This window comes from Amphiprion ocellaris, chromosome 13 (genome assembly GCF_022539595.1).
Source record: "Amphiprion ocellaris isolate individual 3 ecotype Okinawa chromosome 13, ASM2253959v1, whole genome shotgun sequence".
Lineage (NCBI taxonomy): Eukaryota > Metazoa > Chordata > Actinopteri > Pomacentridae > Amphiprion > Amphiprion ocellaris.
Window position 1 is genome coordinate 10,975,387 of NC_072778.1, and position 70,303 is coordinate 11,045,689.

Genomic DNA, 70,303 nt, shown 5'->3' on the forward strand with positions numbered 1-70,303 from the left:
GTTGGCTTTTTGTTTTAAATCACATTTTATAGTCGTTACTTTTCTTGTATGTGGAACTGCATTTGTATTTTGTATAATCTGATTGGATGCAGCTTTGTGTCAGAAATTACTGATTTAGGGAACTAATTGTTTGGACTGTAGGACGATCTTTATGGTCAAAAATCCAGCTCCATTTGTACTATTAACAACTGTTTTCTAGACATTTTTTTTTCGTAGTTTTGCCTTTTTGGACAATGAAGAGTGAACAGACAACATGGGGTTATAGAGGGAGGTGTGACATGTGATGCAGTCCACAGCTGAAGGTGAACCAGAGATGTTGTGGTTTTATGCTGCTGAGGAGCTTTGTGTTAAAATGTCATTGTCAGACCAGCATGCTTTGCCTCCTGGTCAACAGTATGTTGACCTTGATAAAAGCCCAAACAAAAATGTTCGAGTTTGACAAATGTTGCTGCAGTTTAAACATCTTCTCTACTTCTTGCAAGTAGATGAAAGTTGTTCCAGAAACCTCGACTCTACTTTGGTATTGTTTTAATGCCAAAGTCATTGCTGGTGGCCTGAACTGTAGTATATTGTCATGTGTTCTGTCACTTTTGTAGTGAAGCTGCAGCACACAGAATTTCTTAAAGTTAGTCGAATTAGTAATTTTATCATTTAACTGCAACCAAAAGTATCAGTTTTATTGAACATATTCTTGGCAAAGTCTCTCATGCTGCCTCACAATCAGGTCTTTGGTTCAAATCTCCACTGGTTTATTTTATTTTCTGACAGGATCACATGAATTCTCTCTCTCACATCAGTACATGTGAGCTGATGAGTCAGAAACTTTTGATCTCTTCAGTGTGAATGTGTTTCTGTGATACTATCAGCAGTGTTCTACTTCTCCTTCTAACCAGCCTCCTGAACAGAGATGAAGCGCAGTGTAGAGGATGGAGGCTGAGACCACAACCACCTGCCCAACTCTGTCTGCTGTGATCTTCCTGCTGAAGTGACTGACAGCAGAGTGGGCGGGTCATCACTGATGATGTGGCGCTTCTGAACTGGTTAATCCACACAATATCTAAGATGGTGCCTTTATGTAATATTGTGGTGATAGGTTGGATGCTTCTTTTTTATAGATTCACACAAATCAGACATCATGTAAATTATTTATTAAACTGAGTGCTGCAGACATCGTACTATTCTTTGTGAGGCCTATACATTCTTAATGCATATAATGTGATGCATTTCAAATCCAGTCAAATGGGAAAATAAGGAAGGGAGAAGATTTAATGTTGAAAAGCACTGAGTAACAATTTCCCAAGACAGTATCACATTCAGAAAATCCAGTAAAGTCTTCGGAATTAAAATAATTTTGCAGGTGTTAAATGTCCTGCGGCTCAAACCTCGTCCAATGTCATCAATGGAAGTATGAGAGCCACATTTGTTTCTCAGGAAGTTCATTCATTTCTTAAGTTGATTCTCACACATACATAAACAAAGTAATGGAGCCTGGTCATTCCTGGTGATACATTTCCTGAAGTGTCCCATACATCAATCTGTGGGTTCAAAAACAGCAGATTTATTACAGGACCTTCACACTGGATATGTCAGTTTCAAAAGACACTTGTATACGGTATTCTAGTCAAAATTCTGAAATTCTGATCAAATGTTTCAATTATTTGGGGGAATGTCAGATGTATCCCAAATGACTCAGAATGGTCTGAAACATGTTCCTCAGTTCTCTCTGTGGGCTAAATTTTGGGAGTCACACTTAGGAAAATGTCACTTCTCTGTATCCCCATTGAAAGTGAAAGGGCAAAAATGTTTGCAAATATCTCCCAAACTGAACATCCTAGATATTTGGTAGTGTGATCTGTTGACATAATTTGGCCATGCTGAACACACCAGTCTTGGTCCTTCGTCTCTACGACCTTTTGTTCCCGAGATACAGAAAAAAAAATTTTAATTTTCAAGGTAACGCCCATTTCCAGATGTCATACAGTCTCGTGGACAGGCTCATTGGAAAGGCTGTGTGGACAAGTAGGGGGGTAGGTCCAGGTTCCCCTATCCCCAGCCCTAACCCAACCCCAACCCTAATCCTAGCCCTACATTAACTCATAGTATGGGACTCATATCTATCCCAAATGACTCAGAATGGTCTGAAACATGCTCCTCAGCCCTCTCTGTGGGGTAAATTTTGAGAGTCATACTGGACAAATAGGGGGGTAGGTCCAGGTTTCATGATTTACAAAAAAAGTTTGTAAACACTTTCAGTGTGTTACGACCCAACTTCAGCTGAGTTTAACAAAAACTACCAGTTGTTGTTGGTTTAAGTAAAACAATTTATTGCTCAATGAAAAATTTAATATAAAAGTGATCAAACAAGGAAAAACAAGACTGGTGGATGTTGCTAAATCAAAGAACAAAATAAAACCAAACAAAGGCTAACAGAGGTTTTAAATTAGTTAAACAAAAACAAAACAACTAAACTCCTGAGCCAAACCTAATCACAATAGCAACAACCACCACAAACATCAGAAACTAATACAAACTAGTGACTAGCGCACACAATTAACTAAATAACTGGTGCCTCAAAACACATTTCCAACGAAACACGATTCACCATCCTTCAGTGGCTACGAAACACAAACACGCTCTAGACACAAGTAGCTTCTCACCAAGTTAGCAGCTGCTAACAGAAGCTTGACTTCCAGGTAGCCACCTCTCAGTGGCTATGGAATCTACGGAACATACATAAAGCAAAGAGGTACCAGGGTGAACTGGTCACACTAAATTGCAGCTGCCTCGACTGAGAGTTTGGTTGTAGGATTTATCTCCTCCAGGTGTGGTGATGGCTGCAACTGGTTGGCTGAAGGTGGAGGGAACTGGGTGGTGGCCCAATCAGACAGGTCATTAGGTGGGGAGAACAAAGGCTGGAGTGCAGGATCTTCAACTCCACACTCATTAGCTGAGATGACGGGTAGCTGGTGTTCTGGAAAGGCTCTCAAACCAGCCACGGTTGGGCCCACACATGCCATCTCCCCATACAGCAGCCTAAAAGAAAATCCAACCCAGAAACAAGACGGTCCACAATCACCTGTGGTCGTAACATAATGTTTTTGAATCTCCACAAACAAAGTACCCTAAATGTTAAGGACTCAAAAACAGGTTATCTTTGTCTTTGCTGCTTCATTTTAGATCGTTCTTTTGAAAATCTGTCTTTTGCATGTCCCCAATTTTTTGGACAGCACAGGTCTAAATTTCTGGAGTGGCCATTTAACTATTTACACGTAATTTACAATAACAATCTTCCTCTGACCTACAGACAGTAGTTTAAACTGCTTAACCTTAACCAAACCTGAATCACAATGTTAAAAAACATCATTGAACAACCGCTTGTGTTTTTCAGAACTGCTTGTTTCGAGGTTTTGTCTAGAAATGTGTTGTGGTTTGATTTTAATGGGAAAGAAATCTTGCACCAGAAAATGAAAGTGTTTCTAACCGTCATAAATGCTGCAGAAACAAAACACTAATGATGACAAAAATACAAAAATGTGCTGTGTTGTGTTCATGTAGTACAAAATACAACAATGTATCAGGCTGGAAAATATTTGTATGATCTGTGTTTGACCATATTAGTTAGTTTCCTTGTGGAAACGCAAATGAAATGTTGTGAACAAGAGCGTTAGGTTTTACTTTAGTTTATTTCTTTTGTTTATTCTGTTCTAGAAACATGAAAAAAAGCTGTTGTTGCTTTTGGTGTTGTTTCATGTGTTTCAGTTGGAAAGATGTTTGGTATTATTTCCACTGTGGTAATACAGTGAAAAGCCAACAAGATGAGAAGCCAATCAGATCGCTCTGAAATTGTTCCCTCCCACTTGATGCGATTACATTTAGGCATGCCATCTTGTCGTCTGCTTCAATTTGAATGCAGTCACCAGTGGATTCATCAGAAAATGCTGGTCCTGTTTTATTTCCTGCTGATGCTCAGAGTGGGGCGTAAGTATATTTAGAGAGGTCACACTTACTGCAATCAATCTCTGTTATTTATACATGATATTACATATATGATTGTGTCTGTTGTCATTATTGAGTCTTTTTCTTTCTGTCTGTCTCTGTGTTTGTTCAGGCTGCACCGATGATCATCATTTTGTCACAAAGACTGTTGGTGTCGGACAAAGTGTGACTCTCACATGCACTCGCCAGAGATCTGTTCATAAGGAAACCTTGTACTGGATCAGACTTGTTTCTGGAAAATATCCAGAATTCTTGGGAGGAACACATGCTTTTGAGTATGATGGTATTTATGAAACTCCTCACATTACAGCAAAACAAGGACCTGGAACTTTTATTCTGCAATTTCATGAAACTCAGCTAAATGACTCTGGTTTTTACTACTGTATAAAAGTCAACCAGCTCAACATGGAATTTATGAACACAACATTCCTGAGAATTGAAGGTAAGTGAACTTATTTTTTTTAGTTTGACTGTAAATCAATATTTTCAGCAAGTTTTCTTCTCAATAAACTGACTCAAACTTGTTAATTTTTGCTTTCTTACATTTCCAAGGACCAGAACCAGACATCATTGACATCATTCAAGTTCCTCCATCTGATCCAGAACATCCAGGAGCCTCAGTGTCTCTGCAGTGTTCAGTTCTGTCTGACTCTGAGAAGAAAACATGTCCAGAACAACAACACAGAGTGTTCTGGTTCAGAGCTGGATCAGATGAATCTCATCCCAGATTAATTTATGCTGATGGAAACAGTCACAATGAATGTGAGACGAAACCTGAGGCTCAGTCTCCTCAGAAATGTATCTACAACTTCTCTAAAACCGTCACCTCCTCTGATGCTGGGACTTATTACTGTGCTGTGGCCACATGTGGACAGATATTATTTGGAAATGGAACAAAATTGGACATGAAAGGTAATTACAGGACATTTTTTTATATACTCCTTTAATAATATTTATCTTTTTAAATTTAGAATCTGGTTGGTCTATTGATGTCATGAAATATTTTTGCTAAATGTGTAATTTTATCAAAATATTTATGATTGGATCTTCGCATCTTTTCAGCACCCAGCATGTGGGATTTGGAGACAGCCAATACAGCTCTCTTTCTGGTATCTGCTGCTTTGGCTACAAGTCTGATCGTTATAGTCTTTCTCATTTATAATCTCAGGAAGAAAACTTTCTGCAAAGGTAATACAAGCTTCCCGCACTTCAGTGTATCTAAAAATATTTTGTCAAAGCTAGCTCTGACTTTTGCATTACTTAATTGTGTAATTGAACCAACACCATCTTTTATCTTAAATCTCTGCAAACAGATGCTGCAGCAGCCAGTGGTCATCAGGAAAGATCACAGGTACAGTACTGAAAGAAAAGATTAGAAATGACCCTACATTATATAGTTACCGCCTGCCAGCTCACATTTCATATTTTAAAATACAACTTCATATTTTTCCTCAGAGAAATGAGGACTCGTTGGTTTATTCTGCACCAACTTTCAGCAAGAGAAAAGCTGAGCGAAGAAATGCAAAAATATCACAAGAGGAGACGATCTACACTGATGTCAGGACTTCTGCAAGAAATTAACAACACACTGAATTTGCCAATTTTTGGTAATATTCCTTTTTCTTCTCTGACGCACCGTGTGGCCGAATAAAGCATCGGCCACACTAGGGCTTGTATTTCAGTTCTGAAAAAGTAATAGAATGTCTGCTATTGGATAATTTTTAAGCTATTTTGTGTATTATTTCGACGTTATTGAGTCCAGACCTCAATCCAACTGAGATTATTTGACAGAACTTGAAAAGAGTGATTCATTCAAAATCCTGAAGCAACCTAACAAAGTTTGAGCAGTTTTTGCAGTGAAAGATAGGATAAAATTACATTGTCTAGATGTGCAAGACTGAATGAGATCTGCATAGATGAGCTTAATGCAGTAATTTGTATATTTAATGAATAGACATTACTTTGTCGAACTCTGTGTTTTTTTGGTGGTTTTTTTGTAAATTACTGTCAAAAATCCATTCTTTAACATTAAACAAATCTGCTAAATCAAACTGATATTTGTGTACATTTGTTGCTTCTTTCCTTAAAAGAAAAAATACATTGTTAAAAAAAAAAGATAACACCTGTATAAATGAATCTCACATAAAATGAAAAATCTTTAGTGTTATTTTAAGCTGACCATTTTCCTTTTTTTTCATTACTTTGCCTTTACACTGATATTTTTTTTTGCTTCACGATTCATTTGTTCACCATCACTTGTCTAATCTGAAAGTAAAAGCTTGCTCATTGCAGCACATCGCATATTGCTGTGTCACACTGAATATTTTCTCTAATGTTTGCATGTTTATTGGCAGATTTTAAAGGAAGTAGAAAGTAAAATCTGAGTTTCTAATTACTCAAGGAAACCACACTGATTCCTGTGTAATCGTTTTACTGGCCCCGTAGTAAGGCAACGACAATGGAAACAAGGCAACAGACAAACTGACAGAACAAGAACTGAATTCTATCAGAGTAGAATTTGAAAAACTCTCAAACAAGCATTAAATGCTCCAAATGTGTTCATCAGTGTGAATTTTCAAAAATATTATAAAAACACTGACAATAATCTTCAACACATTATGGTAAGTAAATGAGCTTGGTGTACTTTTCAAAGGCTTTTCTAGTGAATTACTATTAACAGACACATCTGGGGCACCAACACTTGTTTTGCATTACTCTGGACATTAAACTGCTGCACTTTTGCTGTTGAAATTGTGATATATCCCATCATACTGATGCTCAAAGTTGTAAAAATTGATTAGTTTGCCATTCAGAATAGAGCTCAAATATATTTTTCACCCCAAAAATCTCTATGTGTATTTTTTCTCCTGTACTTATGAAGTTATGAGGGATGGGGAAAAATAAGCAGTGTTTGTGAAAGAGACAAAAAGTTCAAGAATATATTGACAAAACTTATAATTAATTACACTTTTAGTTGAATTACACAGATTATACATGTTTCTTTTGTTGTGGGTTAAGGTCCTATTGTGCAAATGGAAAATGCAAATCAAACTGCATATCTCTCATAGATGGTCTTACACTTGCTGAAATCCTCCATAGCAAGCTTCCACTCCTGCAGCTCAAAATCCACCACACCAGTCAGGTATGCAGATATGCAGGTATGCAGTGTAGGCCTGTGCCTCCAGCTTCTTTGTGTTTTTATTTAAACACTGGTGCAGGACTGCAGTGACCCAGCCAGCCTACTGTGGTCGCCCTCAAGTAAGTTTGCAGTTCTCGTCATACAGCGCCTGCAGGTGTGGAGGTACAGGAGTAGAAGCATGTTTAACGCATCCAGAAACAGCCAAGACTTTGCCGGGTGTGCCTCTTCCAACACCGCTGCAGGCTGGATCAACGTAGTGATCAGCCTCCTTCTTCAAGGTGGCGGGGTCTGCACCAGGGTTAAAGACTCTGAGGTGGGTATCGGAGGACTGGCAAGTCTCCACAATGACCTTTGCCATGGTGTGACTTTGGCACACTCTCCAGTGGCTCCTTAGTGGCATCTTCAAGCACTGTGGCTGCTCTCACTCTTCGCTCTGTGGTACTGAGCGTATCTTCCTGCACTAGTTTTAGCAGACTTTTTAGCTGTCTCATACCTATGAGCACCGTTGTAGGCGCTGGCCAGGGTACATCGCTTCTCCTCTCAGAGCTTTTGTACCATTTCTGCATTAACTATGACATATTGAAAGTCTCATACTGATGGCATCCTGCTCCTAGTCCAGCTGTTTTCCGACAGTCAGACTACGCAATAGCGACCTCATCATCAAAGTCATTTTTCAGTGCATGCAGGGTTTCACTGGGCTGTCTGACTCTTTGTCTCACTTCGAGGCCAGTGGCTTCTGCATGCTCGGACCATGGCCCTCGGGTGATCTCTGTCGTATTCACAATCCACTGATAGCTCCACTTGCCAGATTTTGAGCTTTTATGGATGACTGCACCTACTTCTCCAGTCAAACTAAACAAAGGTGCACCGCCATTGTCTTACAGAGTAGACTGACATCCCAGACAGGTCCCAGTGTTACCGACCCGGTCTCGCTGGCTTCCGAAACGTAGTTAGCCAGCTTTGGGTATGATGCTAGCTCACTTAGCTTAGCTTGACTCGCTGTTGGTAACAAGATTTATTAAGAGTGAATCAACTCTGCACTGGAGAACAAGGTACTTTTAACTAATCCTGCATCAGACTGTACAAACTCAGCATCTCTAGAACACATTTGACTCAATTTTCCTGTTTTTGGGCACAATTCTATACACTGTGACTTCACACACATTGCCATGTGTCGACTTTCCTGTTTTTCTTCCTACTACTGCATGTACTTCCTCTTACAGCACACACACAAACACAGACCGCAACCTAGGCTTGGTTTGCAACAAATGAGGCTGACGATTCTAGTTACCCTTGACGAGTTTCACACCACTTGTTTGCTATTTGTGCGCGAACACAGAAAGTGAGAAATGACAAAAACTTGTAGACAGACAGCAGCACCACAACTTTGTACAGCTGTGGACAGAAGCATAAAATGGTATGTTGACGACACAATAGATCTCTGCGTTTAAAAAGAAAAAGTAAAATGTGATTTTGAACACTGACACACACACACAGCAGAGCCACATGCAGCAGCTTCACTGACATAGAAAAGTTGTGGTGAGACATTTCTCTGTCCTTTGACCAACTACTGAAGCTGTTTACTCAGAACAGACGTGACTATGGCCTTTAATCAAATATGACGTCAAAGAAGAACTGCAAAAGGATTCAACAACTTAATTTAACTTTAACAAATTGGAATTACTGTTTAAGTTTCAATTCTGTCTTTTTATTTTTTAAATGCAAATAATATCCTTCTTGTATTTTTAAACCAAAGGCTTCAACAACCATACGTCATCTTCAAGCTTATATTATCCAATATATATGGTTCATGTAGGTTTTAATTTGAAAGCATAAAGGTTGATTTATTCCTGAGTCATTTGGACAGATTGCCGTCATTGTGCTAAGTGATGCAAACTGGGGCAGACTTTAGCAAGTCAAATCAAGAGTCAGTAACAAAGTCTTTGTCATATCAGAGAGATCAGAATGGGGCAAGTGAATGATTAGCATCTGCCCTCATGCATCAGCTATTGCCGATGAAAACACCAAACCTCAGACATGTAATGAATATGATCATGCCAGTATGACTGAGCAGGTGTGAGTGTGCGTCTATCCCTCTTAAATACTCTAACTTCTTCCGTAAGTTGCTCTGAAAATACTATTATACATAACAATATCTTAGTATTACACTTTTATATTTAAAAGATAAAGCAACAGTGCAAGACCACCTTCCTGAGATTAAAGCAGAGTGTGACAGGAAGTAAAGCCCCTTTGTAGACACACACTGAGAAGCCCAACCACAGTGGTGCTAAAGTTTCCATGCATCATTTGTTTGTCAGTGATGACTGTTGATTTGTTTCCCTCTTTGAGTTTGAAGTACAAAGAAGGACATTAAGTTCTAAAAGTTTATATCAGGGTGCTTTGCTCACCTGGTAGAGTATGCACCCCTATCAAAATAAAAGCGAAAAATCCTGGAAAAATAATCCGCAAACTTTATTATTGTTGTTCTTTTGTTTAAATTTACATTTCAAAGTTGCTTTTTTTTCTGTGCCCATGCTTCTGTTTGTGTAATTGTGATAATAGATATGCAACACAGATTTTCGACTGACATTTAACTCGGGGAAATTGCAGGCTTATGCTGCTTAGGCCTTCCATATTTATAACAACACCATGTTTTGAGTTGCAGTCAACAGTATGTTGACCCTTATAAAGGCCACAAACCAAAATGTTCCAGTCTGATAAGTGTTGCTTTAGGTTGTCAGGTTTATAGTGCCAGCTGAGGTGTGTTACCTCACAACAAACTCCGTGGTTCAAATATTATCCCATTTGTGATTCTCATCAAGCTTTATGTGGGTTAGGGTTCTCTTCTTTAGATCAAAGCACAGAGGTCAGTTCACTCAAAAACTCTGCAGTTTTGGGGATTTCTGTGATTATCTGCTACTTTCATTCCTCTGGTCAAGTACTTAGCTGGTATAATGGTAGGACGCTGAAATCATTCACTCTAACTGGCTCTTCCTCCTGATGTGTTTGGCTAAAGTTACATGAGAGGCAGAATGATCATTATGGATGGCAATGAGCATCTGGACTGTCTCCCAGGAAAAAGTGACTTTTCTTACTCTATGTATCAATGTCACAAATATCATAATACATAAAAAGATGGATCCTGGCCTGGGCCTGGGATCTATCTGTGTTGAGTTTACAAATCCCTTAAAACTACGGTGTTGCATTACAGCAACATTAAATGTAATGTAAATGCTTTTTGTCATATTGTCTCTTCAGTTGTGATCATTTCTTGACTTCACATGACCTCCACATATTTTAATTGTATTTCATTTGAAGTTATGTGTGACGGACATTTCATAACAATATCTTCAATATCAGCATCACATGACATCAGAGCCAGGAGGCAAATATATTATTCTTTTGCTTTTGCTCAGTTTCTCCTATCAGACATGGTGTAAAGTCATCAGTCATGTTTAAGTTTCAGTTACTGAAACCCACAATGAGAAGCAAATCTGAGATGACAGGGGCTCACTGTTGGTGTTGTTTCATGTGTTTAGGTTAGAAAGACGGTTGATTTTATTTCCACTGGGGTAGTGCAGGGACACGCCAACATAACGAGAAGCCAATCAGATTGCTCTGAGGTTGTTTCCTCCCTCTTCATATGATTATATTTAGGTGAAACAATTTTAATACGCTTTAAATTACACCAGACTCCAGTGGAATAACAAGAAAATGCAGACTGTATTTTATTCACTGCTGATGCTCGCAATGGTCTGTAAGTATATGTAAAAAGGTTGTGCTTATTTCATTTAAGTATTTAAAGTATTATCAAGATAATTTAGAAGAGAAGGTACATGATTGTCTGTTGTTCATCACTGATGTGTTTCTTGTCTTTGTTCTGTTCAGGTTTCACAGATGAGCAGATCTTTGAGACAAAGACTGTTCGTATTGGAGATGATGTAAACATGTCTTGTCCTCGCAGAGCTTCAGGAAGCTTGTTTTGGATCAAATTTGGTTCTGGAAACTTTCCCGAAATCTTAGGAAAAGAGTTTGTTCGCCATCGCATCAGAGTTGAAACAGAGCCTGGAACTTTAGTTCTGTACATTAGTAAAGCTAAATCAAGTGATTCAGCATTTTACTATTGTGTTAAAATTCTACAGCAAAACATTACATTTTTGAAAGGAACAAACCTGAGAGTTGAAGGTAAGTACACCAAGCTAAAGATTTTTCAGATTCCTTAAAATAATTTACATGCCCTACTTTCTTTAGTTTTGTATGTTGTATGTTTGAAAACTGTTTTGTTGGATAAAATTAGTTAAAATTGTTTTGTGTATAAAAATTGCTAATTTCTCTTCCATTTCTCAGGACCTTCTGTCTCTACAGTCCCTCCATCTGATCCAGTGCTTCCAGGAGACTTAGTGACTCTGCAGTGTTCAATCCTCCATGACTCTGAGAAGAAAACATGTCCAGATCAAGACAGCATGTTCTGTTGTGCTGAATCACATCAGTCTCACCCAAGTTTAATTTACACTCAAGACAACAGGAGAGATGAAAATGAGGGGATTTCTACAAAGAAATGCTTCTACAGTTACTTCAAAAACATCAGCTCCTCTGATGCTCGGACGTGTCGCTGTGCTGCGGTCACATGTGTGGAGATATTTTTAGGAAATAAATCATCAGAAGTCAACAGTCAAGGTAACTGCACTATATTTTTATGTAGTGGGGAAGATAAACATATCTATGTATTTAATTAGGGTCATGTGTTTAACTGTAATATTTCATAATGCACTATTAAACCATTAAGGAGTATACTTTAGATTTTTAAACTCATAATTGTTAACTTTCATTATTTGCTGTTTTTCACTTCATGTCAGCAGATACATTGGATTCAATGAAGATCAATACGACTCTCTATCTGTTGTGTGCTGCTTTAGCTTTAAGTCTGCTTGTTGTTGCTTTTGTCATTTATTCAATCAAGAAACTGAAGCGAGAATCACATGCGTATTGTGATGGTAAGCAAAGTCACTCATACATTAATGTATCAATCAGTAGATGGCAAAACTGGATTTATATTTATTTTGTATTTTCTTTTAAGATACAGCTGCAGTTGTTCTGCAAACAAATGCACCAGACAGTGGAATTCAGGAAAACCAGCAGGTATTTATAAAGAAGAAATATAGCTGCTAGTTATCAGCATGTTTTAATGTAACATCTGCAGACTTAACTTTTTTTTGTTTGCTTGTTTAGACAGATGAGGAATCTTTGGTTTATTCTGCACCAAATTTCATCAGTAGAAAAACTACTAAAACAGGGAGAAGGAAGACAACACCTACAGAGGAGGAGAGCATCTACACTGATGTCAACACTCTTGGATTAACATCTTGACACCAGATGCACTTTACTGTGATTTTGTTTGCATGCTGTTGGAAATGTGTCTTTTTCTTTTGGATAATCTGAAAACATTGTTATATCTCTGTTTGATGTTTTATTTATATTTTCTTTAGATGCAAAGAAAATGAATCACAATGCATAAGCAATGTCCATTCACCAGCCACTTTATTGGGTACACCTGGGAAGAAAGAGGATTTAAGTGACTTTGAACATGGCATGGTTGTTGGTGCCAGATGGGCTGGTCTGAGGATTTCAGAAACTGCTGAGTTACTGGGATTTTTACGCACAACTATGTCTAGTGTTTACAGAGAATGGTCATAAAAAGAGAAAACATCCAGTGAGTGGCAGTTGTGTGGATGAAAATGCCTGGTTGATGTGAGAGGTCAGAGGAGAATGAGCAGGCTGGTTGGAGATGATAGAAAGGCAACAGTAACTCAAATAACCACTCGTTACAACCAAGGAATGCAGAATACCATCTCTGAACACACAACATGTCTAACCTTGAAGAATACGGGCTACAGCACCAGAAGACCACACCAGGTGCCACTCCTGTCAGCTAAGAACAGGAAACTGATTCTACAATTGTCACAGGCTCACCAAAATTTAACCATAGAAGAGTGGAAAAACATGATGATGAACATGACCTGATGAGTCTCCATTTCAGCTGCAACATTCAGATGATAGGGTCAGAATTTGGTGTAAACCACCCCACCCCCACCCCCACCCCACCCCCCCCACCCCCCCATGCGCGTTGCAATGCGCGTTGCAATGCGCGTTGCAATGCGCGTTGCAATGCGCGTTGCAATGCGCGTTGCAATGCGCGTTGCAATGCGCGTTGCCGAAAGATGTCGGCGGCGGGATGGCCATCACGGCGGGCGGCCATCACAAGCCTCGGCTCGCGACGCGTCGGCCGGCCGCTTGCCTACCCCCCCTACAATTTTCTCAACGGATTTACACGATTCACAAAAACTATACTTTCGGCGGAAAAAAACTCGGAATTCCGTGTATCCGCGGAAAATTCTCATCCCTGTAAAAACCTGCCATGACAAAGTCACATCCACATGAATGCCTACATTTCCTAGTAAAACACTGTACACTGTAAAAGAAAATGATCAATGTCATTCACTTAACGTGTGAGTAGTTTTATTGTCATGGCTGATCAGTGCACATTTTATTTCCCAGAGGATCACCCACAAATAATGTTATTTTTGGCTGTACAGTAATTTGGGGATCAAGCATATGTTTAGGCTGACATTAAAATTCTCTGTCAGACACACTGTTGTAAAGTAACAATGCCACAATATACACATCTTGCATTCAGACATTTAGTTAATTTAGTTCTCCTTGTAATCTTCCATTGTTACCTGTGTGCTCAATTTGTGAGCCTTTTCTGTTTCTTTATTATTTGCTTTTGTTTATTCCATGCGTGTGTTATCTATTAGATTTTTGACTTACTTTTGTCTGCTTCCCGTGCTTTTGTTTTGTCTGGATTGTGGAGTGCTCTTTTGGAATCAGCTTTGGATTAAAGTTCGCTTTTTCTTCATTACTGCGATGGAACACGGTGGAGTTATGTGATGATCGGTGTACGTTTGTCCGTCTGAATCTGTCTGTCTGTGCACAACACTACTGAAAAATGGAACAACAGATTTTGGTGAAATTTTCAGGAAAGGTCAGAAATGACACAAGGACCACCTCATTAGATTTTGGCAGTGATGTGGCTTATAGTCTAGATCCATGGATTTGTTAAGGATTTCCGTATCATTGTGAGATAGCAGCACGGCTTCACTGTGATTATGAGAACAAGTGAACGTCACGTCAGCTGCCTGCTGATGATCACATGATTGCAATCCTACTACAGATCCACCACTGTGGACTTATCTGTTGGAAATCATACAATGACTGAGAAGCCTTGGCGGAGTACTGTGCTCTATGAGTGCTTTTGTTGTTTTTACTGTTTTTCTGTTTTCCGTGTCTGTTTTCCCTGATCAAACAAACTGGCCATAGAATTCCAAAGGACGGCAAAATCCCCGACATGGTAAAGGCTCCCCTGTCCCTGCATCTCAGAGGGTCGCCAATGCCCTGTCTGTTCCTGCCACTGAGAGGGTTGCTGCTGTCTCTTCCATCCCTGCCTCAAAGAGAGGTCACTCCTTGTGCTCCTGCATGTGAAAAGGTTGCCGATGTTAAATCCTGGGCCCTGCTAGAGTCAGGTGATATTTCCCTTTGTCCAGAGACTCCTCCAGAGCCAGCCGGCACTTCCCCCCTGGTTTGGAGTCAGCTTATGTCTTTCTTGTTCAGGCATCAGAGTGTGCAGGCCTCATTGTAGCTCCAACTTCAATCCCAGAGGCTTCAGACATCACTCCATCTGTAACTCCAGAGTCTGTAGAAATTGTGCCAACTCCAGATTCAGCATTCCCATCTAGCCCTTTGTGTATTTGGCCTTGTGCCACTGCTGCTTCCAGTCTCTAGAGGAGCAACACCTCTGCCTGAGCCGTCGGCCTCCTGCAAAGCCTCATGAGATGCTTTGCTTTGGCCGTCAGCCTCCAAAGATCCCCACTTTCACCACCAACTTCCAGAGGAATCCATTCTTCAGGCTGTGTCTGCCTGTTTTGGGATTTTTCTTTTTGTTTTTTATGTGATTGCGATGTCAAAGATATTGAAAGCTCATAAAGTAAGTGTTTGCATCTTGTGTTAAGTTACTGATTCTTTTTTAAGGTTTATGGCACATTTGTTACTTTTTTGGACAGTCAACTATTAAGAGGGATAACGTGAACACTACACTCCTGGGCTGATATGAACCATGGGCTCTGTTCTGTGGTATACTCGATAAGGCTGTAACTGTTTGGCTACTAGAGAGCTTCAGAAATTCCCTTTGAAAATATGCTTGGTCAAACCAACGCTTCTGGTTTGCTGGTTGAATTGAGTAGTGCAGCTGATAGTGTAGGCCGAGAAAGGACATTACTGAAAAAAGATTAAAAAAAAAAAAACTGTTGTGAGAGGAGACTGTAACATTCATAAAAACAAAATGCTTGAACACTATCATTCAAATGAGTGAGTAAAAGGATGAGAATGAGATGATAAGCTCCTCAAGATTCTGAATGTGACCAATGTGGCAGGAAGTGCACCTCTGAATCTTTATTCTGTGACAACCAATCAGATACCTTGGGCAGTGTGGCAAAGAGGGTCTTGGCCAAGTTATATCCCCTCCTACACTCATTTAAACAGCGACAAGGTCCCTGACAGCAGACAATGTCAAGATGATCGTGTTGTGGATTACACTGCTTGCTCTTCATCAAGGACGTGAGTTTGTTGTTTGTACATGATGCTTTTATAAGGTGGATTTCTTACATCATTGTGACTTATTGTCTTACACTGTACATTTTATGCTCTTTCAATTCAGATACACTCATTCCAGTGAACACAGTTCAACTTGGTGAATCTACAACCTTCACATGTGCTCTGCCTAATACTGATATCAGCAATGGAGAAGTCCACTGGTACCAGCAGAGTGTTGGAGATACTCTGAAACTAATTGTGACTCTGTTGAAATCTGTAAAACCTAAGTATGCTCCAGAGTTTTCTAATTCAAGATGGAAAGTCAAAAGGGACGGCAATTTTAGCAGCCTGACTATTTTGAGAATAATCCAAGAGGACGAGGGAATCTACCACTGTGCAATCATAGAGTGGTGTGGCACAGCATCGAAATGGAGTGGGACATATTTGATAGTAAAAGGTAATAATAGGACCTGCATTTATAAAATTTTGTAAACGCTATACCTGCTGAAACTCTACTGTTTATATGTTGAAGAATAACTCTCATGCTGCATGTTTTAAATATTCTCAGATGTCATTTTTAAGTCGAACAAGTTTACACATATTTCTGAATAATTAATTAGTTCCTTCTATTTTTTTTATCCAAATGTTACTTCTACTACTGGTTCAAGTCAAGTACATTCATAAACATCGCTGTTCATATCAGTAAGATGTAAAACTACTAAAGTCACATTTGATGTAAGACTTTCAAAATGTGCTTTGAGGTCTCATCCTGTTAACAGTTTTTTCATTACACAGGAGACGGTCAGAAGACATCAGACTACACTGTTGTTCAGCAGTCCACAGCATCACATTCAGTCCATCCAGGAGAATCACAGACTCTCCAGTGTTCAGTCTTCTCTGACTCTGAGAACAAAACATGTTCAGGAGATCTGAGTGTGTTCTGGTTCAGACCTGGATCAGATAAATCTCATCCAGACATCATCTACACTGATGGAAACAGACCTGATGAATGTGAGAAGAGATCTGACACTCAGAAGAGCTGTGTTTATCACTCCTCTAAGACCTTCAACTCCTCTGATGCTGGGACTTACTACTGTGCTGTGGCCACATGTGGACAGATACTGTTTGGAAATGGAACTACTCTGACCAATGGTATGATTTTATGTTCAGCACTGAAGATATACAAAATATGTTAATAACATCATCAGTAATTCATCTACTTCTCTTTCAGACGCTTGTTCACAAACTGCACAATCTGAAATGATTGGTCTGGTGACAACAATAACCTGCTTGGTCATTTCTGTGATTGTGAATATCGTTTTAATCTGTTACCGAACACAAAGAGCAGCACAGGAACAATTCACAGGTAAATGTTGTTTATTGAGTCACATTTTACACAGCTGGGATTTTACTCAAAAAGTTTCAAACATCTGGCCTAATTTAACAGATCTTTGTAGATAAATATTATTAATTCATATTTACACACTGCACTGATGACAATGATGAATTAAATTTGTTCCTTTAGCATTTGATGCTAATTTGGGTGTCAGATAAAGGACATCATATTTCTGTCTTTATTTTTCATTAGGAATTGAATCCACCTCATCACAAGCAAGACATGACAATTTGAGACAATCAGTGGTTGATACTGTAAGTAATGATACTAAATCACATTATTTATGGTTATTTATCAGTATGATTCCCAAAAGCTTGATATAACAGTATGACTTTACAATGATCCTTTTATTTTCTGCACAGACTGAAGGTGGACATGATCTGAACTACGCTGCGCTGCATTTCTCTGGAAGGAAAGCTGCACGAGGAGAGAAGAAGATGGAGGTGAAGACTGAGGAAAGTGTATATTCTCAAGTTAAACTTCAAATGTGAACGCGTCTATGAAAAACTTCAATCTGTTTTTCAATAAAAGACTAAATCTTGATCCCATCAGTGTGCTGAAGCTTTACTGGTGAAATGGACTTAGAGATGTTGACAAAGCAACCTATTGGTTGACTGTGTTCCCTGAGATGTTTACTTCTAGTAGTTTCTCAGTGTCAACTGTGAGGAAAACTACATCTCTGAAGAAGAGGATTTGTGTTCTTCACCGTGACCTTCTGATCTCCCCACCTAACACACAGAACTTGCAATGCAGGAATGAACTGAACAGTTTCAGTCAGAACATTAAGGAAATGCAGCATCACTGCAGTGATGATCTGAACTCAGTCTCTGATACCAGGTTTAGTCGGACCAGTATGGAAGAAGAACAAATCGAATCTGAAGTGTTTGTGGAAGATGCACACATGAGACACAAACACCCACCTTCTCTCTGTCGCAGACCACAGCCATAAAATGAGAGAGACTTTTTATTCTAAGCATATATACTCCCTCAGGTTTATTTTTCTTTTTATTGAATGTACATGCATGTATTTTTAGTGATGTCATGAATTTACTTTCATGTAGCCTAAAGTCTACAATTTGTAAGTTTATTCTTATGTTTACACCTTTTATTGTTATCTCAGGAACCATATGAGATGAAGATATTATGTTTGGTGTTAATCTAATAATATATTCAGTGGTTTTTCAGATCTGTGATCATCATAGATATTTTACAATTGGATTTCTATGTTGAAGAAATCATTTCAAATGAAGTTCTAAAGGTATTTGGCCTCTGACTTGTCCTGGACAGTGAAGCTCAACACCAACCCTTGGGAGGAACATGTTGGTTAGATGCTGACTTGAATTTGGCTCCAAAATTTTCTCTATAAAGGAAAGTCACTGGAATGCAAGGCCTTTGAGAAGCGACAGGGGCTCGAGCTCAGAGAAATTCATGATGTTTAACTAAAACAATGGTTCAAAACTGAGTTTGTTTATGATGGCTTAAATAAACGCATGGCTTAACTTTAAATTAGGGATTTGTTTTCCTATGCGTTATTTAAAGTTGGTCTTCTTAAGTTCACTTTAATACTATTACAGCACAAATATTTTCTCCATCACTATGAGAATCGACTCTTAGTATTTTTACTTCGCCACACTTTTGCAATGCAAACCTGCCAAAGGGCCTCCTTGTCTCTGTGTTTCCTGAATTCCACCACCAGGGAACCACAGAGGAGAAGAGTCTGGCTATGGACCGGCCCTGTTGTGGTTGCATCAGGCGCCTTTTGTTGGCCGAGTGTAGTGAGTGGGAGGGAGTTTAGACCTGAACGAGAGAGTTCACATAGGAGGGAGCTGTTTTCAATTCAGTTATGGTCATTAATTAAACCCCGAAAAACTTATCTCTGTGTATGAAACTCTGGCTGTCTGAATTCATGTTTTTTGAGACAGTCATTGGTGCACTGCAGTTTTAAGGTGGAAATGCTCAGCCATGACTTTCATTATAATGTCTTGTATCAGATAAAACCACAATCTGGAAATGTGTACAAGATATGAATCCTAATTTTTACTTGAGGGATTCTTCTCATTTCAGTAAAGATGTCCACTTTAGTGAAAAGACATTTTTGTCTTCCTGGTCTCACAGCACTGTAAAGGCTTTCTATATGTCTGTCATGAGAACAACAAGCAGAGCCACATGCAGCAGCTACACTGACAGAGAAAAACTGTGGTGAGACATTTCTCTGCCCTTTGACCAACAACTGAAGCTGTTTACTCAGAACAGACCTGACTATGGCCAAAGAAGAACTACAAAAGGCTTAAAAAAACAGTATCTTTCTTGTATTTTTAAACCACAGGCTAGTACAACCACACACATCTTGGAGCTTATATTATCCAATATACTGTATATAGTTCATTTTAGTTTTAATTAAACTGCATACTGATTGATTCATTGACCATTAAATTGGACAGATGTGACACTGTGCCAAGTAATGCAAACTTCAACAGACCTCAGCAAGTCAAAGCAATAGATGATGACAAAGTTCTGCTCTTGGAACAAAAAGATGAGGGTAGAACAAGTGAATGATTAGCACCTCCCCTCATGTATCAGCCATTACCAATGAAAACACCAAACCTCAGAGACATGTGATGGAAATGGTCAAGCCAGTATGACTGAGTAGGCATTAGTGTGTGTCCATCACTCTTGTATCCTTTAATCTCTAATTTCTTATGTCACTTCTTCTGATATTATTATACACGACAATTAAGTGTTGCTCCACTTTTATATTTAGAATAGATACACAAGACCAACTCTCTGACATGAAAGCCATGTGAAAAGGGAAGAAAAGCCCCTTTGTATTCACACCTTTAGAAGACCAACCACAGCAGTGCTAAAGTTTCCATTCATCGTTTGTTTGTCAGTGGTGACTGAATTTGTGTGTTTGTGTCTCTATGTTTCAGGTGTGAACAGTGTTGTGCACACAAAGACAAGCCATAAAGTACAATGGAGGACATGAAGTAAAAGCAACTTTTTAAGTCTGCTTTTTGTTTTAAATTACATTTCATAGTTGTTACTTTTCCTTTTTCCACCCTCTTGTATGTAACTGCATGTTTATTTTGTGTAAACTGACTAGATGTTAGGAATCAATAATTTAGGTTCCGAATTGTATTGACAGGACAATCTTTATGGTCAATAATCCAGCTGCATTTGTTGTATTAACAAAACTTTTGTAGATCTTTTTCAGGTATTTTTTCCTTTATTGGACAGTGAACAGTGAAAGAACAACATGGGGTTATAGAGGAAGGTGTGAAGTGATGCAATTCCACAGATGAAGTTGAATCCAGAATGTTGTGGTTTTATGCTGCTGAGGAGTTTTGTGCTAAAAACATCATTGTCAGACCAGCATGCTTTGCCTCATGGTCAACAGTATGTAGACCTTGATAAAGGCCACAAAACCAAAATGTTCCAGTCTGACAAATGTTGCTGGTTTTAACTGTTTAACATTTTCTCTCCATTTTGCAAGTTGATGAAACTGTTCCAGAAATCTCCACTCTACTTCTCTCTGATGTTGACACTTGCAGGTGAAACGATGGACAGGAAGTTACAAAAATATTGATCAGGGTGCTTTGGTAGCTCCTCTGGTAGAGCCTGCACCATTATCGAAATAAAAGGCAACAATCCTGGAAAGATTATCTGTTGACCATTTTTTAAATTGTTGTTCTTTTGAATTACATTACATTTTAAAGTTACTTTTTTCTGTGCCCATCCTCATGTTTATGTCACTGTGATGACTGACATGAAACACATATATTTTTGACTGATATTTAACTCAGGGAAATTGCAGTCTGATGCTTCTTATTACATATTTAGAACAACACCATGTTTTGACTTGCAGTTGACAGCATGTTGACCTTTAAAAGGACCAAAACCAAAATGTTTCAGTCTGTTTCTTTAGATTGTCTATCTATTGTAAGTCTCTTTACTGTAGATGTAGAGTAATTATGCCAGAAACCCCCACTGGGCTGCTATATAGTGTCAGTTGAAATGTATTGTCACACTGCCTCACAACAAACTCTGGGGTTCAAATATTATTCCATTTGTGATTCTCATCGAGGTTCATATGGCTTCTACTCTTCAGATCAAGACACTTACTAACTAATAGTTAGCTAATCTATTAGCTTCTGGGAGATTAAAGTACAGTTGATTTAGACTAGAGACTCACAGTGACAATCAACACTGGCTGAATAATGACATGTCTGGGACGTAAGAGACGGGGAGCATCGCCTGGATCTAATCACTGCAGTTGATTATTATGATTTGGTTAGGGCTGTGTATCTCTATTACACACCCAAAATAGAAAAGATCCAAATGTCTATTAATCTTAAGTAAAACTATCCTCTAGCTATGACCATGAAAAAACAAGCTCAACTACACACAACTGTATTTTTGTTGACAAATCAGTTTAGACGTATGCCCGCATTCTCCACCATTAATATACGTATATATGTGGGGAAATGTTTGCTCCGATAGGATTTGAATGCGAATGAAGAATTATTATACAATCTAACTGCTATTGAACCAGTGATATATTTAGATCAGATAACTATAGCAATGCTGGTTATGAATCACCTCTTGTTGCAATGTCCAGAAGAACGTCAACACAAAGCAAATAATGCGGTCAATGTTACAGTGTTCTGAGATGAAGGCATGAATAGACCACACTTGTGAGCAGCAGTTAATTTGATGGTAGGCTAATTTGGCAACTTACAGGAATTCACTTTCTGAGGCAAAAAAAGAACAGAGTTTCACCAAGTTTTCAGCAGCTGAAAGTTACTGGTGTGTGTGTCGTGATGCTGTGGCAGTGAATTCTTGAAAACTGAAAGTTAGTGATAAAAGATTGAAGACAATTTTATATTAGAGTTAACAGCTCAAATCCACTGTGTTTGATGAGAGGCGTCCTGGGCTCTGAACATTACATTCATTCATGTGAATGGAAAAAAATTTTTTTTAAAGATATAAATATGAAAAATAACATTAATTATGTCCTCAGTAAGCTCAACATTTTGACAGTCAAGTGAATGTTGTGTGATGTTGATCTTGAGCAAAAAATGCACATTTTACATAGAGTATATGTGTTGGTACAGGATACTGTGTGGGAGGAAAAGCTGTCTTGAGATTCCCTTTAATATTGATGTTTTACTTATTATTAAAAATTAACATATTTGTGAATCCAATTCAGGGGTATATTAAGGGGCTAATTCATTTTTAACGTATATTAAACATATGTTATTTTGTGTGACAGTCAGGCATAAAGTATATCATGCAACACAGATGCCCTGTAGCTTGATTTGAACCATGGACTTCATTTTCTGTGGTGTACTCTGTAAAACTGTAACTCTTTGGCTACCAGAGGGCTTCACAAATTCACTTTGACAATATGCTTGTTTGAACTAATCCTCGTGGTTTCACACTTTCACATCAGACACGTGGTAAGAAATTTTAGCTGTCTAAAGTTGATGTTTGTGTGTTTAGCTGAACCACAGAATATGAGGGCAGAGGATGGACATTACTTTAACAAAGATGAAAATATTTAATGTGAGCTTGTAGCATTCTTGTCAACAAAATGCTGAAACATCATTAAAATGAGTGAGTAAACAGATAAGAATGAGGTGATGAAGCCCTGGATGTGACCGATGTGGCAGGAAGTGCACTTCTGAATCTTTATTCTGTGACAACCAATCAGATGCATTTGGCAGTGTGACATAAAGGGTCTTGGCCGAGTTACATCCCCTCCTACGCTGATTTAAACAGCGACAAGGTCCCTGAAAGCAGACAATGTCAGGATGATTGTGTTGTGGATTACACTGCTTGTTCTTCATCAAGGACGTGAGTGCTTTCTAAATTTTACATGACGTTTTTGCAGTCTGGATTTCCCAAATTATTGTGACTTAACTTCTTCTGTATTTTATGTTTTCTCTCCATTCAGATACACTCATTCCAGTGATCACAGTTCAAACTGGTGAATCTACAACCTTAACATGTGATCTGCGTAAAAATGATATCAGCAGACTAGAAGTCCACTGGTTCAAGCAGAGTGTTGGAGATAATCTGAAACTAATTGTGACTCTTCGGAAACAGACAACACCTCAATTTGCACCAGAGTTTTTGAGCGCAAGATGGAAAGTTAATAGTGATGACAATTTTACCAACCTGACTATTTTGAGAACAATCCAAGGGGACGAGGGAATCTATCACTGTGCTTTCATTACATTGTATGGCACAACATCTGAATGGATTGGGACATATTTGATAGTAAAAGGTAAAAATCTGAGCTACTTTGTTTGCTGTTTTGCAAATGCTTCGTCCAGTAAAACACTACTGTATACATATTGAAGAATAACTGTCACTGAAGATGTTCTGAAAACACTTGCTAAACATTTTTCAGTTTCAATCTAATTAAATTTACATTTATTTTGAATTTCTTCTATTTAAATCCAGATGTTATCTCAAACACCGATTCAACTGAAGTATAGTATCAATTATCCCTGTTTATATCACTAAGATGTAAAACTACTAAAGTCACATTTGAGGTTTTTCTCAGACTTTCAAAATGTGCTTTGAGGTGTCATCCTGTTAACAGTTTTTTCATTACACAGGAGACGGTCAGAAGACATCAGACTACACTGTTGTTCAGCAGTCCACAGCATCACATTCAGTCCATCCAGGAGAATCACAGACTCTCCACTGTTCAGTCTTCTCTGACTCTGAGAACAAAACATGTTCAGGAGATCCGAGTGTGTTCTGGTTCAGACCTGGATCAGATAAATCTCATCCAGACATCATCTACACTGATGGAAACAGACCTGATGAATGTGAGAAGAGATCTGACACTCAGAAGAGCTGTGTTTATCACTCCTCTAAGACCTTCAGCTCCTCTGATGCTGGGACTTACTACTGTGCTGTGGCCACATGTGGACAGATACTGTTTGGAAATGGAAATACTCTGACCAATGGTATGATTTTATGTTCAGCACTGAAGATATACAAAATATGTTAATAACATCCTCAGTAATTCATCTACTTCTCTTTCAGACGCTTGTTCACAAACTGCACAATCTGAAATGATTGGTCTGGTGACAGCAATAACCTGCTTGGCCATTTCTGTGATTGTGAATATCGTTTTAATCTGTTACCGAACACAAAGAGCAGCACAGGAACAATTCACAGGTAAATGTTGTTTATTGAGTCACATTTTACACAGCTGGGATTTTACTCAAAAAGTTTCAAACATCTGGCCTAATTTAATAGATCTTTGTAGATAAATATTATTAATTCATATTTACACACTGCACTGATGACAATGATGAATTAAATTTGTTCCTTTAGCATTTGATGCTAATTTGGGTGTCAGATAAAGGACATCATATTTCTGTCTTTATTTTTCATTAGGAATTGAATTCACCTCATCACAAGCAAGACATGACAATTTGAGACAATCAGTGGTTGATACTGTAAGTAATGATACTAAATCACATTATTTATGGTTATTTATCAGTATGATTCCCAAAAGCTTGATATAACAGTATGACTTTACAATGATCCTTTTATTTTCTGCACAGACTGAAGGTGGACATGATCTGAACTACGCTGCGCTGCATTTCTCTGGAAGGAAAGCTGCACGAGGAAAGAAGAAGACGGAGGTGAAGACTGAGGAAAGTGTATATTCTCAAGTTAAACTTCAAATGTGAACGCGTCTATGAAAAACTTCAATCTGTTTTTTGATAAAAGACTGAATCTTGATCCCATCAGTGTGCTGAAGCTTTACTGGTGAAATGGACTTAGAGATGTTGACAAAGCAACCTATTGGTTGACTGTGTTCCCTGAGATGTTTACTTCTAGTAGTTTCTCAGTGTCAACTGTGAGGAAAACTACATCTCTGAAGAAGAGGATTTGTGTTCTTCACCGTGACCTTCTGATCTCCCCACCTAACACACAGAACTTGCAATGCAGGAATGAACTGAACAGTTTCAGTCAGAACATTAAGGAAATGCAGCATCACTGGAGTGATGATCTGAACTCAGTCTCTGATGCCAGGTTTAGTCGGACCAGTATGGAAGAAGAACAAATCGAATCTGAAGTGTTTGTGGAAGATGCACACATGAGACACAAACACCCACCTTCTCTCTGTCGCAGACCACAGCCATAAAATCAGAGAGACTTTTTATTCTAAGCATATATACTCCCTCGGTTTTATTTTTATTATTGAATGTATGTACTTGTATGTTTAGATATATTATAAATATATTTTCATGTAGCCTAAAGTCTGCAATTTGTAAGTTTATTCTTATGTTTACACCTTTTATTGTTATCTCAGGAACCATATGAGATGAAGATATTATGTTTGGTGTTATTCTAATGACATATTCAGTGGTTTTTCAGATCTGTGATCATCATAGATATTTTACAATTGGATTTCTATGTTGAAGAAATCATTTCAAATGAAGTTCTAAAGGTATTTGGCCTCTGACTTCTCCTGGACAGTGAAGCTCAACACCAACCCTTGGGAGGAACATGTTGGTTAGATGCTGACTTGAATTTGGCTCCAAAATTTTCTCTATAAAGGAAAGTCACTGGAATGCAAGGCCTTTGAGAAGCGACAGGGGCTCGAGCTCAGAGAAATTCATGATGTTTAACTAAAACAATGGTTCAAAACTGAGTTTGTTTATGATGGCTTAAAGAAACGCATGGCTTAACTTTAAATTAGGGATTTGTTTTCCTATGTGTTATTTAAAGTTGGTCTTCTTAAGTTCACTTTAATACTATTACAGCACAAATATTTTCTCCATCACTATGAGAATCGACTCTTAGTATTTTTACTTCGCCACACTTTTGCAATGCAAACCTGCCAAAGGGCCTCCTTGTCTCTGTGTTTCCTGAATTCCACCACCAGGGAACCACAGAGGAGAAGAGTCTGGCTATGGACCGGCCCTGTTGTGGTTGCATCAGGCGCCTTTTGTTGGCCGAGTGTAGTGAGTGGGAGGGAGTTTAGACCTGAACGAGAGAGTTCACATAGGAGGGAGCTGTTTTCAATTCAGTTATGGTCATTAATTAAACTCCGAAAAACTTATCTCTGTGTATGAAACTCTGGCTGTCTGAATTCATGTTTTTTGAGACAGTCATTGGTGCACTGCAGTTTTAAGGTGGAAATGCTCAGCCATGACTTTCATTATAATGTCTTGTATCAGATAAAACCACAATCTGGAAATGTGTACAAGATATGAATCCTAATTTTTACTTGAGGGATTCTTCTCATTTCAGTAAAGATGTCCACTTTAGTGAAAAGACATTTTTGTCTTCCTGGTCTCACAGCACTGTAAAGGCTTTCTATATGTCTGTCATGAGAACAACAAGCAGAGCCACATGCAGCAGCTACACTGACAGAGAAAAACTGTGGTGAGACATTTCTCTGCCCTTTGACCAACAACTGAAGCTGTTTACTCAGAACAGACCTGACTATGGCCAAAGAAGAACTACAAAAGGCTTCAGCATGATAATTTTACCTGAACAATTTGGAATTGTTGTTTTTTTTCACCTACTTTTTTAAAGTTAAAAACAGTATCTTTCTTGTATTTTTAAACCACAGGCTACTACAACCACACACATCTTGGAGCTTATATTATCCAATACACTGTATATAGTTCATACATCCATCCATTATCTATACACCGCTTAATCCTCACTAGGGTCGCGGGGGGGGGGGGGCTGGAGTCTATCCCAGCTGACTCGGGTGAAGGCAGGGGACACCCTAGACAGGTCGCCAGTCTGTCGCAGGGCCACATACAAAGACAAACAAGCACTCTCACATTCACACCTACGGGCAATTTAGAATAATCAATTAACCTCAGCATATTTTTGGACTGTGGGAGGAAGCCGGAGTACCCGGAGAGAACCCACGCATGCACAGGGAGAACATGCAAACTCCATGCAGAAAGATCCCGGGAAAGCCGGGACGCGAACCAGGGACCTTCTCGCTGCAAGGCGAAAGTGCTAACCACTATACCACTGTGCAGCCCGTATATAGTTCATTTTAGTTTTAATTAAAATGCATACTGATTGATTCATTGACCATTAAATTGGACAGATGTGACACTGTGCCAAGTAATGCAAACTTCAACAGACTTTAGAAGTCAAAGCAATAGATGATGACAAAGTTCTGCTCTTGGAACAAAAAGATGAGGGTAGAACAAGTGAATGATTAGCACCTCCCCTCATGTATCAGCCATTACCAATGAAAACACCAAACCTCAGAGACATGTGATGGAAATGGTCAAGCCAGTATGACTGAGTAGGCATTAGTGTGTGTCCATCAGTCTTGTATCCTTTAATCTCTAATTTCTTATGTCACTTCTTCAGATATTAATATTATGCACAACAACAATTAAGTGTTGTTCCACTTTTATATTTAGAATAGATACACAAGACCAACTCTCTGACATGAAAGCCATGTGAAAAGGGAAGAAAAGCCCCTTTGTATTCACACCTTTAGAAGACCAACCACAGCAGTGCTAAAGTTTCCATTCATCGTTTGTTTGTCAGTGGTGACTGAATTTGTGTGTTTGTGTCTCTATGTTTCAGGTGTGAACAGTGTTGTGCACACAAAGACCAAGCCATAAAGTACAATGGAGGACATGAAGTAAAAAGCAACTTTTTAAGTCTGCTTTTTGTTTTAAATTACATTTCATAGTTGTTACTTTTCCTTTTTCCACCCTCTTGTATGTAACTGCATGTTTATTTTGTGTAAACTGACTAGATGTTAGGAATCAATAATTTAGGTTCCAAATTGTATTGACAGGACAATCTTTATGGTCAATAATCCAGCTGCATTTGTTGTATTAACAAAACTTTTGTAGATCTTTTTCAGGTATTTTTTCCTTTATTGGACAGTGAACAGTGAAAGAACAACATGGGGTTATAGAGGAAGGTGTGAAGTGATGCAATTCCACAGATGAAGTTGAATCCAGGATGTTGTGGTTTTATGCTGCTGAGGAGTTTTGTGCTAAAAACATCATTGTCAGACCAGCATGCTTTGCCTCATGGTCAACAGTATGTAGACCTTGATAAAGGCCACAAAACCAAAATGTTCCAGTCTGACAAATGTTGCTGGTTTTAACTGTTTAACATTTTCTCTCCATTTTGCAAGTTGATGAAACTGTTCCAGAAACCTCCACTCTACTTCTCTCTGATGTTGACACTTGCAGGTGAAACGATGGACAGGAAGTTACAAAAATATTGATCAGGGTGCTTTGGTAGCTCCTCTGGTAGAGCCTGCACCATTATCGAAATAAAAGGCAACAATCCTGGAAAGATTATCTGTTGACCATTTTTAAATTGCTGTTCTTTTGAATTAAATTACATTTTAAAGTTACTTTTTTCTGTGCCCATCCTCATGTTTATGTCACTGTGATGACTGACATGAAACACATATATTTTTGACTGATATTTAACTCAGGGAAATTGCAGTCTGATGCTACTTATTACATATTTAGAACAACACCATGTTTTGACTTGCAGTTGACAGCATGTTGACCTTTAAAAGGACCAAAACCAAAATGTTTCAGTCTGTTTCTTTAGATTGTCTATCTATTGTCAGTCTCTTTACTGTAGATGTAGAGTAGTTATGCCAGAAACCCCCACTGGGCTGCTATATAGTGTCAGTTGAAATGTATTGTCACACTGCCTCACAACAAACTCTGGGGTTCAAATATTGTTCCATTTGTGATTCTCATCGAGGTTCATATGGCTTCTACTCTTCAGATCAAGACACTTACTAACTAATAGTTAGCTAATCTATTAGCTTCTGGGAGATTAAAGTACAGTTGATTTAGACTAGAGACTCACAGTGACAATCAACACTGGCTGAATAATGACATCTCTGGGACGTAAGAGACGGGGAGCATCGCCTGGATCTAATCACTGCAGTTGATTACTATGATTTGGTTAGGGCTGTGTATCTCTATTACACACCCAAAATAGAAAAGATCCAAATGTCTCTTAATCTTAAGTAAAACTATCCTCTAGCTATGACCATGAAAAAACAAGCTCAACTACACACAACTGTATTTTTGTTGACAAATCAGTTTAGACGTATGCCCGCATTCTCCACCATTAATATACGTATATATGTGGGGAAATGTTTGCTCCAATAGGGTTTGAATGCGAATGAAGAATTATTATACAATCTAACTGCTACTGAACCAGTGATATATTTAGATCAGATAACTATAGCAATGCTGGTTATGAATCACCTCTTGTTGCAATGTCCAGAAGAACGTCAACACAAAGCAAATAATGCGGTCAATGTTACAGTGTTCTGAGATGAAGGCATGAATAGACCACACTTGTGAGCAGCAGTTAATTTGATGGTAGGCTAATTTGGCAACTTACAGGAATTCACTTTCTGAGGCAAAAAAGAACTGACAGAGTTTCACCAAGTTTTCAGCAGCTGAAAGTTACTGGTGTGTGTGTCGTGATGCTGTGGCAGTGAATTCTTGAAAACTGAAAGTTAGTGATAAAAGATTGAAGACAATTTTATATTAGAGTTAACAGCTCAAATCCACTGTGTTTGATGAGAGGCGTCCTGGGCTCTGAACATTACATTCATTCATGTGAATGGAAAAAAAAATTTTTTTAAAGATATAAATATGAAAAATAACATTAATTATGTCCTCAGTAAGCTCAACATTTTGACAGTCAAGTGAATGTTGTGTGATGTTGATCTTGAGCAAAAAATGCACATTTTACATAGAGTATATGTGTTGGTACAGGATACTGTGTGGGAGGAAAAGCTGTCTTGAGATTCCCTTTAATATTGATGTTTTACTTATTATTAAAAATTAACATATTTGTGAATCCAATTCAGGGGTTTATTAAGGGGCTGATTCATTTTTAAGGTGTATTAAACATATGTTATTTTGTTAGACGATACTCAGGCATAAAGTATATCATGCAACACAGATGCCCTGTAGCTTGATTTGAACCATGGACTTCATTTTCTGTGGTGTACTCTGTAAAACTGTAACTCTTTGGCTACCAGAGGGCTTCACAAATTCACTTTGACAATATGCTTGTTTGAACTAATCCTCGTGGTTTCACACTTTCACATCAGACACGTGGTAAGAAATTTTAGCTGTCTAAAGTTGATGTTTGTGTGTTTAGCTGAACCACAGAATATGAGGGCAGAGGATGGACATTACTTTAACAAAGATGAAAATATTTGATGTGAGCTTGTAGCATTCTTGTCAACAAAATGCTGAAACATCATTAAAATGAGTGAGTAAACAGATAAGAATGAGGTGATGAAGCCCTGGATGTGACCGATGTGGCAGGAAGTGCACTTCTGAATCTTTATTCTGTGACAACCAATCAGATGCATTTGGCAGTGTGACATAAAGGGTCTTGGCCGAGTTACATCCCCTCCTACGCTGATTTAAACAGCGACAAGGTCCCTGAAAGCAGACAATGTCAGGATGATTGTGTTGTGGATTACACTGCTTGTTCTTCATCAAGGACGTGAGTGCTTTCTAAATTTTACATGACGTTTTTGCAGTCTGGATTTCCCAAATTATTGTGACTTAACTTCTTCTGTATTTTATGTTTTCTCTCCATTCAGATACACTCATTCCAGTGATCACAGTTCAAACTGGTGAATCTACAACCTTAACATGTGATCTGCGTAAAAATGATATCAGCAGACTAGAAGTCCACTGGTTCAAGCAGAGTGTTGGAGATAATCTGAAACTAATTGTGACTCTTCGGAAACAGACAACACCTCAATTTGCACCAGAGTTTTTGAGCGCAAGATGGAAAGTTAATAGTGATGACAATTTTCCCAACCTGACTATTTTGAGAACAATCCAAGGGGACGAGGGAATCTATCACTGTGCTTTCATTACATTGTATGGCACAACATCTGAATGGATTGGGACATATTTGATAGTAAAAGGTAATAATCTGAGCTACTTTGTTTGCTGTTTTGCAAATGCTTCGTCCAGTAAAACACTACTGTATACATATTGAAGAATAACTGTCACTGAAGATGTTCTGAAAACACTTGCTAAACATTTTTCAGTTTCAATCTAATTAAATTTACATTTATTTTGAATTTCTTCTATTTAAATCCAGATGTTACCTCAAACACCGATTCAACTGAAGTATAGTATCAATTATCCCTGTTTATATCACTAAGATGTAAAACTACTAAAGTCACATTTGAGGTTTTTCTCAGACTTTCAAAATGTGCTTTGAGGTGTCATCCTGTTAACAGTTTTTTCATTACACAGGAGACAGTCAGAAGACATCAGACTACACTGTTGTTCAGCAGTCCACAGCATCACATTCAGTCCATCCAGGAGAATCACAGACTCTCCACTGTTCAGTCTTCTCTGACTCTGAGAACAAAACATGTTCAGGAGATCTGAGTGTGTTCTGGTTCAGACCTGGATCAGATAAATCTCATCCAGACATCATCTACACTGATGGAAACAGACCTGATGAATGTGAGAAGAGATCTGACACTCAGAAGAGCTGTGTTTATCACTCCTCTAAGACCTTCAGCTCCTCTGATGCTGGGACTTACTACTGTGCTGTGGCCACATGTGGACAGATACTGTTTGGAAATGGAACTACTCTGACCAATGGTATGATTTTATGTTCAGCACTGAAGATATACAAAATATGTTAATAACATCATCAGTAATTATTCTATTTCTCTTTCAGACGCTTGTTCACAAACTGCACAATCTGAAATGATTGGTCTGGTGACAGCAATAACCTGCTTGGCCATTTCTGTGATTGTGAATATCGTTTTAATCTGTTACCGAACACAAAGAGCAGCACAGGAACAATTCACAGGTAAATGTTGTTTATTGAGTCACATTTTACACAGCTGGGATTTTACTCAAAAAGTTTCAAACATCTGGCCTAATTTAATAGATCTTTGTAGATAAATATTATTAATTCATATTTACATACTGCACTGATGACAATGATGAATTAAATTTGTTCCTTTAGCATTTGATGCTAATTTGGGTGTCAGATAAAGGACATCATATTTCTGTCTTTATTTTTCATTAGGAATTGAATTCACCTCATCACAAGCAAGACATGACAATTTGAGACAATCAGTGGTTGATACTGTAAGTAATGATACTAAATCACATTATTTATGGTTATTTATCAGTATGATTCCCAAAAGCTTGATATAACAGTATGACTTTACAATGATCCTTTTATTTTCTGCACAGACTGAAGGTGGACATGATCTGAACTACGCTGCGCTGCATTTCTCTGGAAGGAAAGCTGCACGAGGAAAGAAGAAGACGGAGGTGAAGACTGAGGAAAGTGTATATTCTCAAGTTAAACTTCAAATGTGAACGCGTCTATGAAAAACTTCAATCTGTTTTTCGATAAAAGACTGAATCTTGATCCCATCAGTGTGCTGAAGCTTTACTGGTGAAATGGACTTAGAGATGTTGACAAAGCAACCTATTGGTTGACTGTGTTCCCTGAGATGTTTACTTCCAGTAGTTTCTCAGTGTCAACTGTGAGGAAAACTACATCTCTGAAGAAGAGGATTTGTGTTCTTCACCGTGACCTTCTGATCTCCCCACCTAACACACAGAACTTGCAATGCAGGAATGAACTGAACAGTTTCAGTCAGAACATTAAGGAAATGCAGCATCACTGGAGTGATGATCTGAACTCAGTCTCTGATGCCAGGTTTAGTCGGACCAGTATGGAAGAAGAACAAATCGAATCTGAAGTGTTTGTGGAAGATGCACACATGAGACACAAACACCCACCTTCTCTCTGTCGCAGACCACAGCCATAAAATCAGAGAGACTTTTTATTCTAAGCATATATACTCCCTCGGTTTTATTTTTATTATTGAATGTATGTACTTGTATGTTTAGATATATTATAAATATATTTTCATGTAGCCTAAAGTCTACAATTGTTAAGTTTATTCTTATGTTTACACCTTTTATTGTTATCTCAGGAACCATATGAGATGACAATATTATGTTTGGTGTTATTCTAATGACATATTCAGTGGTTTTTCAGATCTGTGATCATCATAGATATTTTACAATTGGATTTCTATGTTGAAGAAATCATTTCAAATGAAGTTCTAAAGGTATTTGGCCTCTGACTTCTCCTGGACAGTGAAGCTCAACACCATCCCTTGGGAGGAACATGTTGGTTAGATGCTGACTTGAATTTGGCTCCAAAATTTTCTCTATAAAGGAAAGTCACTGGAATGCAAGGCCTTTGAGAAGCGACAGGGGCTCGAGCTCAGAGAAATTCATGATGTTTAACTAAAACAATGGTTCAAAACTGAGTTTGTTTATGATGGCTTTAAGAAACGCATGGCTTAACTTTAAATTAGGGATTTGTTTTCCTATGCGTTATTTAAAGTTGGTCTTCTTAAGTTCACTTTAATACTATTACAGCACAAATATTTTCTCCATCACTATGAGAATCGACTCTTAGTATTTTTACTTCGCCACACTTTTGCAATGCAAACCTGCCAAAGGGCCTCCTTGTCTCTGTGTTTCCTGAATGCCACCACCAGGGAACCACAGAGGAAAAGAGTCTGGCTATGGACCGGCCCTGTTGTGGTTGCATCAGGCGCCTTTTGTTCGCTGAGTGTAGTGAGTGGGAGGGAGTTTAGACCTGAACGAGAGAGTTCACATAGGAGGGAGCTGTTTTCAATTCAGTTATGGTCATTAATTAATCCCTGAAAAACTTATCTCTGTGTATGAAACTCTGGCTGTCTGAATTCATGTTTTTTGAGACAGTCATTGGTACACTGCAGTTTTAAGGTGGAAATGCTCAGCCATGACTTTCATTATAATGTCTTGTATCAGATAAAACCACAATCTGGAAATGTGTACAAGATATGAATCCTAATTTTTACTTGAGGGATTCTTCTCATTTCAGTAAAGATGTCCACTTTAGTGAAAAGACATTTTTGTCTTCCTGGTCTCACAGCACTGTAAAGGCTTTCTATATGTCTGTCATGAGAACAACAAGCAGAGCCACATGCAGCAGCTACACTGACAGAGAAAAACTGTGGTGAGACATTTCTCTGCCCTTTGACCAACCACTGAAGCTGTTTACTCAGAAAAGACCTGACTATGGCCAAAGAAGAACTACAAAAGGCTTCAGCATGCTAATTTTACCTGAACAATTTGGAATTGTTGTTTTTTTCACCTACTTTTTTAAAGTTAAAAACAGTATCTTTCTTGTATTTTTAAACCACAGGCTACTACAACCACACACATCTTGGAGCTTATATTATCCAATATACTGTATATAGTTCATTTTAGTTTTAATTAAAATGCATACTGATTGATTCATTGACCATTAATTTGGACAGATGTGACACTGTGCCAAGTAATGCAAACTTCAACAGACTTTAGAAGTCAAAGCAATAGATGATGACAAAGTTCTGCTCTTGGAACAAAAAGATGAGGGTAGAACAAGTGAATGATTAGCACCTCCCCTCATGTATCAGCCATTACCAATGAAAACACCAAACCTCAGAGACATGTGATGGAAATGGTCAAGCCAGTATGACTGAGTAGGCATTAGTGTGTGTCCATCAGTCTTGTATCCTTTAATCTCTAATTTCTTATGTCACTTCTTCAGATATTAATATTATGCACAACAACAATTAAGTGTTGTTCCACTTTTATATTTAGAATAGATACACAAGACCAACTCTCTGACATGAAAGCCATGTGAAAAGGGAAGAAAAGCCCCTTTGTATTCACACCTTTAGAAGACCAACCACAGCAGTGCTAAAGTTTCCATTCATCGTTTGTTTGTCAGTGGTGACTGAATTTGTGTGTTTGTGTCTCTATGTTTCAGGTGTGAACAGTGTTGTGCACACAAAGACAAGCCATAAAGTACAATGGAGGACATGAAGTAAAAGCAACTTTTAAAGTCTCATTTTTGTTTTAAATTACATTTCATAGTTGTTACTTTTCCTTTTTCCACCCTCTTGTATGTAACTGCATGTTTATTTTGTGTAAACTGACTAGATGTTAGGAATCAATAATTTAGGTTCCAAATTGTATTGACAGGACAATCTTTATGGTCAATAATCCAGCTGCATTTGTTGTATTAACAAAACTTTTGTAGATCTTTTTCAGGTATTTTTTCCTTTATTGGACAGTGAACAGTGAAAGAACAACATGGGGTTATAGAGGAAGGTGTGAAGTGATGCAATTCCACAGATGAAGTTGAATCCAAGATGTTGTGGTTTTATGCTGCTGAGGAGTTTTGTGCTAAAAACATCATTGTCAGACCAGCATGCTTTGCCTCATGGTCAACAGTATGTAGACCTTGATAAAGGCCACAAAACCAAAATGTTCCAGTCTGACAAATGTTGCTGGTTTTAACTGTTTAACATTTTCTCTCCATTTTGCAAGTTGATGAAACTGTTCCAGAAACCTCCACTCTACTTCTCTCTGATGTTGACACTTGCAGGTGAAACGATGGACAGGAAGTTACAAAAATATTGATCAGGGTGCTTTGGTAGCTCCTCTGGTAGAGCCTGCACCATTATCAAAATAAAAGGCAACAATCCTGGAAAGACTGTTGACCATTTTTAAATTGCTGTTCTTTTGAATTAAATTACATTTTAAAGTTACTTTTCTCTGTGCCCATCCTCATGTTTATGTCACTGTGATGACTGACATGAAACACATATTTTTGACTGATATTTAACTCAGGGAAATTGCAGTCTGATGCTTCTTATTACATATTTAGAACAACACCATGTTTTAACTTGTAGTTGACAGTATGTTGACCTTTAAAAGGACCAAAACCAAAATGTTTCAGTCTGTTTCTTTAGATTGTCTATCTATTGTCAGTCTCTTTACTGTAGATGTAGAGTAATTATGCCAGAAACCCCCACTGGGCTGCTATATAGTGTCAGTTGAAATGTATTGTCACACTGCCTCACAACAAACTCTGGGGTTCAAATATTATTCCATTTGTGATTCTCATCGACGTTCACATGGCTTCTACTCTTCAGATCAAGACACACACAGGTCAGTTAACTCAAAAATTTATTTTCAGTTTTGGACATTCTGTGATTTCCGTGACGTTCTTCTACTTTCATTTCTCTGATATGTTATATTACTAGGATGTTGCCATGATTCGCTCTGACTTGCTCAGCGGCAGACACATGCAAGCATAACTAATAGGTAGCAAATCTATTTAGCCTCTGGGAGATTAAAGTACAGTTGATTTAGACTAGAGACTCACAGTGACAATCAACACTGGCTGAATAATGACATCTCTGGGACGTAAGAGACGGGGAGCATCGCCTGGATCTAATCACTGCAGTTGATTATTATGATTTGGTTAGGGCTGTGTATCTCTATTACACCCATAGGAGAAAAAAATTAAACATCTTTGGATCTTAAGTAAAACTGTCCACTAGCTATGACCATGAAAAAAACAAGCTCAACTACACACAACTGTATTTTTGTTTACAAATCAGTTTAGACGTATGCCCGCATTCTCCACCATTAATATACGTATATATGTGGGGAAATGTTTGCTCCGATAGGATTTGAATGCGAATGAAGAATTATTATACAATCTAACTGCTATTGAACCAGTGATATATTTAGATCAGGTAACTGTAGCAATGCTGGTTATGAATCACCTCTTGTTGCAATGTCCAGAAGAACTTCAACACAAAACACACAATGCGGTCAATGTTACAGTGTTCTGAGATGAAGGCATGAATCGACCACACTTGTGAGCAGCAGTTAATTTGATGGTAGGCTAATTTGGCAACTTACAGGAATTCACTTTCAGAATCAAAAAAAGAACAGAGTTCCACCAAGTTTTCAGCAGCTGAAAGTTACTTGTGTGTCGTGAAAAAACTGTCTTGAGATTCCCTTTAATACTGATGTTTTACTTATTATTAAAAATGTATACATTTATGAATCCGATTTCAGGGGTTTATTAAGGGGCTAATTCATTTTTAACGTATATTAAACATATGTTATTTTGTGTGACAGTCAGGCATAAAGTATATCATGCAACACAGATGCCCTGTAGCTTGATTTGAACCATGGACTTCATTTTCTGTGGTGTACTCTGTAAAACTGTAACTCTTTGGCTACCAGAGGGCTTCACAAATTCACTTTGACAATATGCTTGTTTGAACTAATCCTCGTGGTTTCACACTTTCACATCAGACATGTGGTAAGAAATTTTAGCTGTCTAAAGTTGATGTTTGTGTGTTTAGCTGAACCACAGAATATGAGGGCAGAGGATGGACATTACTTTAACAAAGATGAAAATATTTAATGTGAGCTTGTAGCATTCTTGTCAACAAAATGCTGAAACATCATTAAAATGAGTGAGTAAACAGATAAGAATGAGGTGATGAAGCCCTGGATGTGACCGATGTGGCAGGAAGTGCACTTCTGAATCTTTATTCTGTGACAACCAATCAGATGCATTTGGCAGTGTGACATAAAGGGTCTTGGCCGAGTTACATCCCCTCCTACACTGATTTAAACAGCGACAAGGTCCCTGAAAGCAGACAATGTCAGGATGATTGTGTTGTGGATTACACTGCTTGTTCTTCATCAAGGACGTGAGTGTTTTCTAATTTTTACTTGATGTTTCTGTAAGCTGGGTTTTCAAAATTATTTCGACTTAACTTCTTCTGTATTTTATGTTTTCTTTCAATTCAGATACACTCATTCCAGTGAAAACGGTTCAAATTGGAGAATCCACAGCCTTAACATGTGCTCTGTCTAATAATGATATCAGCGGTGGAGAAATCCACTGGTACAAGCAAAGCATTGGAGATAATCTGAAACTAATTGTGACTCTTCGGAAAAATGCAAAACCTCAATTTGCACCAGAGTTTTTGAGCGCAAGATGGAAAGTTAATAGTGATGACAATTTTACCAACCTGACTATTTTGAGAACAATCCAAGGGGACGAGGGAATCTATCACTGTGCTTTCATTACATTGTATGGCACAACATCTGAATGGATTGGGACATATTTGATAGTAAAGGTAATAATCTGAGCTACTTTGTTTGCTTTTTTGCAAATGCTTCATCCAGTAAAACACTACTGTATACATATTGAAGAATAACTGTCACTGAAGATGTTCTGAAAACACTTGCTAAACATTTTTCAGTTTCAATCTAATTAAATTTACATTTATTATGAATTTCTTCTTGTTTCACTGATTCAGCTGAAGCATAATAGTAATAATCCCTGTTCAAATCAGTAAGATGTAAAACTACTAAAGTCACATTTGAGGTTTTTCTCAGACTTTCAAAATGTGCTTTGAGGTGTCATACTGTTAACAGTTTTTTCATTACACAGGAGACGGTCAGAAGACATCAGACTACACTGTTGTTCAGCAGTCCACAGCATCACATTCAGTCCATCCAGGAGAATCACAGACTCTCCACTGTTCAGTCTTCTCTGACTCTGAGAACAAAACATGTTCAGGAGATCTGAGTGTGTTCTGGTTCAGACCTGGATCAGATAAATCTCATCCAGACATCATCTACACTGATGGAAACAGACCTGATGAATGTGAGAAGAGATCTGACACTCAGAAGAGCTGTGTTTATCACTCCTCTAAGACCTTCAGCTCCTCTGATGCTGGGACTTACTACTGTGCTGTGGCCACATGTGGACAGATACTGTTTGGAAATGGAAATACTCTGACCAATGGTATGATTTTATGTTCAACACTGAAGATATACAAAATATGTTAATAACATCCTCAGTAATTATTCTACTTCTCTTTCAGAAACAGCACGATCTACAATGATTGGTCTGGTGGTAGCAATAACCTGCTTGGCCATTTCTGTGATTGTGAATATCATTTTCATCTGTTGCCGAACTCAAACAGCAGCGCGAGAACAATTCACAGGTAAGTGTTGTTTATTGAGTATAGCATTTGATATTGCTGTAATTTTAGTTTAAATGTTTCAAACGTCTGGTCTAATTTAATAGATCTTTGTACATATGTAATATAAAGTAATTCTAGGACATAATATTCTTATTTTTATCCATCATTGGGAATAGAATTCACCTCTTCACAAGCAGGACGAGACAACGTAAACCAACTAGCAGTTGATGCGGTAAGTAATAATCCCAAATCACGCTATTTTAATTAACTGCCAACTGTTCAATATAACAGTATGATGATGTAAATATGTAAATAACATGTGTATGCACAGACACACACTCACACACACATTCACACACAAGTGCACTCCTGCATAATGTACACTGCACTCTAACATCAATAACCTTACCTAATTTATAACATTGCTTCTTTATTTTCTATTTTTCTACTGTTTTTAAAGAATGTTCTTTTATAATATCCTATTGTTATTGCACAGCCTCGAGAAACAGTCATTTTGCATTCAATCTTGCACCCCTTAACTTTATAATGATGCTTCTTTCTGCTCAGACTGAAGGTGGACATGATCTGAACTATGCTGCGCTGCATTTTTCTGGAAGGAAAGCTACACGAGGAAAGAAGACGACAGAGTTGACGCCTGAAGAAAGTGTTTACTCTCAAGTTAAATACCAAATGTGAATATATCTATGAAAAACTGGTAATTTACTTATAGTACTGAGCTCTTAAATTGAAAAATAATAATACATGGAACTGAACACTCTCTTATTTTATTAAAAGCAACCTGTTTAATGACAAAAGACAAAATCTCCTCAACTGTATCTGTGATGAAACCTCACTTGTCATGGTTTTGTTTGCTTCATATAGTTTTACTTTGAAAAAAGATCCCTGTCCGTGTGTGTTGCTAGCTATTTAACTTCCTCCCTTTGTATGTTTTCTATCCTCCTTTTAATTGTCCTCATTAGTTTCATCCATGCCTTGTCTTCCTAATCAGTTCTCTGTGTATAAAAAGTCCTGTGTCTTCCCATCTTTTGTCAGTTTGTCCTACCTCCAATCCTGTTTCTTGATCACCTGTTCACCTGACTGGTTTCTGCCAGATGGATTTTGCTTCTTTGAATTACCTTCTTCATTTATGCATGCGTTTCTCGCTGGATCACAAGCTTCCTTTCATTTGTTCACATATAACCTTCCAGGAAGTTTCTTTATTAAAGTTGGTGTTTTTGCCACAACCTGCAAGCCCTCTGCTGTGTGTCTGCATTTTTGTTTTGTTCCTGACATACTCTGACAATGAACACCATTTTTTTCCCAAATATTTTTACAAAATACAGTAAATGATATGGGATCCAATGTACGATAAGTAGGTTAAAAACACAGAGCGTACCTGCCATCAGACACAAACTGCTGGAAGGAGATCCATTAATCTGTCAAATCCAGAGTAAGGTTTTCTCCACTGTTAGGTTATTGGCATTGTCATTGCAGTGCACTTCCACTGCAGCTTTTCAGTTCACAGTGATGCAGATCAGAGTGGCAACCCTGTCTACTAGAAATGTAGTTAATGCAGCAATAAATGTGCTTTGAAGAAAAGATAACATTGGCTGTAAAACTTTTGGCAGTTTCATTAGGAAAGTAATGTTGAAGACAGAGTTGAGGACAGAAGAAAGTGTTCATTCTCAAGATGCATGCCAAATCTGAATGCATTTATGAAAAAGTGAAGCTTACTGTACTGAGCTCTGAGGCTGAAAATAAATAAATGAAACAGAAGACTTTGTAAATTTATCTAAACCTCATTTGACTTAGAGATGCTAAGCTGCATGTTGGTCGACTGTGTTCCCTAAGATGTTTATTTACAGTAGTTTCGTAGTGTTTTTGCTGATATCGACCTGCTGATCAGATCCACCTGTCAGAAAAGCTCCTCTTCAGCAGTCAAACCAGAATTCACTCCCTGTTCATTTCCATGGTGAATAAGACAAAAGGCATTCACCCCTGATCATAATCTGACTTGCATTCTTCACTTTGAAGACAGTTCATCTAATTGAACTGTGACCCCCAAAATGATGAGAATCTCCAATGTTCAGCTAGTTAGAGAGAAGATGTCTGATTGACCTCTCAGTCACAAATTGTTTATATTCTCATTTTACAGCTGCTTAGCAGAATATTATGCGCAGCAGGATGTAGTTTGGTTGAAGTGAATATAAGAAGTATAATAGAGGTTTAAGACCAGAAATAGTTTGATAAAATGCTGTAGAATCTCTAACTTTGTGGGCTGCTGTTGGTAGGCCTACCTATGATATTTTATTGGAAAAAATGGGGCCTTTTATGAAAATAATTGACAGCAAAAATCCTCCTGGAAAATCACAAGAAAATGTTGTGAAACTCATTTTGTATTTAACGTCAGCCAAAATTAATAGAATCAGTTGCTTGTATATTGAAATAAATGCCACACAGTATTTACCTTATAGGGATAGGAAACTGGACTCATATATTGAGTCAACAGTTCATTAATGTATTTATTTATTTATTTATAAAGGGGTGGTTTTGTGATTTTACTTTATTAATTTCACTAGCAAGGACCACACCATCAATTTGAAGCTTAAATGTTAATTACATGCAAATGACTGCTATGTTGGTGATGACTGGGTCTTCGTCAGGGATCTGTGTTGGCTCCCTGGCCAGAGGACCCCCAAAAAGCTGCTTTTAAGAATGAAAAGAAGACTAGGTGTAATGTAGGTCTTGAGTGTTGAAATGGATGTAAAGCTGATATGCTTATGACAACCAACATGGCCTTGACTATGTGGTGTGGAACCCCTTGGATGGAAACTGCAGCAATATGGAAAGAGTGGCCAGCAAGTAGACTGGGATTGTGAATGCTGTCAGGACTTGCTCGAAGTGGAAGAGGAACCAGGATAGGGTCGATATTGACGTGTCTCTGTAATAAACAGAGGATGGAAAGGGGAAGCGTTCTTAAATTTAATTTTTTCTATACAGTGTATTAAAGGGTTGTAAGGGCTTAGACATGAGTCTAGTTTGAAGTACACAATAGGAACTGGATTCCCTGTTTGGTTGGTTTTGCTTCATTTGAGTGACTTGACAAGACAGTCTTCAGAGATGGAGGAAGGTTGAATACTTACTACAATAGATCAAACTTGGTCAGCATTGCAGTGAATTCTTTCTATTGTAGGAAACCAAGGAAGGTCAACGGAAACATAGATTCTCAAGTGTGGGCTAGAGGTTGGAACTTAGAATGATGGAACGTTTTGATGCAGCAGGACAGGAGGTTAGACGTCAGTATAAAATGACCACAAAATAATAAATCATGATGCCGAGGTACTGTGGGTATTTTTAAGCCCAGAATGAGGTGAGAAAATGAGATGAAGCTGGATAATGTTGCTACATTCAATGATGGAAAGGAGGCGTGGAATCCACTATAGAGGGAGCAAAGGGAGTACCAGGCTTTACAGAAGGAAGGCAGTGGGCTGTAAGTGACACTGTTTATGATGGTTTCTTGGGAGAAGCAGATAAACTTTGCAATGGTGGGGTTTCCACGCAGAATCCTGGCAGAAAATAGAGGTGCAGGTGTAGGGACCATCTCTGCAGGAGGAGCCAATGTTCCGAATGTCTTAAGGGCAAAACGAGAGAGGGAGTCAGCGATATTGTTCCCATAGCCTGGGATGTGTTCAGCACTGAGGATGAACTGACGACTGACCGCTGCCATGGTGTCGTACGAAAGGCATGACTGCTGGAGAGTGGCTTCGATCTTCATTAATATTAACAATGAGGGCAATTTTTCTTGATCAGTCGTGGCTCCACAAGGGCCGGGGATAATGATGGGGTAGATGTTGAATACTGCTGAAGATTGCTGGAGAGGTTATTTGGAGGAACTGCAGATAATAAGCTGACAGTGCAGTGCAGTGCTGGTAGTGCTTGGTAGTAAAGGTTACTGGGCAAGGGAGATTGAGAAGAGATGAACTACCAGCCTGGTTGCAAGAGAAGGAGAGGTTGCTGGTAATGTGGGATGGAAAAGCAAAACTGACAAGCCGGTGGTGGTAGAGAGAGAGAGAGAGAGAGAAAGAGATAGAGGGGTTTGCTGAAAATGGAGGATGGGATATCGGTACTGGCAACCCGGTGCGTAAAGAGGGCATAAGAGGTTGTTTTAAAGATGAGACAGTGGAGAGTTGGATTGCCACTGCTAGAAATAGTGGTTGATGTGGTGGAGCTGCGTATATGTTGATAGAGGAAATGAGGCATGGAGTAGGCAATCTGGACAGAGCGACGGGGAGCGTGGTGATGTCACGTTGTTATGGTAATAATCCCAAATAGGTAATTTTGTACTCTTTTTTTTGCAATAAGTTCCCAGTATGCTTTGCACAAACACCTCTACATATATATGAGCAATTATCCATTATTAGACTGAAGGCAGTCCGTTAGAAAATTTTTATATATCACCCAACCCTGAGCATGAGGATTAATTTACGAGCCGTGTGTTCCTTGTTGCAATCTAGTTATAGTATACCTTCTGTTTGAGGATGCTTCAAATTTGAATTTAACGTCTCCTCTTGATCACTACTGAAATTTAGGTTGACAAACTAGGAGTAGGGGAAACAATAGCAGAACCCATGACATAGAGCCACTCTCACCAACACCCTATCTTGGGTAACCCCACAGATTACCTGGGCTCAGCTTCCACTGAAGTTCCTGAATAATTCAATCTAGATAACAATTCAAGTGTCATGTTGTCCAGCTAAACGTCTTTGAATTAAATAAAACAATCAAGTCCAGTTACTGTAATGCACACTTGGTGAAACAGAAGTAAAAAGTTAAAAAAAAAATTGAAAAGTGCTCTGATTCATCTTACGCATAAATAAATATTCACTAAACAGCCTAATACAATATAAAGAAACAACAATGTGTGTTTTCTTTTTAATGACAGTAAATTAATTTCTTGCATTAAACATATGTATTTCAGTTTGGAATGGATAGTAATATCTGATCAGACATAACAGTAGTAAAAACATACAAATAATAGCAAAATCGTAATAAATGTTTTTAGTTTAAATGGACAGAGAAAAACACAAGCACTATCACTATCCAAATCTATGTTATATGCCTACTTGCAATAATATCACAGCAAAAAACTGATATGTCCATACATTGAGTTTTCTGTCATCTCTGTTCCTTTACCTCAACAGGAATCACGTGCTGCATGTTCATATTATGTTGATGTTCATCCTTCTTGGAGACTGCACTTCAACGGTATTCTCTCATGTCAGAGTACATACAGTCCTCAGGTAAATCATGCTTATTCTTCCATCTTTTAATTTTTCTTGATGAGAAATCCAGTGCCACGTAGTTTATTTCCACCTCTTCACCATCCTCCAAAGGAACAGAAGTAGAGTTGTAATATTACCACCAATTCATTTTGTAACATTTTTCCAATATACAGTAAATGCTATGGGATCCAGAATGCAATAAGTAGGGTACAAACACACAGAACGTAACCGCCATCAACTACAAATTCCTCCGGCATTCAGCCACCTGTAATGAGATCCATTGAGCTGTTAATTCAAATCCACTGATAAAGTTGGTCCCTTAATCTTAACAAGGCAGACATTTAACCCTAAACAATGATGGTTTATGAGCCCCACCAAAGTTGTTTTTCTGCCTACCTCTAGGAAAACCTGTACCATAGCTGTCTAAAATAAGGAAACACTTGACTGTGTTGCTATGGAGGGAACTAACAACCTAATTGTAAGGGTGTGTTGGATAGATGTCAGATGTGATTGGATGACACACTGGAATCAGTCAGAAGTCATTTCTTTGTCTTCACTCTCTGCACCTGTACCTGCCTGTATTTCACCAGAAGCTAACTCATCATCGCTCTGGTAGGAGATTACATGTCTCTCATACAAAACGTGCAGCATGTCAGTTCTGTGTGTTTCAGCCCCTAGAAATTAACATTCACCTCGTCACCCATGGTATTTTTCCATTGTATCATAGTCCCATATAGTGTTGTGATTGAAGTCTAGTCACGCATTCAGTGATATTTGTAGTATATTTACCACATTGTTCCGTTGATCCTCGGCTGATCGATCCAGTTCAACATGACTAGAAGCTGTAACTTTTCCTGTTCATAAAAATAAGATATTAACTTCAGTAAAACCAGTGACTGTCATTTTATTTTAACATCTGCTGAGGACTGAGAACTTCCTCATTCTAATACTGAGAAGAGCCTCCCTTTGTTCTCCAAACAGCCTGTTTCTGTTCTCAGCTCTGCCGTTGTAGTCTTAATGCTGAGCATATCGTGCTTTCTAAAATGCTTTTCTGCTTACCAAAGTTGTAAATACTGGTGTTTTTAGTTGCTGCAGCTATTCTGTTGGCTCCACGAAGTCTGGTTTGCCACTTCTGACTTTTCTTTTCGACAAGGTATTTCTGTCCTTTAGGTCAATAAATTGATGTGGCGAAAATCCTGTTAGATCAGCAGTTTAATATGTATTCAAATCAGCTTCTTTGACACCAACAACATGCCACATTGAAAGTCTTATTTTCTGCACTATATCCTTTGGTGTGAACATTAACTGAAGCTCTTGACCTTTGTCTGCATGATTTTATACAGGCACTGCTGCCATGCGATTGACAGGTTGAATAAATGCATAAATGAGTGAGCAGATGATCTTAATAAAGTGCTTGTGACTATATCGACTGTCTGTTGTACACAATAAACCTACCTTTGCAATGTTCACAGGTTTGCTTTGGTTTTCTGGTGAAAAACAGAGCACAATTCACAAGCAGGGAGCAGGCCAGCACTGTCCCAATGACAATCACAAGCGGACACAGTTCTTCTCCTGTAATTAGAAAACATTCCAGAGAGACACTTGGTATCTTAATTGCTTTCATGGAGTTTCATGAAGATAGTTTTAATTTGATTATACTTATTTTATCTGCCAATTCATGCTTTTCGTATCCGTTGCCCCTCATATTGGATGCAGACACCCGTGGATGTTGACTTTAAACTCTTTGAAGGATATGGTAGCTAGATACAGACTGAGCTGTGGCACCAAGTCAATAAGATCCTTCCTGAGGTGTGTCGAGCAAAGTGGGAAGAAAAAGCACAGGATTTCTGGACAATTTAGAACTGCCCTCTTTTTGCCATGCACAAATTGAAGCACCTCTAAAATTCGGCAGCGGCTACTTCACAACTCTTACTCCTACGATGATGAATTATAAAGGTTTGGATGATGGAGAATCTTCTTGGATTTGTTTTAAGCAGCATTTGTTTTCCTGGCGCATGTGCATTTAGAAAGTTTGCAGTGCGAACAATGGCGCAGTCACACATTTTGGGACGTGTATGAACATCTAAAAAGAGGTGGATGGCAACATACAAATCACACGTACCCTTCCAGAGCCTTAAGAAATGAACGCAGGCATTTTTTGAGCAAATTGCTAAGAGCAAAACAATTGTGGATTGCAAATACCCCAACTGTCAGTTGTGCTTTCTGAGTACTTTTTTACTTTTCTTTTCCACTCTCATTTAAAAAAAATACCCAGACTAAAATAACAATTGAGTCTTAGCAGATCAGGGGATTTCAAAATACTTTGTCCCCTTAAAAAAAGTTACAAATCCACTGAACTCAACATTGCTTTTGTATATTTCTAATACAGTAAAAGTTCAGTTCTCAATAATGTGTTAAAAGCTTGTGGATTCAGTACTAATTTATTGTTAAAGTGTAGTTTGTTTCATATTCAGATTAGATTGTATTATCTACTCAGGCCACATGTTAATAAGACCTCACAGCAAAAGTTACTGTATAAATTGCACAAGAGAACATAAATGGAAGCAGGCCTCAGTGTGATAAAGGGCACTGCAGGAAATGTCAAGACAACACAAACAAAAGAACACAAAGAACAAAGAGAGGAAAGATAGCAGAGGCGGCAGAGAAGAACCCTCTTCATGCAACCTGTAAACTACATAAACTAGTTCACTGCTGTCCAGCTGTTGTGATTTGCGGCCCTTTTAAATAACACAAAGTTGAATTACAGCCTTAGTTTGCAGGTTATATAGAATATTTATAACTGTAAACACTTGGAGCAAATCTTATTTTTGAAGACCTGAAGACATCATTTTCTTTTTTAAATGTAGAAAAGAAATGAGATGTTTATTTTTTTCTCTCTCGGCTTGTCAAACATCTTATGCCCTCTCATACTCACAAAACTAAAACATCAGTATAGATCGATAATGATTTAAAAACTTTTAAAAAACATACTTGTCTCGACTTTAGTTCCTTGACCAAACAGGATCTGTCCACACGTGGCCACAGCACAGTAATAAGTTCCAGCATCAGAGGACTCTCTTATGGTTTTGGACAGACGGTAGATGCAGCTCCTTTCCTCCGGTTCATCACTGCAGGTGCTATCAGTGTAAATGACACCTGGATCGGATTCTGATCCAGCTCTGAACCAGTGCACACGGTGTTCTTCTGGACACCGACCTGTGTTTTCTTTGTTCTTGTAGAGAAATGAACATCTCAGAGTCATAGAGTTTCCCAGCTGGACCGACTCCACATCTGGACTTTGTTTCACGGAGACAGATTTCTGCTGATGTTCAGGATCTGTGTGATTCACATAAAGATGTGAAGAAAAGAACTATAATTGTTTTGGTATTGACACAAGATTCATAAAACAAAATAAAATGAATATAGTTTACCATTCACAGCCAGAAGTGTGCCATTGAAATATGCCATTGTGTATGAAGATCCTCCTTGACAGAGATAAGTTCCCTCATCTTCTTTGCTTATATTTCTTATGGTGAGAGAAAACGTATCACCCACTTTTGTGATACTGAATCTTGAGCTGTCGAATTGATCTTCAAGTGCTGGGAAGTCCATATATCCTACAGCAACCCTTTGGAACATATTTCCAAAACTCAGCTTATACCAGTATAATAACCTGGGTTTCTCCCCAGAGAAGGAACATGTTAGAGTGAAGGTATCCCCAAGTTCAACAACAATCAAAGAGATTTGCTGAGGAACCTGTTGACTCTGAATCAGAGCTGAAGAAAAGAAACAGACAACAACAGAGTTACAACACGGCAGTGCGAAACACTTAAGACAAGTCAAAGCTAAATCTAAAAATGTTACACAGCCTAACACATTTTGTTAAAAATTGTTGATAACTGCTCTCATCTTATGATATACAAAAAGTGAACTCACACAGAAAACTTAAAAAGGTCAAAGCAACAAATCTTCCGATCATTGTGGCACATCAGACTTCTGTTGCACAACTGATGTCTCACATGGAAAATCAGATCACAAGGGGTTCAAGGTTTACAAAGAGGAAATCTTAGTGATTGGCTGAAACACTCAAAATGTGCTTCCTGTGAAATTTTCTATACCAGTAGCCCATTTTCAGTAAATCTGAGCTCTACTGTAATTTGTTTTTACATTGAGCGATCAGGATTCCTAAACAACATTTGACCAACACATGACTGAATAACTGTACTCTTTGTAGGTGATTATACAGTACAGTTTTCCATTTCTACAAAAACACACTTGCATAAAAGAAAATGTCTTTTTAAACTTGTTTTTCGGTTCTTTATGAAGTTTTAGATCCAATGCAAGTCAATCAGTAACAGATGTGGTGTATTAAAGACAAGTAGTCTTGAGTTGTAGTCACAGATAAGAGATATGTGCTTTTATTAATATCTTATGAAGGCAAAACAATAATTACTTATTTTTGCAACTTTACAAAGTAATTTTAAATCAAAGACAGCAATGGAATACATTTAAAATCAGGATAGATTGAAATGAAGATTTTGTTGGTGCTTCTTACAATTTCACTTCCTGATAAAGTTTATTATTTGATTTCATGGGCTCAGTACCTCCTGATTGGATGCTATACCACTCCGTTGGTGTGTATCCACACTCTGCAACAGACTTTATTCTGAGTCCCATTATGGAGCAATTTTTTGACATAAAACTCATTATTTTTCACCTGTTGTTTGGTTAAGTTTGAGCACCAAAATTACTTGGTTATGTTTAGAAAAAGATCCTGATTTGGTTTAAAATAAACATTGTCTCTGATGTTCACTTGTCTGCATTGTTTTAGAGTTACCAAATTGAATTAATGAAGATTTTATTCTGCTGTATACTGTATTTTATCTGTTGCATGTTCCATTTGTTTATTTTACCTTGCCTGTAAAGTGCATTGCCTAACCTCCATGTATGATATTACTACATAAATAAACTTGCCTGCTTTCCATTATCTGAAAGCGGAATAGCTTGTGGCTTTGTGGTGAGTCACAATTTTCCTAGTCGGGTGGCATGTAGGCAGCAACGGCAGTTAACCTGCACGTGACCCACAGATAGACATCAAACACAGCTGTGGAATAACAACCTTCACTGATTTCTTCACAGCCGCATTTTAGAAAAGTGTCAATCTAAGTGTCAAATCAGACGATACCGTCTCGTTAGAGTCAGTATCATCTAATTATGTGGGATGCAGAACAAAGGATGAAAACTTTGTACAGTCCAGGATATCGTAGGACTCCTGGTCAACCTGCTTGACCATCATTGTTGTGCTGACATGGTTTCAGCAACACATACCAAATTTATAAAAAAAGACTGAAAAAAGTTAGTTTGGGACACAAACTGTGCAACACCTTCCTCATGTGAAGCATGGTGGCCACATCAGAAAGCAACTGTCCGATCAGGAAAGAGTGGTGAACATTAGATTAATAGAATAATAAAAACTGATTGACTAAAACGGCCAGAAAAGAGAACAGATAAGAAAAATGAAAGCATTTAAAACATCAAGTGAAATAAAATTAAAGAACAAAAGTGCAAGTTTAATTTCCAGACAGCTCAGTTACTACTAGAAAAAAAAAATAAACGCAGCTACAACAAAAACTGGGAAACAACTTCTGAGTGAATCAGGTGGAAGGCGATTTTAGAAAGGGTTTTTATGCCTTTTAAATTTCACACAGAGAGAAGAATCGATTGTAAATGTGGGTCTCATTAAATAGAAATTCATCAAAGTTGGGAAAGCTTTATTAAAATAAAATATATACATTAAGTCTTCCGCATGCTAAAGCCCTAAAATGGAACCTGTGTAGTCTCTATGGTGTGCATTCATTTTTAGTTAAAGAGACGATATATCAAGATTAAAACTACACTACCCAGACAAACATACTATTTGCTTCCCATTTGGTTTGTTGTGATCTAGTCACCTTGGATCAATCTGTACTCATTTTATAGAGCAGAGAGTAAACAGTTCTGTCATCCTGTGTTTTCATGTCTGTGGGGATCATGAGTATAAGCAGAGATCATTTGCACGAAGCTGAGCCTTTCTCATCTTTCTCTTAGTGCCATTTCCTGTAACTCCATGTCTCATTCACACTGCAAAATGACTTATCACTGTCCCAACATTTGCCCCCATTGTGTGACAATTCTGTATTATTGTTCAACATCCCCCTGGATAAATTAGTTTTGTTTTTTTTTTAAATTTTATTTCGTTTTTATTTTTTTGTTTATGTCTTGGTGTGAAATTGTGAAATCATTAATTATCACTCTTATAATACATGCCAAAATGACCACAACAATAAAAGCTGCATTACATATTGCTGAAATATCAATTTATCCTTGTAGAAGTCAATCACAAAGATTCTTTCTGTAGAGGATTCCTTTTGAAACGGTGAGAAATGAACACCAACAGGCGTGATACTCGTAACTTCCTCACACCAAAAAGCACAACAGGTGGCCAACCGTGTGCTTTGGTGGTGAAAGCTCGCTGTAAGCACGCTTACTGGTCGGCCTCACCACTTCAGAGCACGTATCTTCTCATCTCAGGAACTAAGACAGAGGCAAGACGCTGCCTGCGTGTTACATAACAGAACCAGCCTGAAAAATAAAACCATAGCACTGGTGTACAGTGATTAAGCTGATATTTGCTATGTCTTGATTTACTGTGGAAGATCAGAGAGAAAACTCCGATCTGGAATTTCAAATTACACTTACAGTTTAGTATCTACAGAAGGTGGCAATTGAGTTTTAAGTAGTTATTTTAAAAACTTGGGTGAAAATATAACTTACTTAGACTTAGACCTTAGACTTAGATGATTTTATTAATCCCTGGAGGGAAATTAGGTTGTAGCAGCAGCATGGATATTCCTTAAAGGGGTAAACAATAAGACAACACAGAATATTAGGGTATAAAGTGAAGGTAAAATAAAATACGATAAAATAAAAAAAAAGTGAAATAAGGTTTTAAAAATATATATTCAAAATATATATATAAAATATAGAAAAATCAGCAGAGGGTGTTATTTATTTATTTATTTATTGATTCATTCATTCATTCATTCATTCATTCATTCATTCATTTGGAGTATACAGAAATATACAAATGAACCGAAAGTGTAAAATGTTAATTTGCTTCTATGGATATACAAACAAATTCTGATTGGTGACTCTCAGAAGCCAGCAAAAAATGTAACATAAAAACAAAACCTATATGCAGAAGTAGTCCCTTTTATCTACATTTAATATATGAAGGGCACTTGGATGAGGCAGTTAAAGGACAGTACAAACAATGCAATTTAAAAGGTAATGCACAATGAATTAGATGGTTTTACTGCACAAATGCAGCATAAAGACAATTCAGAAGCATGTAAACATAGAAGTAGCATCATTCATATATGTGTAAAACAAAAAGGAACTTGTGCAAAGCAGATAGACTATATCAGTGCAGTTAAAAGGCGTGGAAACTTACAGTCAGCAACAGCCACTATATGGGGAGGAGGTGTTTGTCTGATGTGGAGGGGGTGATGGACGCTACAGCTCTATCTGTGCTTTAATCACACAAACTATTTGAATACTGCATTAATTGTTGCAAATGTGTGCAATAGCAGTTAAAACAACATACAAAGAGGAGGAAATTGTTTCTCTTCAGACATGCGAACAATAGATAATTGTCATGCAACTGTGCAAAAACCGTTTGATCGGACCAATGGAGGTCATTTTCATAGCGAAGCTCTGTGGTGTTTGTACGTCACTGCCTGTGAAACAGCAAGCAAAGCCACATGGATGGCAGTTGAGCCGTGAGATGCAGGCTGTGGCTGGCCATTTCTCTGCTTCTGACAGACCGCAGAGCATGTTTACTCAGAAAGTACATGACTTTGGGCATCAACAGGATATGTAGCTAGTTCACAAGAAGCGTCCGCAGGTTAAATTTAGCAGGAAACAGTTGACTGACAGCCTTCCTGGAGATGGACTTGTTCAGTACAAAACAATGTACAAAATTAACCACCCATGTTTAACCGCTTAGCAACCGTATCTGTTTTTAACAATGAGCTGTAAATCAATCTATTACCATTTACCATTTTAATAAAGTGACATCTTATAGTCACATACATAACATTTAAGGTTTATATTATAAAAGTGGAAATTTGGAGGTCATCGTCTCAGCACCAGCTTTGCAGGCCACCACTCGTTTGACTTGTGTGTAACTGAGCAGATAAAAGCGGCGACAAGATCAACATACCACTAGCAATGGTTGAGTGTTAGCTGCTCTCTGCTCAGGTGGGTGTGGCGGACTAAAAACAATCTCCAAACCAATCAACCACACATCTGGTTAAAGTAAACGCACTTGGACTTCTATTTAGACCCTTTTCAAGTGAACTCAGGTTTATTTATATAGTTCAATATTATAGACCTCACTCTGCGTGAGATCTCTCTCTTTTGTGTTTCCTTGTCTGCTTTCACTTTTCTTCTTTATATCCCAAGTTTTGACTCTTACTGCTTTTATCATGTTTTTTTTTATCATAAAGTACTTTTTAACAATGTTTTTGAGTGGTGTGACATAAATCCAATTTATTTATCTTCATTAATAAAAACTGACCTGCAAGGGGCAGCTCAATAAGTTCAGCACCTTTTACTAACACGTGGGTGAAAACAGTGACTAAGCAGCACTTCCCCCTTTCCAAAAAACTAAGGAAGAAGACGACCATGTCCCTGATTACTCTAACGGAAACCCTCAAAGCACAACCGTGTGTCTATTTTTGTAAGGTGTTACTGCAAAAAAAAAAAATGCAATTTTTTTGTCACTTGTCGCTTGTCTTGCTGAAAAAGGCTAGAAAAGATGTTAGCCCACTGTCCTGAAACTAACACTAAAAAGTAAGACAGAAAAAAACTACCCCCCGTAGATTCACACCTCATTTCGACCACACAACCACACTGCTGCTGAATTTTCCATGCATCACTGTTTGCTTCTCACGCTGTGTGAAGCATCAACCAAAGAATTTCATGAGAATTACTTCATTATTTAGCTTCTATTAAATGACTCAACCTAAACAGTCATATAGAGCAAAAAAATCTGTGATTCTAGTATGTAAGTTTGTTGTGATGTTTCGTTAATATCAACTGCAGGGGGATGTGAAGCTGAACAGAGTCGACGTGATGCAGCAGAAAGTATGAGACAAACTCAAACCAACATATGTGTCATAAGTCTGAGCCCACTGACTCCCCTGTAATAAACCCATTTGTCATTCAGTTTCATTATAAATAACTTGTCTTTGTTGTTTTTTATGGGCAGCTGAGACTATTTTTTCCACTTTCCAGGGTTAAAACACACCTGTAACACCACAACTAGTGTTATTTTAACTACTGCAGATGGTGATTGGTGCAACTCACTGCTGTCTAATATAAGCACAACTGAATTAATCCAACTAAAATTATCATTTAGTTGCTGTTTCATAGAGCACAGCCGCTCTGGGGTCTTAACATGTTGAACCAGCAGTGACAAAGACTCTGACGCCACCTAGTGATAGGCTGTTAATAACCTGTATTGCAACGTCTCAGTGTTTTTGTATAGAAATTGCCACTGCATGATGTGTTAGAAATACTGGGATGACTCTTTTCTTCCATCTGAGCAACACAATGGTTGATTGACTGACTTATTCAGTGTTGTCTCTTGACTTCTATCTCATTAACTCCAATCTTTGTGACAGATGATAAAGGGATGTAGCACGTGCTGCAATTTGGTATTGAAGCAGCTTCAGTCAACTATTTAGTGGGTTTCTGGGGATTTATATGGCTGTTCCTGTCCTGCTGATTCAGCACTTTTAGTTACTGCTGAGAAAATTTTTAAGAAAACTGTTGCTTGTTGTTTTAATTTGTGTGTTTTAAGCACCAGTTTTATGCAGCTAAGTAAATATATTGAAACCTACATATTGTTGGGGTTTTTTTATCCCTTGGAAACCTTGTCTTTGCTAATCCTTTCTTTCGGATTTAAATAGTATTGTCTGGGACGGTTCAATCTCCAAACTCATAACTTGTGTCACTGGGAGGGTTTTAGTGTGCTGTAAAACATGGCTTTAAAACGGAATGAAGACTCTAAATTCAAGATACTCAGAGAGGGGTGTGTATATATGGAGCTGACATCGTATATCTTTTAGGAAAAGTTGAAACTGAAAGCAAATCTTCTAGTATGGAAGATTATTTATGACTGAATATATTCTAAGAAATGAATCATTTTAGGCTTTGACCTATACCTTAAATTAACTATTTTTAAAAAGACATGAAGCTGTGACACAGAAGAAATAAAATGACACCTCTGCTCATCTGTGTCTAAACCACTGAGACATTTTACTGTTTAATGGACAATTCACTACCTAGGACCACTCCTTCAATTTGAAGCTTCATTGTTTATTGGATGCAAATGAGCGTTATATTGGCAATGACTGAGTTGAGCTGATGCAGTGTGGGGACAAGTTTAGTCAGGGATCAGCAGAAGCTCCCGGGCCGGCGGACCCCCTAGAAGAAGTAGAACACAGGAAGAGGAGGCAGAAGTAAAGGGAGGGTGGGTGGGGCACCAGAAATGTGAACAAATTAGTGGGAATGGCAGAGTCGTATAACAGAAAGGGGAGTGACTGAGGTGTGGTACTGCTCCTGAGCCTCAGCTAAAGATTTTATCTCCATTTAGTCTCCAACCTAGTATCTTGTCTCACTGAGAGGCCGTTAGTGTGCTGTAAAACATCACTTTAGAGAAGGGTGTGTAGGGGTGTGTGTATATGGAGCTGACATCGTGTATCTTTTTTGGTAAACCTTTAAACTGAAACGAAACTTTGTAGCATGGAAGATGGTTTATGATTCAGCTGTGTACTCAAATAAGTGAATCTTTTTAAGTTTTGACTTGTGACCTAAATGAACTTATAAAAAAAAGACATGAAGCCGTGACACAGAAGAAATAATGTGACTCTTCTGCTCATCTGTCTAAACCACTGAGACATTTTACTGTTTAGTGGGCGAAGAGAGAAAAATGTAATTTTACAATGTGTTCGGTGTCCAGTAAATCTATCAGAGGAGTAACAAGCAAACATTCTCAGATTTAAACCTTTATTTACTGCTGTTAGTGCTTTCTCTAGAGTCAGTGAAAGGAGCAAGATGAGCTTCTCAAATATTTTAAATATTGGCACAGTCCCAGTCGAGAAGACTTTTGCTCAGCGGGTGTGTCTCTCGTTTAGCTTTCATCAGGACAAAAAGTAGTTAATATTAACTGAGCTTATCAGCCATAAAGTTTAACAGTGCCGCTTTGTCACTGTAAAGATAAATGTCTTGTCGCCACACCTTGTTTGTCTGCGTCCACAGTCAACCACTCAGCACCTGCTCAGACAAGCCTCTTTCCTATGAGGCTTTACACTTCCTCTGTGCTGTCCGAGAGCACATCGTGTGAGCGAGCAGATTATCCGTTTTTAAAGCAGAAAACCATGGCAAGGCAGTGGCACTTGGCGTGTCTGTGGATTGTCTGGCATTTTCACAACCCTCACGTTGCAGCTTTCAACCTGGACACCCAGAATGTACTGCAGAGAAGTGGAGATCCAGGCAGCCTGTTTGGATTTTCTGTTGCTTTCCACCAGCAGCTGAATCCTGCCAGAAAGAACCTGTAAGTGACAGTGACTGATGTTTTAGTTTGAATTAAATTTTTGTCTTACCACGTGTTTTTTTCCATCAGGTTGCTGGTAGGAGCTCCACGTGCCAAGCATCAGAGCCAAGTGAATGTTACAGGCGTTGTTTATCAGTGTGATCTGGATTCAACATCTGAGCGTTGTCAACCAATTGAGTTTGATGACGAAGGTTTGTTTACCTAATACTTTATTAGCTCTCTTTGTATGTTTAGTGGGTGGTAATCATTTTAATACAATTGAAATTGAGTATATTCCCAGGGTCTTTTGTCAGATGTCCCTATTCTGAATTTTCTGTTCTTGTATAGTTTTTCAAATAAATGTTATTTGACAAAAATCCAAAAATTATGGAAAAAACTAATACCAATTTCTGTTGAAACGCTTATTTTTTCCTTTCCTTGCCATTATTCATCTCACACACCTTCAGATTTATGACTCTTAGGAGTGGCCCACACCCCTAGAATACAACCGTTAGACTAAAGTACCAAACTGTACATAAAGTAGATAAAATTAGCGTCACTTCAACCAGCTACAACAATAAAATGTTGTTCAGATACATCACTAATAATATAACACAATGTATACTCATTTTTTGTACATTTAGTTTTGAAGGATTTTAAAGTATTTCTACATTGTAATTTTGTAATCTGGCGATTCTGAATGTAATTTTACCACCATTGCAGCGACACAGTGAGTTTATCTTGTTGATGTTTTTAGAGTTCCTCGACAGTCAAGGAATAAACAACCAGTGGATGGGGGTTCGAGTCACAAGCCAAGGTCCTGGTAAAAATGTAATGGTAAGCAAAACCCTTCCATCTTTTAAAGGAATGCATTTTTAAAAGCAATCCACAGCTTTTGTCAATGTATCATCCTTCCTTTTCAGTCTTGTGCACATCGATATCAGCAGTGGAGCCCAAGCCCGAGCCTTCAAATCCCTCACCTGCTAACGGGTCAGTGTTACCTCTTAGGAGACGATCTGCAGGTTGGGAAGGAAGACAGGAAGTGGCGAAGAGTAGTTTGCGATTATGAACATCTAACAAGACGTCAAAAAGACCAGGAGTGGTTTGCGTACTGCCAGCAGGGTCATGGAGCATCTTTTGCCAAAGACAACAGATCCCTGATATTTGGAGCACCTGGAGCTTACCAGTGGAGAGGTAAAATAAAACCCTGCAGAAAAGACATAAGGATTTGTACAATTAATAACAGACAAAATAATTAGGTTTTAACATTTTATGTATTTTGAGGAACAGACATATTCAAGGTTTGTAATTGTGTGAAAATGCACTTTCACATGTAAAATCTTAAAAGACAGTGTTGGTGATATTGTATATTGCCAAGGCAGGACTAAAGACTGTTTTTTAAAGCTGCAAAATGTTCTTAAACATCTGCCAGCTTTAACAGTATTCAAACAGGAGCATTCATTTGTTATGTTGGGACTATTTATAACTGAGGATTAATGCATGCTGTGTCATACTATTAGCAGAATCTATTTGTTGTTTAGATTTTTCATGGGATTTGTTGCCAAAAGATATCACCAGTCCTTTATCCTTTTACAAATGTAGATGTGACACGTGGTGATGAGAATAAGCATAATGGTAGATTAAAAAAAATCTTTTAAAAAACAATATATATTCTGTATATATTCCCTCATTAAATCCATGTTTTTTCACCCATTTCTTGATCATTTTTGCTCTATAGTGACATATATTTTGATTCTTTTTACGTGTTACAACTGTGACACCTAGAAAGATACTTGTTTGGTGTATAAATATTTAGTACAACCATTTTATATGTATCCACACTTTATGCAGTTAGTAAGCTGAAACTTCTAGTTATTTGGCACAAACAATATGTACACCCTCCACCAGGGGGCAGCGCAAAGACGTGTGTAAAGTTATTGTCAGGTAGAAGAAGTCCTGTTCTTCTGCGTGTGTTTCCTGGATTCTTGCGCGGTTCGACGGAACGCGGGGCGAGAAGGGGCGTGTGTGCACGGTAATGTACCGACAGCTTGTTTGTTCTGGCAGTTCTGCCGGTGAAATAATAAAAATGAACTTTTGTTTCTACACCACACTGTCCCGGTCTGAGTGGTGTAACATAACCTTAAATTATTTATATTTTCCAACTTTAAATGTTTCATGTTGTTGTATTTTCTCACATGTTGCTGCTCAAAAAAGGAATTGTACGAATGGAGCTGTTGGACAACCTGGACATATTCAGTGAAGACCCTCGTGAGACCGGAGATATAGACCAGTTCAACCCGAAGCTCATCCCTTTCCAGAGAAACAGCTACCTAGGTCAGTTTGTTGTCTGCTCAGAGTCAATTATGACTTTCGTAGTTTCACTTTATTTACTAAATCTAGTACAGAGAACTGTAAAACACCTGTGCAGTAGACAAAAGTTCTGAAAAATGTTATCAACAAAATAAAAATTGAATTTCTTTGATTATTTATTTTACAAAAAATGGGGAAACCTGCCATCAGCATGCACAACATTGTACACAAGTACCACATAGGTTACCAATACTGAAATAATGATGTCCCTACATCCTGAAAATATTTTATCATTTACTTTTATAAGATTAATTTTGTCTCCTACGTGCTCTGTGTGAACACTGGCTCCAGTTCTGCCAAAAAGTCCCTGAATTTTTATCAGCTACAAGGCTCCCTGGTTGTGCTGAAAAGTAGGGTTAAAAAAATTAATAGAACTTTCTATTTATTTTTTTAACCCCAGCTTAATATCAAGAAGCAAATTTTTAAAGGACACATAGAATAACATGATTTTAAAGTAATATCACAATTATATGCTTACATTTGGTTGATTTTTCCTGACAGGAAAACACAGCACACATGAGTCATTCAAGGACTGTCAGAAAGTTTAAAAGAAATCTTTCTGTTTGTTCTTTCTGGTTCTGATGATAATATAATTTTAACTTTTTTAAATGATGACAGTCAAACCCACCAGCGGGTTTTATTCTTCAGAGGGTTAAATAACAATAATTTGATTTGATTATTTAGTAATAATAAGTAGAATTAAAATGAAGATGTGATTTTTCATTTGTAACGATTAATAAAACTTTATTTTTATGTCATTACAAACTGCAACTTGATTTTGTGTCGTCCAGGATTCTCTGTCGACTCTGGATTCGCCCTCCTCAATAAGAGTGAGCTGACGATTGTATCCGGAGCACCTCGGGGAGGTTACAGCGGTCAGGTGGCGTTTCTGAAGGCCGACCCTAAGGCTCAGAGAAATCTGTCTGTGGAGCTGGTTATCTCCGGGCCGGGGCTGGCCTCCTCCTTTGGATACGATGTGGCAGTGGTGGATCTCAACGGTGATGGGTAGGTTCAGGATAGAGCCATTAAAACTTCACCTGAGAAGTTTGTTCAAGTTTTTGATTTGCTTTTGTATGGCTTCAGTAGGTAAACTTGAGTATATTGGTCACTCTGTCTGTAAAATGTTATAATTACTGTTTCTTATTGTTTATGGATGTTTCCTTGTGTGACCTTTCATGAGTGTAGACATTAAAAAAAAATGCATTTGACAGTGTTTTGGTTCAAAGTCAGAATCACATTTCATAGGTAGTTGCTTTAGATTTAGTCCTTCTTACTCTGTTTTTATAAAGTTTTGGTGACTCTATACCTTTCTGTGTAGCATATTTATTTGTTTTCATTTACTCACACAAAATATCCAAATCTAAAAGCAGAATGACATGTCCTTCAAAAATTTTTAGACATCTTAGAGGCAGTTTGCAGTTTAAGCCATGAGCTTTCCTTCTGTGTGATGATTTTAGATTTTTAGCTATATTATCAGGGCCTTAATAGCATTAACTCACCTAAAAAAACATAATATATGTTTAATATTGTTGTTACTGAGTCTCTTCATGTTCTCTTTTCCCATTGAATGAACTTCGCCTCCCTTATGGAGCCACTGTGTACAGTAACAGCAGTTTGTCATGCTTAATTTGTGACTTTTACATAAAGGTACACAATCTGCATCATGTAATCTGAAGTACTCAGTTGCATCCATGTTTATTACATTAATTTTTGCTGTTGTTGCTGTTTGATTTTTCAAGTTTTGATTGTTTTGTATGTGCAGATGGGAGGACCTTGCTGTCGGAGCACCACAGTACTTTGTTAAAGACGGCGTGGTTGGAGGAGCAGTCTTTCTCTATGTTAACAATGAGGGAAAAAACTGGGAGAAGATTGTTCCGGTCAAACTTGTTGGACAGAAAGACTCCATGTTTGGTCTTGCAGTGGAAAATATAGGAGACATCGATCAAGACGGTTATGAAGGTTGGATCTTTTTAACATTTTGCTTCTAAAACTCTTGTTCAAGTGACAGCTTAGCAGTCATGGAATCTGATTATTTAGAAAGTCTGGTTTAGTTTGAGATGTGATCCTGAAAAGTCATAAATTAAGTGAAGGTGAATGGGACTTACTTGTGCTGCAGTTACAACACATTGCAAACTAACACTGTGACAACTTAGCTGCAACAAGTCTTTCCAGAAAATATCTTTATGTCAATCTGAACAATCCCTAGAACACAATTTGAACAGTTTTAACTGGAACTACTTTCTACTGTAGAAATAGTTCCTATTTTCTGCTGTCTGCAGTCTGATCTATGAGCGCCAATGTGACAGGACAAGAAACCCCCTCCTCACAAATCACATTTAACTCCTGGACATGATCAAGAAAAGTCCAGAGGTTCCACTGTAACAGCAGGATTCATCACTAAGGACCATTTGTGATTCAGTGGAAATTTTATAGAAATCTTTTACAGCAATACATTCATTATATTTCAACCAATATAGAAATATTCAACCACCTTTACTGAAATTAACAACTGATCTGAAGGTGAATAGTTCTGAGAGGATGCAGTTTATTTGACTTAAATGGGGTCTGAAACTGAAATAGGCCAAATGATTTTAACTCAAGACAACCTGAGATGATTCACTGACTGGATTTATCCTAACATTTCTGCAAGTAGTACATGGGTCATTCATAGGTCAAATCATTCTGCTTGATCATCTCTGATTTACCTAAAGATTTTACAACATAAAATACAGATATTTTTAAGGAGATCTATGATTTTTTGTCTAATATCTCAAATGCTTTCTGATATGTTTCGATGACAATTTCTCAGGAACTATTCAACATTAAATGACTGTTTTTAAAAATGCAGAACCCTGTTTTGTTTAGATTAGGCTATCTAGCAATATTTTTGTTTTTGTGGTACAACCTGTCATACCTGCTCAGTCAGTTACAGAAGTTTAGCAAAAACATATTTATATATACCATATGTATTTATGACCTAATTTTTCTTATTAAAAAGTAGTTTGTTTTGTATTATTGGGACTTGCAACTGCATGTGATAAGGAAAATAATACTAGTTTAATTCTGCATGATCAATTTTTTGCTTAAAGTCAGCTCAAAGATGGGACTTTTCATAATGGTTTCAATTTATTTTTCATAATTTGCTCCCCAAATTAAATTTCTGAATCAATGATATGAGGAAAAATTACAGTGAAACTTTCAGGCTTTTATGTTTTAATGTTCCTGAGAGGTTATCCCTACATCCTCCTAACATAACCTCAAATTTAAAAGCACAGAAAAATGAAATCGAAGATGTTCGAGCAGAAATCGATGATTTGACATAGAAATTGTTGGCTATAAAGCTGCATCCATCTATAGTTTATACTGGACAGGATTAGCCAACAGAAGCTACTGGTCATACCAGACCCATTAAGGCCATGGTAGCCAAGCTTTCCGGGTAATGAAATACTAATATGCAACAAAACACACTCTTGAGTAAAGCAAGAGTTTTAATTTATTACAAGAAGGATGTCTTATTTCTTCTCAAAGCTTTAGTAGTTTTAAAAAAACGTCTGGAAGAAAAAGAGACACAGAACACATAAATGCTGCATACTGTCGTGTAACTGTCATGTTTTCAAACTTTTAAATCCAGAAAAGGCACATTTGCAGTTTTATTCCAATAAGGACGTTGTTTATCATGCTAAATTGCTGCCTCTGATTTTTGTTACCCAACTTTATCTCATTAATGTTCATTTTTTTCTGCCAGATATTGCTGTTGGTGCTCCATATGACGGATCTGGTCGAGTTTTCCTTTTCTATGGTTCATCTGGTCGCATAAACACAAACCCAGCGCAGGTGAGTTTCAGATCCATGGTTGGAAATATTTAGGCTGCAAAACCAGACTTTGGAGTTACATTTTCTTTATTTTTTTCCTTCAGATACTCTCACCTGGATCCAAAACAGTGAATCTGTTTGGGTATTCTCTGGCCGGGAACTTGGACGTGGATGACAATCAGTACCCTGATCTGGCTGTCGGATCTCTTTCAGACTCTGTTTTTGTTTTTAGGTAATGTTATAGTTACAGCATGAACTTTAAAAGCTTACAAAAAATACAGATATTTGAAGGGGTTGCTGCATTGCTGAAACTGCCTAATTCTGTTGGAGTTTATTTAATACTGATATTATACTGTTAGTGTATGGAAGTTGACTCAAAAATAACGTCAGGTAATTTCAAATATTGACCCTCAAAATCAGCATTTTTTTTTTTTTTTGAAAAAAAAAATCACATTTTATAGTTTTGTTTTTCCTGATTTGGTGATTACCTGGTTTCTTGACTTTTTAAAATAAAATTCCTGTTTCTATATTTTGAAATATGCATATAGTGTGTCCATATATGTAGCAGCTGACTTATGTACAGTTTTAACAAATCACTGCATGTTTGTTTTTGCAGTTTCGTGTTTTTTTTACCACTGTTTCTCATTATACCACAGGGATTTTAGTTCATTGTGATTTAGGTTTCCTCTGTTACAGAGCGAGGCCCGTAGTCAGTGTCAGCACCTCTTTTAAGATAACACCAAATGAAATCGACATTACAAGGGAACGGTGTGATGAACGAACATGGTAGGATGTGCAAAGCTACAAATAAGAAAATGATCTGTTTGCATGTTTGTTGGTTTTCAGTCCACCTTGTCTATGTGTCAAGTTATCTTTCAGGTCAGGCGTGCTTCACTTACACAGCACATAGAGCAACATTCAATAATAAACTGAGTAAGTTTCCTTACTGCCAGGTCAGTATTCTTCACACTAAATCTAAATCTACTTAAGGTTTTTCTCTCCTGTATAGTTAAGTGGAGCTGAAAGTGCATGCATTGAAAATTACAATGAAAACACACTAAATATAGTTTTTGCAGTCATTTTGCCAGAACCTGCTTCAGTAGTGGCAGTAAGTAGTAAGTAGTAGTACATGTATGTAAATAGATAATACAGATATGTAACAGGGGGCCTCTATTCCCATGTTTAGCAGTATTATAATATATAAATGGCAGCTAGTAGTACTCTATCTACTGGCAGTAATCATAAACTTGTTTGTGTACTTCACAGTGCTCAACTACACCTTTGAGGCTGATTCTGTGAGCAGAAAATCGAGGCCCAGAGTCGACATTCTGGGGTCACCTCGAGGGAAACTGGAGCTACCAGGACAAGGCAGAAAAATCTGTACCGACATTAAGATCCGACTTCTGGTACTGTTTGAGTGAAAATGAAACTCGATTTTTGCAGCTTTCTCTTCAATGTTTGAAGCGCCATAAATTGAGAAATAATCTAGTTAGAGTCCTGAAATTTTGCAGCCTCAAAGCTATGAACCTCTTGTCTTTAACAGGACAACCCTGCTATTTATAGAACAATACAAACCCAGTTATATAATGGTGCAAATTTGGTCAAAAAATGTTCTTGTTTTTAATTATCCCAATATTCCACCAGCTATAAAATTTTAATTTTTCACCCCAAGAGACAGATTGTTTCCTGTAAATGGAACCAGTAGGAGCTTTGAAGATGTAGACTGTGGTGCAAGTCAGAGTCATACTTTATGAGAAACAAAATATAAAAATTATGTTTCTTGCATTCCAATATTTGAACTAGCATTAAGCAGGTATGATGGTGAAACGAGTCTCAGTGTTTCAAGTAATTTTATGAAAAGTGATACCAAAACCAATCACATGAATGTCAGACATATAGATTTTTTACTTTATTTTGGTTTCTTTATCAAGATCTTTTTTAAATCATAACGTTGTTAGCAAAAAGTTTGTCACATACAAATGTTGTGTTGGGAATGTTGGTAGCAATAATACATGGTTTTATAGTTGGTTCAACGTTGACCTTTTTTTTTCTTGCGTTTTAGCGGGACATCAAGGACAGACTGCGTAGGATCCCCATCTCTGTCTCAGTGTCTCTGTTTAGCTCCAGTCAGACAACCAGGACGAGTGCAGATCTGTCCAACCTCACTCCTGTTCTCAACCTCTACCAGAAGAACACTACCACCTCAGAGGTACAAATGTGTCCATCTGTAGTGGAAATCCAAATTATTTAACCCTGCTGAGTATGTAAGGATTTACAAAATGAAGGTTTTCTATTCAGTCAGAAATAGAAATTACACTTGTATGAGCTGAGTGATAAAATGATAATAAAAATATGAAAATAAACCCAGATATTGTTGTAACACAGCAATGCCAAAACCATCAAACCTCTATCTAATATTGTAGTTTTTTTAATTACTTACCAGTATGTCAAGCTAGAAAAATTGTTGGAAAATGCAATCAAGCTGTTTGGGAACTCTGGAAAAAACTGAGGGTAATGGAGAGAATATTTAATTTTTTCCAAGACACATAGTAGCATCAGACATTTGAAAAGAACTGCAGAAAAAATATTACTACCAAAGAGAGCAGGAGGACCTGATGCAGTGCAAAGAGCATAAGAAGAGGACCAAACAAGGAGCAAACAAGAAATATGACAAAAGCACATAAAAGTTGACTTGAATACGCTAAAAAGATGAAAAAGCCTGTAGAGTTCTGGGAATCTGTATGTAAAGGAAAACTGGAGTTAAGACCCACGGATCAGTCTCATATTTGGCAAAAGAGACAAGAGAAACACTCCTTATTGCTGTAGTAACCAGTAAAGCTGACCATGTGACTGACATCATGGATTTTTTGAAATAAAAAAACATTTTGATGCACTGATTGGAATCACTGAATGTTCCAGCTCAAGACATTGAATTCAAGAATCAACCAAACTGTGATTCAGAAACAATTCTGGAGTGAGCATTTCTATCTGTGGGTGTGAAAACCTTTGAAATTGAGAAACTTTTTTTTTTTTTTTTTTTTGGGAAAAATTGAGGTTTTGGACATGAGGATCAAACTAAAATGTGAAAAGAAGATTCATAAACCTGTGAGAAACTACTGGAAATGTTAACTTGAGGCTGTAAAGATCAAAAGAAGCTCAACAAAATAATACTTTGGGACAGAAATTTGTCATTTTGGCCTTTTTAAATAAAGTGTTTTAATAAATCACTTAAATACACCATTAAACCTCTAACAAGGGCATTTCAATTTTCTTTATATCACTACAAAGTCTTGCAGATGAATGATTTTGACTGCGACTGCATAAATATTCGTGACAATATCTGTTTGTATCTCACTGAAACTTTTTTTTATAGATTAGGCTCATAAACAAGGGCTGTGGCAGCGACAACATTTGCCAAAGTAACCTTCAGTTGCAGTACAAGTTCTGCTCCAAAAAAACACAAAATGGTCAGGACATTTTCAAATCACTCGCCAGGTAAACCAAAAATATCTCAAAGGAAACTGACCCCCTCAGCCCAAACTATACTCATGTGGAGTTCTGGCACATCTCCAGGGAGGATGGAGATGCAGTCATCACTCCATCTGATGAAGACATCGCTCTGGAGATCACTGTGACCAACAGAGATGGAGATGATGCCCACCAGAGTCATGCAGTCATTACGCTCCCAGATACACTGCATTACTCATCTGTTGTCCACAGTGGAGCAGCAGTGAGTATAGAAACACTACAGGGACAGCAGCTTGGTTTGTTTTTTTACTATGAAATATCACTTCATAGCAAAACTGGTAAAAAGTTGATGGAACACTTGTGTTTTTCTGCGTGTAACCACAGGAAACACAAGTGAGTTGCACAGCCAACGACAAAGGAACACTGATAGACTGTGAACTGGGGAATCCATTCAAAAGAGATGCTGAGGTGAGTAGTAATCTGCTTTTTCACCCATGTGGATGTTATATTTTCATTGTATGACACTTATTTTGTCCCTCTCAGGTTACGTTTTATGTCTTGCTCACAACTTCTGGCATCTCGCTGAGTACAAAAAATGTCAACATCACCCTGCAGCTTGAAACGTAAGTATGTTGACCGGAGTGGAAACTGGGACCAGTTGTTATTCTGTGGACTGTAATTTAGTAGGAATCAAGATGTTGTGTTTTTATGATGTAGAACAAGTGTACAGACCATACAGCCAGTGGAGGCATTGGCCAAAGTGGTTTTTGAGCTGGAGTTGCAAGTATATGGGTGCGTACCACTTGTTTTTATAATTCCTTCTGCAATTATTATTTGTTGTCTTGTCATTTTAGCAGATAACACTTGGTTTTGTTGTTTTGTTCTTCTAAAAATACATTACAATAAATATGACCTTTAAAAACGGATAAAAATATTTTGGAAAAATATATTAAAAATGGCTAAAAATACATCATAATGATGTGTTTCTTCATCAGCCTTGCCAGGCCTTCCCAAGTGTCACTTGGTGACGACGTTAAGGGGGAAAGTGCCATAAAATCACTGGATCAAATCGGAACTTCAGTTGAGTTTGAATTCAGGGTGAGGTGATATTTCCTGCTTCTTACTGTAAAATTCTTCTTTTTTTCCCCCTTACATGCTTATTTCACCCTGTGTATTGATTATCGAACAGATAACAAATTTGGGCAGACCACTCAAATCTTTCGCAAATGCATCTCTGAACATTTACTGGCCAAAGGAGAACTCTGTAGGAAAGTGGATTCTGTACTTGACTCACATCAGCAGTAAAGGTGTACAATCTGTCCCCTGCTCACCTGCAAACGAGGTCAATCCACTTAAAGATGTAAAGGTAATAAAAAGCGCCACCTTTTCTGTCGCTGTTCACAAACCTTAAGCCACAAATGTAATAAATATTTCTAACCTGATCGTGTCCGATATTGAGGGCTGGCAGGCTCCATCAAGGAACAGACGTGAAGCTGAACACGAAGCCCTCTCTACTGATGGACTCACATTTCTCCTATCAAGAAGAAAATACGAAACATTGGTAAGAAGTCATTATTAAGGACTCAGAGACTTTATTTAAAGAATAGGCTCATTGATATGAACTGAAGCTTCTTTCGATGCACTTTTGCTTTACTAAAGGATATGTGATGAAAGTTAGAATAGTTAAGTGCAACATGGCGCCTGCTTATCTGTCAGTAATTTCTTAGAAGTGAAATGTCTTATAAATACATGTCCTCACTGATAGAGCTGCTCTGATGGACTCAAGTGTGTGGAGATACGCTGCCCTCTGCTGGGCCTGGACAGTTCTGCACTGCTGGTTCTGCATTCCCGCCTTTGGAACGCAACTTTAGCAGAGGTGCATCATTTCTGCAAAATGCTGTTTTCTCATATGATATCCACTTCTTCTTTAAAATACCCATAGCTTTTATTTGTATATCATTAACAGTGTATGAAATGACAGTGTGAAAGTGGTCACGTCGCAGTTCATCTTTCAAATCTGTGGTCAACTTTATGAAGCTTTACATTCAGTGTGAGCTCATGGTTTTAGTCGTTAAGCAGCTTTACTTTTTGGGTTCATTCTCACTGCTCTCATAGCGTTTCTTAAAGCCACAGCATTCAAGTGTTTTCAGCAGTGAAAAATGAAGTATACAATCTATACAGCAGCAAACAGCAGACAGGCAAAATTAGCCACCACCTGCAGAACATAGTGGAGCATTTAGCAGCTTTAGAGTCCGACTGAGGAGAGGTACTAGGCCCCAAAACTGTTATTTGTATGAGTAGTTTGCTTCTCTTATGCACTTACACAAATACAAATGTGAATGTGCACTTAAATGCTGTTCACATTCCTGCCCATGTTTTCACTCTGTATTCAGGTGAGATTAATGCTCTCAAAAACCCAGCAATACACCGACAAAAAACAGTAAAGGAGACATGAATAGACAAAGAAATATCAGCTTTGCAGAGTCTTGCAGATACTGCAGTGAGTAACATTAAATTTACATATAACTTTAAAGTTCATAGGGCACATTTTAGTCCTTTAAGCCCTTGGGTATTTATTTTAATTTTCAGTCCACCTAAAAAACAAAATTCCAAATTGAATCACTCACAGCTGCACAACCATAAAGTTATACTAACAAAATAAACCTCCTGGGGCTCTATGCATTCAAGACATTCGTCAGCTGTGAAGTCTCCTTGTCCCATCACCAGACCCAAGTGAGATTTGAAAAGGTCTGGTAAAAATGTACATTTTCACTTCTGCTTGATGTAAATGAGAATAAATAACAGCCATGAACCAATAAGGCAGCAGACACTTACTGAACGTGCTCAAAACATTTTCAACTGCAATTTAATGCAGCAGAAATGAAGCGTAACAAATGAAACGGGGTTAAGAGTTTGTGAATGTCATGTTCACAGCTTGTTTCTAGCTGCCACCGTGTAGCCAAAACATCTGTTCCTGCAGGTTTAGGTTCTTATTTCCAAGAAATCTTTTAGGCTTTAGTTTTAGTGCTTTTTGCGTCTGTCAGTTGAGGCCTTCCACCACTCGCTCATTTAGTTTTCCTCCCTTTTAGGACTACAGCTCTTTGAACTACCTAGATATTGTCGTGGATGCTACTCTGAGTCTAACCAACTCTCCAGAGAATATTGGACTTAACACAGAGAATCCTGGGACAAAGGTAAACATCAGTGTTGAAAAAAGTTTTTGCTGAATTTCTTTGGCAAGTATTTGTTACTTTATTCAACTACCATCTGGATTTAGACAATGCTATTAATTTAGACTAACGTTAGGTACCATCATACTTTATGTTACAGTGTAACAACAGCAAATTTCTGCAGTCTAAAATTATATAGTTTTTTTTAGTGTGTACATGTGGTTTCTTTGTCTACAGGTAAAACTGACGGTGTTCCTTGAGAGAAAGACTGAATTTTTGGTCAAAGTTGCGTGGTGGATAATCCTTCTGACAGTGATTGCATTGCTGCTGTTGTTGGCAGTTTTCGTCTTCTTGTTGTGGAAGGTAACGACAAAAAAGGGGATATTGTGAAAACTGTGGTGAAGCTGCTATGGGAAAATGTTTTTGTAACGCAATACTGCTATTTTCATCTATTCATGGGTCCAAAATCCTTATTTCTTTGTTTTATTGATGAAATTTCTGCTAAAGTTTTATGCACTCTTGTTATTCCATGATACTGAATGAAACATCCTGCTCCAAAAATATAAAGGGTCAAATGTAAATTGACGTTTTATGTTCACAGTCAAGTTTGCAGTCACAATTCAGCTGCTTTTCACTCAAAGCAAAGTTGATCGACTGAATTATGAATAATCAGCATACAAAAAACGTGAGATAAAATAATATTAAAAAATATTTTAAAATATTGATTAAATCAATGTGAAAGCACTCAAGTGATATATAGATAGGTAAGGCATTTAACATACAATACACAGCAGTGTCACTTAAATGTCAAATAATTTAAAATCATGTCACTTGTCGATGACTGCAAAAATTATAAGATGAACAGAGGTATAGCTTGTCTTATGTAAAAATGAAAATAATTTAGATACTATATCAAAAATAGAACCCCTTCAGGAGAAATTCAATTCAACAAAACCCAGTATGCCTTTACTGAGATCTTTGTTTTTTTTTTATTATTTTGCGGTTTAATAACAGAATCAATCCTCCTCAAAATGGATGATACCAAATTTCTGGGGAGAAGTTCTGTCGTTCTACACACTTTTTTTTGTTTGTTTGTTTTGTTTTAAGCTGCTCTTTGTTGGAGCGGTTGTGTTGCTTTACTTTTCTCTTTAAAAATACCTCAAAGGTATTTTTTTGGATTCAAGTCAAGCAGCATACTCAGCCAGGTCATAGTTTTTACTTCGTTTCTCGTTACAAGGTGAGGTTTTGGCAGTGTGCTTTGGATTGTTATCAGATTGGAATATTCCTCGTCTGCCAAGCTTCTGCTGATCATCTTGCCAGCCAGTATTTTGCTACATCCACAGGGATTCATGGTGCTTTTTTTACCCACACGGCCTCATATCATCTCACTGCTTTACTCTCAGGTGTATGCATTCACTGTGGTAATCCTGAAAAGG

At 37.8% G+C, this 70,303-nt stretch overlaps 6 protein-coding genes across 8 annotated transcripts in view; 5 read left to right on the forward strand and 1 right to left on the reverse strand.

Moving 5' to 3' along the window:
• The first annotated feature begins 3,924 nt into the window (after positions 1 to 3,924).
• On the forward strand, positions 3,925 to 6,042 carry LOC129347239 (signal-regulatory protein beta-2-like). The gene is made up of 6 exons (XM_035956989.2): positions 3,925 to 3,978; positions 4,109 to 4,438; positions 4,549 to 4,908; positions 5,059 to 5,184; positions 5,310 to 5,347; positions 5,452 to 6,042. Exons 1-6 carry the CDS (start codon positions 3,936 to 3,938, stop codon positions 5,575 to 5,577), a joined length of 1,023 nt encoding a protein of 340 aa, XP_035812882.2. The 5' UTR covers positions 3,925 to 3,935; the 3' UTR covers positions 5,578 to 6,042.
• An 8,498-nt stretch (positions 6,043 to 14,540) lies between these two features.
• LOC111581208 (uncharacterized) lies at positions 14,541 to 25,461 on the forward strand. Its single transcript, XM_055016885.1, has 15 exons — positions 14,541 to 14,715; positions 14,804 to 14,883; positions 14,968 to 15,103; positions 15,906 to 16,238; positions 16,577 to 16,933; positions 17,013 to 17,147; positions 17,370 to 17,431; positions 17,540 to 17,665; positions 18,874 to 18,952; positions 22,959 to 23,033; positions 23,134 to 23,466; positions 23,804 to 24,160; positions 24,240 to 24,374; positions 24,597 to 24,658; positions 24,767 to 25,461. Exons 1-15 carry the CDS (start codon positions 14,541 to 14,543, stop codon positions 24,893 to 24,895), a joined length of 2,574 nt encoding a protein of 857 aa, XP_054872860.1. The 3' UTR covers positions 24,896 to 25,461.
• Positions 25,462 to 30,646: 5,185 nt separating this feature from the next.
• On the forward strand, positions 30,647 to 33,144 carry LOC129350395 (uncharacterized). Its single transcript, XM_055016842.1, has 6 exons — positions 30,647 to 30,716; positions 30,817 to 31,149; positions 31,487 to 31,843; positions 31,923 to 32,057; positions 32,280 to 32,341; positions 32,450 to 33,144. The coding sequence occupies exons 1-6, from the start codon at positions 30,674 to 30,676 to the stop codon at positions 32,576 to 32,578; spliced, it is 1,059 nt and encodes a 352-aa protein (XP_054872817.1). The 5' UTR covers positions 30,647 to 30,673; the 3' UTR covers positions 32,579 to 33,144.
• A 4,798-nt stretch (positions 33,145 to 37,942) lies between these two features.
• Positions 37,943 to 40,368, forward strand: LOC118471582 (uncharacterized). The gene is made up of 5 exons (XM_035957009.2): positions 37,943 to 38,268; positions 38,586 to 38,942; positions 39,022 to 39,144; positions 39,300 to 39,355; positions 39,691 to 40,368. Exons 1-5 carry the CDS (start codon positions 38,241 to 38,243, stop codon positions 39,817 to 39,819), a joined length of 693 nt encoding a protein of 230 aa, XP_035812902.2. The 5' UTR covers positions 37,943 to 38,240; the 3' UTR covers positions 39,820 to 40,368.
• Positions 40,369 to 44,041: 3,673 nt separating this feature from the next.
• LOC111581199 (uncharacterized) lies at positions 44,042 to 48,441 on the reverse strand. Its single transcript, XM_035956943.2, has 6 exons — positions 48,342 to 48,441; positions 47,837 to 48,181; positions 47,397 to 47,741; positions 45,861 to 45,977; positions 45,195 to 45,259; positions 44,042 to 44,508 (listed from the first exon to the last, which is right to left on the reverse strand). The coding sequence occupies exons 1-6, from the start codon at positions 48,382 to 48,384 to the stop codon at positions 44,383 to 44,385; spliced, it is 1,041 nt and encodes a 346-aa protein (XP_035812836.2). The 5' UTR covers positions 48,385 to 48,441; the 3' UTR covers positions 44,042 to 44,382.
• A 7,325-nt stretch (positions 48,442 to 55,766) lies between these two features.
• Positions 55,767 to 70,303, forward strand: part of LOC111581177 (integrin alpha-6-like) — an 18,222-nt gene continuing 3,685 nt past the window's right edge. For 2 of the 3 annotated variants that reach the window (XM_055016576.1, XM_023289228.3), the window contains exons 1-24: positions 55,768 to 56,067; positions 56,137 to 56,258; positions 56,804 to 56,883; positions 56,970 to 57,240; positions 58,261 to 58,380; positions 59,208 to 59,421; positions 60,179 to 60,375; positions 62,162 to 62,250; positions 62,334 to 62,461; positions 62,926 to 63,015; positions 63,098 to 63,162; positions 63,496 to 63,635; positions 64,292 to 64,438; positions 65,603 to 65,724; positions 65,803 to 65,959; positions 66,082 to 66,165; positions 66,241 to 66,320; positions 66,415 to 66,489; positions 66,693 to 66,795; positions 66,887 to 67,063; positions 67,157 to 67,258; positions 67,463 to 67,573; positions 68,787 to 68,891; positions 69,105 to 69,230. In XM_055016576.1, the coding sequence (XP_054872551.1) occupies positions 55,811 to 56,067; positions 56,137 to 56,258; positions 56,804 to 56,883; positions 56,970 to 57,240; positions 58,261 to 58,380; positions 59,208 to 59,421; positions 60,179 to 60,375; positions 62,162 to 62,250; positions 62,334 to 62,461; positions 62,926 to 63,015; positions 63,098 to 63,162; positions 63,496 to 63,635; positions 64,292 to 64,438; positions 65,603 to 65,724; positions 65,803 to 65,959; positions 66,082 to 66,165; positions 66,241 to 66,320; positions 66,415 to 66,489; positions 66,693 to 66,795; positions 66,887 to 67,063; positions 67,157 to 67,258; positions 67,463 to 67,573; positions 68,787 to 68,891; positions 69,105 to 69,230 (3,162 nt within the window). In that variant the 5' untranslated portion in view covers positions 55,768 to 55,810. Of the gene's footprint in view, positions 56,068 to 56,136; positions 56,259 to 56,803; positions 56,884 to 56,969; positions 57,241 to 58,260; positions 58,381 to 59,207; positions 59,422 to 60,178; positions 60,376 to 62,161; positions 62,251 to 62,333; positions 62,462 to 62,925; positions 63,016 to 63,097; positions 63,163 to 63,495; positions 63,636 to 64,291; positions 64,439 to 65,602; positions 65,725 to 65,802; positions 65,960 to 66,081; positions 66,166 to 66,240; positions 66,321 to 66,414; positions 66,490 to 66,692; positions 66,796 to 66,886; positions 67,064 to 67,156; positions 67,259 to 67,462; positions 67,574 to 68,786; positions 68,892 to 69,104; positions 69,231 to 70,303 lie in introns of all 3 variants that reach the window. The other variant, XM_035956939.2, reaches the window with a different exon arrangement.

Excerpts from the sequence above, each read along its gene's own strand:
- LOC129347239 (XM_035956989.2), top strand. The coding sequence starts at position 3,936 with ATGCTGGTCCTGTTTTATTTCCTGCTGATGCTCAGAGTGGGGC. Across the intron at positions 4,909-5,058 it reads AACAAAATTGGACATGAAAG|CACCCAGCATGTGGGATTTG; the intron begins GTAATTACAGGA and ends GCATCTTTTCAG. Across the intron at positions 5,185-5,309 it reads GAAGAAAACTTTCTGCAAAG|ATGCTGCAGCAGCCAGTGGT; the intron begins GTAATACAAGCT and ends CTCTGCAAACAG.
- LOC111581208 (XM_055016885.1), top strand. The coding sequence starts at position 14,541 with ATGGTAAAGGCTCCCCTGTCCCTGCATCTCAGAGGGTCGCCAATGCCC. Across the intron at positions 17,432-17,539 it reads GACAATCAGTGGTTGATACT|ACTGAAGGTGGACATGATCT; the intron begins GTAAGTAATGAT and ends TTTTCTGCACAG. Across the intron at positions 17,666-18,873 it reads CTCAAGTTAAACTTCAAATG|GGAACCACAGAGGAGAAGAG; the intron begins TGAACGCGTCTA and ends TTCCACCACCAG.
- LOC129350395 (XM_055016842.1), top strand. The coding sequence starts at position 30,674 with ATGATTGTGTTGTGGATTACACTGCTTGTTCTTCATCAAGGAC. Across the intron at positions 30,717-30,816 it reads GCTTGTTCTTCATCAAGGAC|ATACACTCATTCCAGTGATC; the intron begins GTGAGTGCTTTC and ends CTCTCCATTCAG. Across the intron at positions 31,844-31,922 it reads TGGAACTACTCTGACCAATG|ACGCTTGTTCACAAACTGCA; the intron begins GTATGATTTTAT and ends TTTCTCTTTCAG.
- LOC118471582 (XM_035957009.2), top strand. The coding sequence starts at position 38,241 with ATGGATTGGGACATATTTGATAGTAAAG. Across the intron at positions 39,145-39,299 it reads AGCGCGAGAACAATTCACAG|AATTCACCTCTTCACAAGCA; the intron begins GTAAGTGTTGTT and ends CATTGGGAATAG. Across the intron at positions 39,356-39,690 it reads ACCAACTAGCAGTTGATGCG|ACTGAAGGTGGACATGATCT; the intron begins GTAAGTAATAAT and ends CTTTCTGCTCAG.
- LOC111581199 (XM_035956943.2), bottom strand. The coding sequence starts at position 48,384 with ATGATCGGAAGATTTGTTGCTTTGACCTTTTTAAGTTTTCTGT. Across the intron at positions 48,182-48,341 it reads GACCTTTTTAAGTTTTCTGT|CTCTGATTCAGAGTCAACAG; the intron begins GTGAGTTCACTT and ends TCTTTTCTTCAG. Across the intron at positions 44,509-45,194 it reads AGGATCAACGGAACAATGTG|GATGGTGAAGAGGTGGAAAT; the intron begins GTAAATATACTA and ends GTTCCTTTGGAG.